The sequence below is a fragment of the Ischnura elegans genome, chromosome 12 (genome assembly GCF_921293095.1).
Source record: "Ischnura elegans chromosome 12, ioIscEleg1.1, whole genome shotgun sequence".
Lineage (NCBI taxonomy): Eukaryota > Metazoa > Arthropoda > Insecta > Odonata > Coenagrionidae > Ischnura > Ischnura elegans.
Window position 1 is genome coordinate 57,058,327 of NC_060257.1, and position 62,792 is coordinate 57,121,118.

A 62,792-nucleotide genomic window follows, 5' to 3' on the forward strand; every position below is an offset into this window, starting at 1 on the left:
TGGGTACACCCATGAATATACAGTATAACAAGATGTTAAGACTGGAGGCGTACGATATTAGTGTTTGGAGGGGAATGGAAAAGGTGATGCGGACGGAGAGGAGGATAAAAGAAGTGCTGGACTTGGTGGGTGAGGAGAAATTCTACAGTTAAGCTTTTAAATCTAACAACTTATAAAATAAACCTGAAAAGGAGTTTTTTAAAGGAAAGTTGATAGAGACAATTAGTGGCCAGTTTGAAATTTTCTCGGAAACTTTAGGCAGAAATTCCTCATCCAAGATGTAAACATTAAGGCCGTTGACCTGAGGTTGTGCCTAACACATGTTTTCAGGTTACGTGATCGTAAATACCCAGTCGCGTGCGTGCATTCTGAAATTTTCTAAATACGGAAATAGACATCTTTGGGATAGAAACAAGATAAGGAAAAAAAGAGGGTTAATTTTACCTTCAGACCTAAGGATTCTCGCTATTTCCTTTCTCCTGCCCTTGATATTGGCCTTCAGGGCGGTAGACTCGATCTCACACTTTCAGCTTTGATAGACACGCGCGTATGAATAACCCAGGAAGAGAACCTATGGTCTACGTGACGTGGAAAGAGTGGGATATGTGTTTGTGAAATCCAAAGCTGGGCTGTATGATTTTGGAGAAAGATTCCCGGATCTCAAGTTCAGAACTACGAGGTGAATTCAGGTTCTAAGGCCTCCGATTTTTTTTAATGGCTACTCACCCGAAAACTATGAAACTGGTGTTACCTCTCGATGTAATCTCCAAGCAACATACATGCGAGGGCCGTTCCTTTCAACCTCCGATGGGTCATGAACAGAAGGGGAAGGGATTGATTAAAAATTAATTCATTTATAAATTTTGAGCACACTTTTGGTATCCTTTCGACATAATCGCCTGGACGATTGAGGAATTGGTCGTGCCTGTGGACAATCTTTACTATACCTTCTTCATAGGATGCTGCCGTCGATGACTTCCAATGAATGCTGCCTTTGTCCTGAAGATCATCGCCCGCTTAAAAAGCGCTTCCCTCCTAGCCACTTCTTCATTTCAGAGTTAAGATGGAAGTCACACGGCACCATGTCGAATTGCACGGCGGGTGATCGAAAATGTCCCATTGAAATTGCTCAAGGAGCATTTGAGCTGCATTAGTGCAGAGATGACAGGCGTTGTCATGGATGAGAACACTACCAGAAGTTGTCATGTCTCTTCTTTTGTTTTGAATGGGAAAGGACGTAATGTTTCACACCGTTTCACACTCTAGCCACATTGCATTAAAGAAAAATTCTCTTTTATCGGCATCAAGGTCAAAATATGTCAATGCTGAAACCATTCGGCGGGTTTTCTGGCTGTCTCTCTTCAGGGCACACTTGGCGGGAGAATCAATTGAGAGAGCGTGGTTTATGAGATTGCTACTTACCTTAAACTAACAACTTACGGTCAGAAATGACTTGAGCGTGTAATACGGAGGACGCGCAATAGGGTAGTCTCCTTTATCAAAGAAAACGAAAGGTATCGATTGCGATTCGTTACCCAACATTAGTGTATTCGTAATATACAAATTATTTCGTTTTAGAAATCCCAATTTAGACGAATGTTAATGGTCAATTTTATCCTCATTTGAAAAAGGCCAGATTGGCGCTCATGCGATGCCACTCCACGTGACGTCACAGGGACCTAGTTTCTATACGAATAGATAGGAGTTTTACATCGTCTGAGATTACCAATGCATGCATGAGGCACATAGCTCAGGGAAACATCTCTTAGTAATCACCTATTAAAACTGGCTAAGGTCGGAAAGTTTTCTTCGTTTGATAAGGTATTAATAATCCTTATTTAAGCCAAGCTCTAACAGCTAGCTGGGTACTCTGCTATCTGCTAGCATCATGCGTCGTATCAGCGCTCAAAGCCTCGCCCCAAGGTCACCTCACTTGCGGCAGCGGGATCCAGAACGACGTCACACGGAATTTTCCCAGCATTCATACTTAGCCGTCGTGTTTTCGCGCGCTTGAAAAATTTCACTTTTCATTTAATCGCGAAAAATAGATATCGTCATTTAAAAATGTAAAAGCGTGGAATACGTACTCCAGGAGTAATAATCTTTCGATTTAGGCAATAAAAAATAATAGGAAACCACCCTATTGCCCTACCCGCGCAGTACCCGACTGTCGCTTGTATGGTGTTTTTGATGAGCGATCGGAGGATGTACCGCCCTCGTATTTGAAACAGTGTAGACACCATGATCCCATTGCCGCGGCGAAGCCTGCTTTATGAGTTTGTTTTTACCACTGGAAAATCTCCTGGATCGTTTCAGTTTGTTTTCACTCGATGTTCTGCCTTCATTAAACTGCCGCACCCGCGGACCCACTTTCGCACCACCAATAACTCCGGCCTCGGTGGCGCCGGGGTAAAGTCCCCGACTGCTAACCTAGAGGTCGCGGGTTCGAATCCCGTCTGGGTGGATTGATCACCATCCAGGGCATGGATGTTGGTGATTGTTAATCAAGCTAATTGTAAGAGAGGACGATGCTATCCTAAATTCGCTCGAAAAATAAAGACGAAATTATTATTATCATAACTCCATCACCACACGTTTCCTTCAACTGTCGTTGAATTTCATAAGATATCAAAGGCGGATTAAGGGGGGGGGGCACGGGGGAAGGGTCCCGTTTTTAATATTGGTAACAAGTTGACTGTACGTGCCTTCCATCGTTTAATGCTTCGATATTTCCCACTTCATATGAGGAAGTTTTTGTTAGCCCCATATCAGTCTCGGTTTATCAAATAAACTTTAGAAAATGACGTAAAAATGGATCAAAAATTAAATTAAAATGAACATTTATTTTTTAAATAGAAAGAAGAAAATAAAAAAGATTAAAATGACACGCATATTTCCAAATTATTATATGATGCACAAAAAATAAAAATTGAGCTTTTCAATGCTGGGAGAAAAAAGTTAGGGTGCCAATCCTTACTCACCTAAAACCCTCTTCTCCACTCATTTCTAATAAACCTAATCAGAACCCAAGCTCTGATCCCCTAATAATTAAAAGCGTCATTTTTTTAAATTCTTGGTGCATTTTAAACTGGGTTAGGAAAAAGCTGTTTTTTTTATTTTTTTTATTTTATATTTATTTTTTACTGTTTGGTGGTGTATCATGTAATCGATTAATCCAGAGATGTTATAGAAACTTCTGTAATAAAATTTATAAATAACGTCATCTATTGAGAAAATTTAAAACTATTTTTCCGTATGGAAATTTATTTAATAGTTTAGTACACAAAGCTTAATTTTTTACTTGTAGTGCATATTACAATAATTTCAGGAAAATCGTGTTTTTAATCTGTTTTTATTTTATTTTTATTACCCACACGCTCGGCGTCCAATGCCCGTAGATGAGATTTCCGGCAACTAAATTCGTTATTTTTTTGTTAGGCTGCATCTAAGCCGTTTCCAGACGGCCTTGGGAGCGAAGAGAGATCCTAGATGCAACTTCAAATGGGAGTTAGACCACCAAATTAAGCCCTGGAGTTCAGGAAGAGATTGGTGACGGGTTAACGCGGACTCACGTCAGGGACCGCAGACTTCGTGACTATTTGGGTGGTGGTTGAATGGAAGGATGATGAAAGGGTGCCGTCGTATTGGATTCAGCCGGTCCCTCTGCACGGCATGGGAAAAAGAATTTGGAAGGAAAAGTGTTTACGTATCTAACCGCAGGTTCAACGCCCGATGACCGCGTGGATCAAGAATAGTGACCTCAACGGGTGGTGTGCATCTTGCATTTCGTGCTTCTATCGTTTTCCCTCTGGCTCTTCAACGAATATCAAGCCTGTTTCACCCGTAAAAGTTGATTCATAAGGTAAATCCGGTAAAGATGCTCCCCTAGAAGAAATCTCTTCACATATGTGACTGATGTAATGACAAAAATGTAAATTTTCCTGACACGATACACACTGTATTGATTATCAACAATATAAGAACACATTTATATGTAAAATATGTTCACCTCAAAATATTTAAAAATATCCACACACATATTTGGCCATCTCTCCCAACCATCCCGGTAGACGCCTCACCTCTGCGGGAGAGATGCTCCATCCAGCTCAAGCTGAATTCAATCTGAATAAAACTTTTTGTATCATAAAACATTTAAATTAAGTATAAATTAGGGTGTAAATTAATGTTAAATTTAAGATTTAAACCCATGTAGAAGATTCATTGCATAAATACAGTCACAAATTGATTTACTTAAGTGAAAAATGTACATTTTACAATAGGGTAGTTTCCTTCATCAAAGAAAACGAAAGGCATTGATTGCGATTCGTTACCCACCATTAGTGTATTCATAATACACAAATTATTTGGTTTTTGAAATACCGGTTTAGACGAATGGCAAGGGTCAAATTTTATCCTCATTTGAAAAAGGCCAGATTGGCGCCCATGCGATTCCACTCCACGTGACGTCACAGGGACCTAGTTTCTACACGAGAGGATAGGAGTTATACATCGTCTGAGGTTACCAATGCATGCATGAGGCACAGAGCTCAGGGAAACATGTCTTAATAATCACCTACTAAAACTGGCTAAGGTCGGAAAGTTTTCTTCGTTTGATAAGGTATTAATAAACCTTTTTTAAGCCAAGCGCTACCATTCAGCAAGGTACTCAGCTACCCGCTGGCAGCCTGCGACGTATCAGCGCTAAGCCTCGCCTCAAGGTCACCTCACCGGGCGGGAGGGGGAACCAGAAATACGACGTTCGGAGATATTTCCCGGCATTCATACTTGAGCGTCGCGTTTTCGCGCGCTTGAAAATTTTCACTTTTCATTTAATCGCGAAAAATAGATATTGTCATTTAAAAATTTATAGGCGTGAAATACGTACTCCAGGAGTAATAATCTTTCGATTAAGGCAATAAAAAAATAATAGGAAACCACCCTATTCATTGAAACTCGCATACGTAATGATATAAGCCGAAATAGCAAAGATACAGTTATACAGACTAATGCCTATTTTACAAAATAAAATGGCTCAACCACTGCTTTTCTTTTTTTCCTCAATCAGTTTAGCTACTCCACATTTATTACAGAGATTAGCGGGACGGACTGTTAAACGAATATTAAGCCTGTATTACACGTCAAAGTTGACTTCTTTAGCAGTCGATTATTACGCTCGACGTGTAAAGGTGCGTTTACACTGTGTAGCTTGTCGTATAAAACAAATTATATATAATATGTTTTACGAAAAAGTTACAAATCCGTGTACACATGTTAAATGTAACATTGTGTTATAAAACAAAATATCGTGCTATGCAACAACCCACTTCGTGTGGGAAACCAAAAACTTGTAGTATATACGATATATACACGATATTTTGTTTTATAACACAATGTTACATGTAACATGTGTACACGGATTTGTAACTTTTTCGTAAAACATGTTATATATAATTATGGATAACTTTACGTAGCCACCCACAATGCTCCAATGTGCGAAATACCACAGAGGAATAATCATTCACCTCGACTGGGATTCGAACTAACAAATTTCCACTGATGGAATGGACGCCTCGGTAACTTAAACTGGCTACAGCACTCGGCCGGAAATTGGGGAATCTGGGTTCGCATCCCGATCAAGGAGAATGGTTTTTTCCTCTGTGGAATTTCGCACACTTGTGCCTAGCGGGTGACTCCGTAAGGTTATCACAGTGTCCCGTCCCGTGTCCCATGCAGTAAGATAAGATTAATGAGATCATTCCGCCTGACGAGACAAATGAAAACTATCGAAAGCCCTCCAATGTTGATTTTACAATTTATGCACTGCTTGAGCAATGATGAAAGGAATATAAGGGGACATCCACTAAATACGTGAGGCGTTTAGGGGCGGGAGGGGGCCAAGCCAATTCTCGCCCAATCTCGCGAGGAGGGAAGAGGGGTCCTGGATGGTATCACGTAATTTTTTTCCCGCAAGAAACAGAATACAATTTGTTTTTAGACATCGATCTTAATAATCGTAAATAATAGTCTCAACTAATTTTAAATAAAAATAAATTAAATCATTGTTTTTTTAATAAAACCAACGCAATAAAGCATTTTAAGATTAAGCAGATTAAGGTATTTACACAGAAAATACGCATTTTGAACAATTCCACGTCAGATTAGAGGGAAGGGGTCCAGCCAAATCTCACGATATTTCTCTAGGGGGGAGAAAGGGTCCAAAAACGTCAAAATAACCTCACACAATCAATGGACACCCCCTAAGATGTATTGGCTGTTTAATAATCAGTAAAGTTACGGCATCTTGAGTTGTTGAGAACATTGATCTAATGGTACCGCATTTCACTCACCCAACTTCCGCATCATCAAGTTAATTCTTCGAGAAAAGTACAAGCCCACTTGGAAAGTTGCGAGCGCTTCCTCTTATTATTAAGGAAAGCAATCCTGTACACCCCCTGACGGGTTGCCCAAGTTAAAGAAGAGAGTTCTTATCAAGGGATATCGGAATTAGGAAGTCAATACCACGCCGCAAAACAACACAATGAAACAGTTGCCAAATTCATTCAAAGTTACGGGTTGCCAACTCCAAGACGCTGTTAATGAGGCCATGTTGGTTTACCCCTTTCGTGACTGTGTCTAGAATACTTTCGCGAACGACTGGGTGGGGAATCTCGGGCACCCCATTTATAATTCATAAATTAAACGCTGAATTTTATTCTCCTGAAATTCAACACCATGGCTCTCTTTTTCAATAATTTTATATCTTGTTTTGCATAATTTATAAATACACAGAAGGCTACGTTTAGATTTTTACCTTGATTTTGCGCGAAATGGTAGGAATCTTTCATGTTTTGCTAATGTAACTGTACATTGACTAATATGATATGAAAAAACAAGTACAAAAGGTGCTATCATGTAGAATATTGACATTATTGAAGTAAATGTATCATAAAATTTATTGCGTTCGACTTTAAACCCCACTGATTAAACAAACCATTCTTTTTCTTCCCCTAAACAGGTGGGCGGGGTAGCTCAGTTACCCCACCAATCAAAATTGAAGTTTTCAAAAATATTTTAAATGTTTAAAAAATCATTCGTCGCCTAAATAACGACAAAATGGGTCGAATAAAAAAAATATCAAAGGGTTAACATAAAAAAATTCAAAAATTATACAACATTAAAATAATTTGGGGTAACTGAGTTACCCCGCATGGTCAAGGAAGGGTTAAGACACGAATACTTATTAGGACGCGAGAGAATTTTCAGAGCCTGTCCGCTCCTTGCTTGAATGTTGTATGGATGACATTTCAAGCGCAACACTCCGCCCGTCGGATGGGATGTTAAGCCGTGGCTTCCCGTGAAATGGCGGACGACCCAAGCTATATTAAGCCCATCCAAAGATCTGTATCGAGTGAGATAACGTAACACGGGAACAGAAATAACGTAATCGATTCGGGACGCGGGATCGCGATGTTATCGAATGATCGAAACGATGTGCCTGTTCATGGTAACAGACAGTGGCGCAGCCGTAGGGGGGATGTCCGGGGGTTTCGGACCCCCCCCCCCGATATATAAAAACACAATTATCTTCCTTCATAAAAGAAAACAAAATAGTGAAAAATCATGAATTTACAAAACATTTCTTTCACAAATGAAGTTTTTCGATTATGGAAAGTGTTAAAATTAGTTTAACACCCATTATTTAGTACCCCGTTTTTTTTATTCCCCCCCCCCTGGTTTTGGATCCCCCCAAACGAAATTCTGGCTACGCCACTGGTAGCGGATACTTTGAATGTGACATGACGGGATGTCACAAGTACGGTTGAACCTCGGACGAAATTCAGGTTGGTGTGTAAGAGCTAGAGTTAGGGTTAGAGTGTTAGCTTTCAACCCTTGGGCTTGGGTTCCAATCCCGACGGTGACAGCGAGTTTTCAGGGACTGTACAATCCCTGCTCGAATGTTGCGTGGAGGACATTTCAAGCGCAACACTGCGACCGTCGGATGGGACGTTAAGCTGTGATTCCATTGGCGCCTTTCCTTAAGAGCACGCTATTGCTAATGCCAGGTTTCTCTCCACCCTTTCTTCCATACCCTTCCCTCACGGCACAAATGACCTCAGTTGTCAGTCGCCTCCTCAAAATACCAAAAATTCAGCCAAGGAAGCGCTCACCTTCCAAAGCGGGCAGCGTTGATGCATCTAGGCTCAATTCGAGAGAACTCTCTACTATCGCTATGCCAGCGACTTCTTCATATTGCGCCTATTGGTCAGCTATTCCTTTCATTTTGGACGAGTTGAAGCGAAAGAAATACTTTTATCGGTGACTCAAACGGTTTTCGTTGAATTTTGATTTATTATACTTATCACTACCATGTCATAAGTCATTAAAATATGTTTCCAACCTCTAAATGAAATGTTTTTCCTGATTTTACAGCAACTGCTACTTGCCAGCAAAAACATACCTCATCACCAAATCAAGTAACATCAACGAGTATTCTAGCGCAGAAAAACATCGATTCTGATTTCCTGCCTGGGTGCAGAGGAAACGGGAAGATAGGCAGTTACAGCCAGGGACGCAGCTAGGAATTAAGGCTGGGGGGGGGGGGGGGTTTAGGTGCAACTAATACCGGGGTGTGTGCGGGTATGGAATACCCACCAGGATAAGCGGTAGGTGCGAGATTAACAAAATTGCGGAATTTTAAGATAATCGGTTCAAAATGGTGAGTTTTACGGCTTTCTGAGGGATATTTTGTTAATCCTTACATTATTCTTTTAGTAATATCAATCCAATTAAGTAAAATGGATTAAACTTAAAATTTCTCTGAGTTCTGCGGGGTTTATCCCCCAACCCCCCCCTCGCTGTGTCAATGGTTACAGCCATAGCGTACTGATCGCAAGCTAAGCGCTTACTCAGCTGAACGCGACCTTCATTAGAAATGTTTAAACTTTTCTCGGGATTCCGCGCGGGTGAGATTTTGTAAGAGCGCCGAAGCTTCGCGTACCGACTTGTTACGTTCATTCTTGTAGCCGTTAGAATGAGTAACGATTCGGTACCCGAAACGTCGGCGCTCTCACGAAATCTCACCCGCGCATAGTCCCGAGAAAAGTTTGAATATTCTGTTCACCGGGAAAGTGAGAAGTAAAAGAAAAAAGAAAATAAAATATTTCATCATAAACGGTTTGCAGGAGCGGCAATTTCCATTTTTCATTATAATTTAAAAGGTAGATACAAACAGTGGTGGACATATTTTGTGCTACGGAAAACCACGCGTCTGTTTGTTACTCGTTCAAGACGTGATCCTTAATTTTAAAAGTTTGATAAACGAGTTATAATGGTCGGGAATTAGTCTCAATTCAATTTCCATTCACTAGAAACCAGCGATACGATATGAGTGGGTGAGAGGCCAAGGGGTACACGCGATTTCTTTTTTCTATGCAGTGTTAGGTACAGAAATTACGTATACAAAACAAACCAGATCAATCAGATATTCAGCGGTGCATTTTATATTTCATTCAATATAAGCACAAAAGAGAGACTCACTCGTATCCCATGGCAACCAATTTTTTGTGTATTTCTACTAAAAATTACCTTTCCCTAACTCTGTTGAGAAAACAATCACTTGTGACCCTTAGCTTCCCACCCTCTCATATATCCTTGAGCATTTAATCGCATTTTACTCGCTCTGCCTCCCAATATGACTCCGTGAATTTTGTTTGGTCATTGAAAATTAATGAGACACGTGTGAGAAAGTGGATCTCCCAACGATTACTGACAACCTATTGCCTTGAAAGTGTTAACAATCGGCAAGGTAAGGCCATGCTAAATATTTTCACACAAGAAAAACAGTTGCAAATTTTTAACGGATCATCAGACCTTCGATCGAGCACCTAATCGTATAAGCCCCTTCACACACTTCACCAAGCACAAAATATAAGAGTGGAATTTTGGCATTACATTTTGCAGTGTTCATTCAGTAAGCTGATACAATTCATAGTAGCCAGTCAAATTTGATTCATTAAATCATAATAAATTTTGCTTAAATTACCAATGTCTTACATTTTTGATAGCGAAAACAATTTTACTAAATGATTATTTTAAGAAATGATATATATTTCCAAAATTAAAAAAGTTGCAATAAAAGATCAGACATAGATAATTTATGCAGAATTTCTTATAATTTAATTACTCAAATTTGACAGGTAACCATAATTGCATTGGCTTAGTTAACATCAATAAACGTTCCAAAAAGTATGTCAAAATTCTAATCCCTCATTTTCTGCTAATTTACAACAGAATGTCTTATCTTTTTATTAAAAAAAACCTTTTTCATAACCCTTTATTTTTTGCGTATCAAAGTTATGTACTCATTTTCATTTCAATACCTTATAATAAATTAAACAAAACGTCGGCAAAATTTCCATTTCAATTTTAACACCTACTCACCAAGACTCAAATTTAATATTAAAGAAGTAGAGGTCAGGAAAAGAAAAAACCATATATACGGCAAAATCCTTTATTATTGATATAAGGAAACACCGTTTTTAACAAAATAGGACGATGGTCCCCTGAAATTCGTTGCAAGCGAGTTTTACTGCAGAGGAAATTCGATTGGTCTAGCAGGAGAGACGCAGCCTCTAAGTCGCCATTTTCTCGCTAGATTTTCGATTGCACTCTACAACGTACGGTAGGAAGGTGTTACGAACTCGCATTCTAGAACGAGGAAATTCGCACTTGCGAAAACAATATCTCATTCTCTCGAGTTGCCGCGTCGCAGAGATTTCATTCGGTATCTCACGGGGCAGTGCAAGTTGAATTCCTCTCTTACGATATAAAAAATATAAGAGCATGGTCTTGCGAAGCGAGTGATTTTTTTCATCGCATTTTTCATGTAGAGGGAAAAAAGAAAATGAGGCTGGAGAAATCTTTTTACGATTTCCTTCGGGATCTCCACTCATGGATGAGGCATTGTGAGCTCGTTACCGTGGGAACTTGAGCGTCACGTGTCGCAAGTAAGAGCAGCTCTGAGGACTGAACTCCATGACTGAACTTACCTTAATCTGAGAAAGAACGAAGATCCCATTTCATAAATTATAATGAATAATTTCATATAAATATCGGGTACAAAATAGGAGAACTGAGCTATTGAGCTTCAACGATGCAATAAGGAACGTAATAAACTCAGATGGACGTATAATACTATATGGTCGTAAAGTAGAAAATGAAAAAAGATGTGCTAATAGCTGCGTCATTAAGTGGTAAGTATTTACAAGAAAAACTTACTTCTAGGTGGCGGAAGGATAAAGTCCTCGCCTGCCACACAATAGGTCGCGGGATCGAGCACCGCTCACCTATCCAGGGCCCTGATGTTCGTGTACGTTTGATTGATAACACTGGACGGCAAAAAAAAATATTTTTTCTCGAGCCCCGATTCCATTCCTGCTGATTTTTGTGTAAAATGACCTCTTGGGTCCGAATACGACATTCGTTATCCCCCATCACCCACCATTTTCGGGGGATACCCCATTCACTTATAAGTTAAAAGCCCCGATTTGAGAGGCCAATGGTGCTATTTTCTGTGGTACAGTAATAAATATATAAAAAAGGCGAAGTAATTAATTTGTACAAAATTTTTAAACGCTGAAACTTGAAGTAGGAACTTAGGTAGGCAATGAGTCACACGAGTGTTGTAATTAAAAAACTCAAATGATAATAATATTATACATACAATATTACACGGTCATTTGAGGTTTTTCATGTCATATTGTATAAATACCAGTGTCACTCCAAAAGCTTCACAATTAACGATTTCTGCTATCAAAACACCAAAATTCCTTTTCGGCAAATAAGGGGCGGATTAAGATTTTTATTAAGATTAAGGAAGGTATTTTTTGGCCGTTGTTCGTTGTTAATTAATTTCCGCGACTCCAGGGTAGCATGCAATACTTCTCAAAGATAATACGCCCAATGTCTAATATGCGTGGACATGTAGTTTTTAAAATGATACACAAATACTTCGTACAATCTATTCAATTTTAATTTCACAAACTCAGGTTTCAGAACCTGATGATGTATGAAAAAAGAGTTGAATCTTATGTAGTAAATTTCGTGAAATTCAAATTGAGTAGACAGTACGAAGTCTTTGTATCATCATAATCATTAGTCAACAACTCTTAAGATTGGTTTGGCGAGGCTCTCCAATTCACTTTTCTATCCGCAAGCCACATACAGCGACGAATTTTTTCTCTTTTACATCCTTAATGAACTGCCCTATCTAACTTATTCAGGGCCGTCCCTTGCCCCTCTTCCCTTCCACTTGTCCTTCTACGATTTTTTTCATTAGACTATCATGCCCCATAATGCGACCAACTAAGTCGTCCCGTCTCCTCCTCAATGTTTTTAAAAGACTTCTCTATCCCACACTTCTTAACACTCCATCATTACTTTACATTATTACATTACTCATTACCCGGTCGATCCATTATATCTTCATCATTCTTCGGTAGCACCACATTTCGAATGCATCCACTCTTGACTTCTCTGCTGCTGTCAACTTCCACGCTTCGCTTCCATAGCATGCTTCATCTTTGTGTATCATTTTGATATGGTGTTCCACGACACCTCACCGAAAAAAAGTTGAATTTAAGTAGCTTTTAGATATTCATAAATTATTTCAGCAACTGTTTGTTAAGCCAACGAAAAAGAAATTTTGATTGAAGTGTAACCTTAAAAACTACCGTCTTTTTAATATTTTCGGGTGGTCTCCCGACTCATTCTCTCCCGGTCACAGAGGCCCACAGGCGCAAGTAGATTTTACAGCATATAAATTTGAAATATTTAGTCAGTCACAATAGAATTAATCGTTCACTTAAATCTGGAAATATTGTGTGTATTGCAAAAGGTGTTACAGAGTTAAACTTATGAAACTAATGGAGATAATGGGGTTTAACCGATTTAAGATAAAACTCCATTTCTACACGTAGGTAATGTCTGATTTTGCGGAGTAACGTACTTAACCAAGAGTTCGAATTATTTCATTTTTTCAACAATTTGAAAGTATTATGCAACTGTTTCATCAGCCCATAGAAAAAGACCACACATAATGAAAACTTATGATTTTGTTTACGTGCTTGAATAGGGTGGTTTCCTATTATTTTTTTATTGCCTAAATCGAAAGATTATTACTCCTGGAGTACGTATTTCACGCTTTTAGATTTTTAAATGACGATATCTATTTTTCGCGATTAAATGAAGAGTGAAAATTTTCAAGCGCGCGAAAACGCGACGGCTAAGTAGGAATGTCGGGAAGTCTCTCCGCGTGACGTATTTCTGGTTCCCCCTCCCGCCCTGCGAGGTGACCTTGAGGCGAGGCTTAGCGCTGATACGACGCAGGCTGCTAGCGGCTAGCCTAGTACCCTGCTGGCTGGTAGCGCTTGGCTTAATTAAGGATTATTAATAACTTATCAAACGAGGAAAACTTTCCGACCTTAGCCAGTTTGAATAAGTGATTGTTAAGACATGTTTCCCTGAGCTCTGCGCCTCATGCATGCAATGGTAACCTCAGACGACGTATAACTCCTATCTTCTCGTATAGAAACTAGGTCCCTGTGACGTCACGTGGAGTGGCATCGCATGGGCGCCAATCTGGCCCTTTTCAAATGAGGATAAAAATGGACCATTGCCATTCGTCTAACCCAGTATTTCTAAAACAAAATAATTTGTATATTATGAATACAGTAATGGTGGGTAACGAATCGCAATCAATGCCTTTCGTTTTCTTTGATGAAGGAAACCACCCTATTATCACAGGTTATTAATTGGGTGAATATTGATAAAAAGGTATAATACGGGCCTTGAAAAGCCATTTGTAATTTACTAATTTTATTTAACGGTAAAAACCCTGAAAACTTATGTAATGGAAAGACTGGAAAAACTACAGACAACGTGTATTTCAGTTCAATACATAAAGTAAAAAGATGCTATTTCATCCGGTTCATACGAAACGCTAAAATTAATAAGGTGTCCTTAGTATCGTCCATAAGTGGAAAGTATTTATTGCGAGATCTCACTTCAAGGCGACGTAATTAAGTCGCACAAAATTTCTTAACAGCCAGTTGAAAATCGAAGTAGGAACTTAGGCAACATATGAAGGCTATGCGCCACATGAAAGATTTCAATCGATAAAATATACCGTTTGTTTCGGTTCGTTGAGCCAAGAAAATAAAAAAATATACCTCCCTTGCACCTTGAATACGAAATTATTTCTCAAGAATCCCTCTCGATTTCTGTCGAAATGACCGACGAACAAAATAAAAATATATTTCAAAGGGTTACTGGTTGGAGGAGCAGTGACCTTGATATATTCGATTTCAAAGCCTCGCTCGTAGCGGCGTGAACAAGATATTTCCGTTTCCACGCACTTTCGCTCTTAATTGGATGAAGGGAGAGTGCCGAGGGGTAGATGGGTAACGAGGCTAAGCGGATGAGATATATTCCGAGATTTCCTCTTTTCCAAGCTATCCGCTTCCGCCTGAGGAGCTGATTAGGGTCGTTGTACAGAAGGGAATAGGGTAGTTTCCTTCTTCAAAGAAAACGAAAGGCATTGATTTCGATTCGTTACCCACCATTAAAGTATTCATGAGCAATTATTACTAATTATTACTAATTATTTGGTTTTATAAATACCAGTTTAGACGAATGTTAATGGTCAAATTTAACCTCATTTGAAAAAGGCAGAATTGGCGCCCATGCGATGCCACTCCACGTGACGTCACAGGGACATAGTTCCTATACGAGTAGATAGGAGTTTTACATCGTCTGAGATTACCAATGCATGCACGAGGCACAGAACTAAGGAAAACATCTCTTAAGAATCACCTATTAAAATTGCCTATTTGTCGGAAAGTCTTTTTTTATTTGATAGGGTAATAACAGTCCTTATTTAAGCCAAGCGCTACCTGCTAGCAGGGTACTCTGCTACCTGCTAGCAGCCTGCATCGTGGCGGCGCTCATAGCCACGCACCAAGGTGGCCTCACACGGAGGCAGCCGGAATCAGAATGAGGTCACACGGGCTTTTCCCAGCATTCATAATTAGCCGTCGCGTTCACGCGCGCTTGAAATTTTTCACTTTTCATTTAATCACGAAAAATAGATATCGTCATTTAAAAATGTAAAAGCGTGAAATACGTACTCCAGGAGTAATAATCTTTCGATTTAGGCAATAAAAAAACTTACGCTAACTTCTCATCACGGCGCCTCGGTGTCATGTCAATATTTATAAATACGAGGTGTGTTCAGAAAATAAAGGGAATTAAAGTTTTTTTAAATTATATATTCGTCTGCATTAATGTTGTCGCTTTCAAAATAGTCCCCATTAGAGATTAAGCCAGCGCTCCTTCCGATCCTCGACACATTTCTCGAACTCGATCGAACAACTTTTCAAAAGTCCTACATCCATCCTATCAATCATTCCTACATAAATTCAAAAATAACTATACTTATTCTTGACAAGCACAACCTAATTTATCTTGACAATGCTACATATTTATGCATTTCTGTTCTGCATTGTGATGTATATTCTCCTTTGCTGTATATTTTCATTGGTTAACGATTTAAATTTATTACCAGACGAAGACATTGAACTGATTGCTGAACTGTAGACTATTTATAAACAATGCTAAAATCGGATGTAATAATATGAGAACAATAATTTATACTATTATTAAGTAAGTATCGGACCAGGACCTTGCCACGCAAGAATTTTTTCGCAACCGTCGCCTAACAAGGCGGAGAACGATCCCTCTTGAGACCGAAATATCGCGACGATACCGAAACAGTCGCCGCTTTCACCCGTAAACTCGCCGCGTGGCTCGGCGATCACGCTACGACCCCTGCTTAGCCCGGGTGACAGGCGGTGACAGCGATTCTCAGCCGGTGTGTCCCCACATCGCGTGGCCCATGGCAAACTTCCCTTCCCTCCTCATCACTCTTGCGGCCACCGTGGGAGGATGAAAAATCCCGAAAGTAATGCACAAAAAAAACAATAAAAAGGTTTTAAAACACGATTTTCCAAAGACGCTATAAAATTAACTAAAATGTAAACAATAAGCTTTTCTATCACTACTAGAATAAAGAGTGTATACTGATTAGGCTTATTAGACATTAGTGCAGAAGCCCCTGGTAGGTAAGTAAGGATTAGCACGAAATATTAGTAAGTATCTAAACCTAATGGGCAGCCACGCTTAAGTCTCCGAGAGTTGAAAAGCTTATTTTTTTACTTTTTAGAGTATTTTTACTGCTTTTTGAAATAGCATAAAAAAACATAATTTGGAGGTGGGCTAACGTTAAAATTATACTAACAAGCCATGAAATCTCAACGCCTATCTAATCGCAAGATTTCCGATTTCATTCAAACTGAAACGTAAAATGATCTTATCATGCACATAACAATTACCATACCAGTGAAAGTTAAGCTAAAACGAGCAATACCTGGATAAATTTCCACAAACCAGAAAAAAACCAGTTGGCTACATCTTTTGAAAATCGTAGAAGATATCGTCAGATAGGTTTCCTTTAATTAAAAAGCGGAAGTAAACGCAATACCAGGGGAATAACATTTTATTTTAATAGCTCAAGGATTGCAAGAGAGAAAAGAAACTCATCACGTTAGCCCTCAACCATTTCATAATGCATTAAAAAACTACTAACGTAAGCTTTTTTTTAAAAAAAAAGGTATTAGAACTTGCAAGACAAATATGAAATTGTTTTTATCGACAACTCAATAACACTAGGGCCACAACATTTCATCATTTTTACATTGAGATTTTTCCAAGTATCCAAAAGTTTCCCAGTACGCTTCCGCGGAGATTATGATGATATCTGGTGATTTTTCCGGGTATTCTTCCGCGTTTATCCATTTTGTAGGACAATATTTCGCCAACGTTCCAGTTGGCTTCCTCAAGTCCACTGAAGTGTTGATGCAGAAATTTGTTCATCTTATATACATCCCGTTTGCCGCCTTTTTTGTGGAGGTGTGCCCTGATTGGTCAGGATCTTTGAAGACCCTTTTCCACGCGCTGGCGAGATTGTAGCCGTCTTCACGGTTGAAGTTCTTTGTCGTTTTGGCGATTTCAATTGCCTCCCTGATTATTCTCGGGTAGTAGCGGCCTTGTTTGTTCAGAAGAGAGGCATTGTCAAAGTCAAAATTGTATGTCGGTCCACTCCATTGGTGTTCCGCCACCGCTGACTGGGTGAAATGTCTATTTTTTACTGCCCTTCTGTGCTCTTGGACTCGGCATTTCAGTGCTCGTGATGTTTGGCCGATGAAGGACTCACCGCAGCTGCATTTAATTTCGTATATTCCTCCACAGATGTCTTTACATTGAGAGACGTTTGCTTAAGTTTGTTATCATTTAGTCTCCCAAAGAGAGCGCGCGCCTTCAATATAGATCTTTATGTTACCCAATTGCTCATGGCCGTAAAATAGGGAATATAATCATTGCATTCAAACCATATTTCTCCCATAGAAAACAGCTACATTGCATTATTATGTAATGATAAACTTTAAGCTTGTTTGAAGCAAGCTTCTGCTAGTAACATGATAAAAGAGGCTAAACTTGAGAGGTTTTTTTTTCCACAACTTTGATTACCAATAAATGGGAAGTATGACACTCCAGAAAGTTTTTTTTTTTGCGAAAAAAGAGGTTTTTATGAGTCAAATTACTAAAATTTCCGCGGTGGTTAATGTCGCTCTCGTGGGGACGACCGACGCAGAGTGGGGCCAAATCCATAAAAGGTGGCCATAATTAGAAAAATAAAAGTTCGGGGTTATGATTTCTTTATACATGGTTGGGAAGACACTTATTTGAGCTGCTGAGAAATAAGTTCGTGAAGCAGGTAAGTGTGCACCTCTTCGTAAAAATCACTTTCAAAGTGACAGGTGCGCTGCTGGGATACATAGCCTCCCTCTCGCTTCGAAATACCCTCATCTTCTAGACTCCTCTTCAGCTACCCAATTGGCTAAATTTAAAATGTTAAAAATAGAATCAACGCAGAAATGTGCATAGATAAAAAATGTTGCTTTGCCATAACATTGAAACAATATTAAAATTATTATTAACATAAATATTAACTAATAAATTGCACAACTTTTATCCAAAAATAAAAATACGAACATCATTAAGGTATATAGCAGTGCTCTGCAGTGCTCTTATATAGTTATATTATTGTAGCCACAACTCTCGGCTATCAAAACAAAAAAAAATTAACCGCCCCAACCCGCCCCTTCGTGAATTAATGAAGAAATACGTAAGTAACCTCCAACCGTATGGACGCCGAAGCGCGCAGCTCGTTGACACGTTGCATGCAAGAGGGAGCACTTACTTTATAATCGGCGTAACAAAATGAGTTCTTTTGCAATAAATTGCCGCAACAAAGACTAAAGACAAAGTATGTACAAAGTTAATGCTATAATATCTCGTCGAGTAAAGAATGATATCCCTAATGTAGTTTAACCACGTTGCATGCATGGTTTCGTAAATTCGAATGCTGTTTTGCAAGTGGCTTTCAGAATGTAAGTTAAAACCTGGCAGATCTGCAATACAAACGCTAAAAAATGGGTGGAGGAGCCGAAGAAGGAGAAGGACTTAAAAAGGAGCTTAGTTTAAACCGGCCAAAGCAGGTGTATGGTAGTAGTAATGACTACAACACAGCTCGAGAACTCTGAAATTTCCGCCAATAAAACAGCCCTCAATTTGGAGCTTCTTCAGAGATTTAATACTGTTTTACAAGCTGTCTTCTAGCTATAGAATAAAAAATATAGATATTTGCGAAGTGTATTCTATCTGAACAGCACGGCTATTGTTGAATTATATCACTGGTTTTGCATGCCAACAATGTTTACCCTAAATACTGTTGCACGAAAGTATTGCCATACAAAATTCATTGTTACCAATCGGAAAAATGTCAGAGGAAGCGCAGGAAGCGTACAACAAATTGTTGAGGAAATTCAGGGAAGATTTTACCGGAAAGTGCTCGAGGAAAAATCTGTAGTGGACTTCGTCGTGAGATTGATGTTACATTCCGACTCGATAAATGAAAGTCAGATTGTGATGCGGTCCAAGTCATCGACAGTTTTATGTTCTGGAGCCATGAATATTTTGTATGAATCCTACCTGATAGAATCAGGATCTTCATCGGAATCGGTAGACGATTCTTTGGATGGAACGAAGTCTGATTGAAATTTGTGTTTACGTTTACAAGCCTATGTGCGCAGCTCTTTTCATATTCAACGTAGAAAACCTACTATATAATAATGTGTGATGTAAATGTGTTTGTTAACTTTTTATATATTCTTAAAAAGACATTTAAGTTATTAGTTTTCATTTACTATTTAAAATAATAAGTGGGTTTATTCAATAATGCAGCTTTGTGCTTAGATAATTATTCATGGAACGAATTAGAGATGGATTATATTTAGTTTTTGCATTTTTTTAAGTGAGTGGTCGCGGGCCTGTTCATATTTTACGCAGATTGACTGTTATACAATAATGTTTTATAATTTCTTTGCTACCTTATTATGTTCCAGGATGTATTTTTAAGCCATAAGTATGCATACATGCCTATAACGTGTACAAAAATTAAGATACATGTAACAATATCCGAAATTAATTCGTTTAGAATGTTTGAAAATTAAAAATAGCCATAAAATGATATTTATTTAAAATTATTCATGAAATTATTAATCGATTGCCTTAAAACTTTGAAATGTATTTCATATAATTTTCAAAATCAGTTTCATATTCGTAATATAATATAATTAAAAATATTCGCCCCTTTCTACTGGACATAAGGAACAATTACTGTCTTATTTTAGCAAAAATTCAAATTTTTTGGCAAAGTATAAATTTTCTTTGTATTTCAATATCATATTCGGAATTAGTGACCTCGAAAACTGTTATATTCCAAATTTCAAGCAAATTACATGATATTTAATAATTATGACCAACTTTTAAGCATTTGGCCCCACTGTGCGACGGTCAGTCGCGCTAATGAGGGTTCACCCTCCGTCCCCACGAGAGCGACATTAACCTCCGCGGTCCATGTTCGTCCATATTAATGACTGTTGGGGTAGCCCGCGTTAAGACTTTCAAATGGCCAACTGTTCCTCTCCTATGCCGTAGACTTCGTAAGGCTAAAGATAAAAGTGTTTCGTACGGTTTTATTTTAAAACATCTCACCGCCTGAATAAGAAAGAAGTGAATTATGAGATCTCAAAAGAAATGCAGAATGTTATTTACAAAAGATAACGTTTCTAACATGAGAAGAAGATACAGCGCTGTGCTTCTCCACTTAAGAGTACCGGGTTAAAATCCTGCGTGTGAAACCTTTGGGTAACTCCTAATAAAAAATCTTCGAAGTTAGAGGTGGCCAAAGGATAGTAAAAAAAATCACACACCTGTGGTATAGTTTGTGGTGAGCTCTACCCCCACCAATTCAAACCAGTCTTCAGGTAGAACCAATGAGTGAGTGAACATTTCTAACTGACTATCAGTGTGCGCATCAAACCGTGCACATCGTAATGGAAAAGAATGATGAAAATAAAATGGGCCACCGCATAAACTCATCGGTCCTGATGCATTGTATACAACAAATCGATGTTTGATTTTATTTACTGCTTGGCTAAATGAAATATCGTTATATTGAATTGCACAGTGCTCCCTGACAAATTACAGCATGATACAGAAGCATATAAATTGCTAATGCTGTTTGTTAACACGTAATTAACCAGAAAACATGCAATCCAGACACAAATAACGGCATATTTCCCGGAACTGAGGAGGTTAAGTAATGAAAAGAGTGAAAGAAAAGTCTTCTAAAAGCCAATAGAAGAAAAATAGACTTAAATGGACTTGGACTTAAAAATGGTAAAATTTTGAAGCAGAGTGGAAGCATTCGAAAATGTGGTGCTACCGAAAAATGATGGAGCTAATTAATCTTTAATTATACACGCCGTTGTTGTCTCGTTGACTGATGATTTTTATCCGTAACTAATAAACAACTGTAAACCCTTGACAACACTTTTGCTCATTTTCTTTTAATTTACATTAGCAAATGATTAATTCATTAACTTCAACAGAACTCAACCTCGAATTCGACGCCATCTCTGTACAGGGATTGTTTTAGGTACGACACAAATTAACGTGAGCAAAAACCTTTCGAGTTTCATAATTTGAGGAAACAAATGCAAGTGTACACAAACCGAGCCAAGCTTTCATACACGTATGGAATCGCTTCCCTTCACTTCACCAAACTAACATCCCACTTTCCGGGGAATTGTCATCGAGCCAAGAAGACATATGAAGGCACTTGCGCGCTCTCCGCATTCGATACGATCGATTTCCTTCATACACTAACTGCGCAAATCTGCGAATTATTATGTTGAAATCGATAGGAGAAGTAGGAGGAAACGCTTATTCGGGAAAAATCTCCAAGAATAGAACCGTAATGAAGAATCACGAGAATCTTAATTAGTGATAGGGTATAGATTAGGATAGTTAGGAAGGGTATTACGATAGATAGGAAGGGTATTAGGATATATTAGTGATTTGGAGATAGTGTACAATTTTATCGATATAATATAGCGATAGAATAAGACAATTTTCGTTTCTTACCTAAATTTGAATGAATGAATGCATATCTTCAATCGGTTCACGCTTCTAGATCAAAATTTTAACTAATAAACACACAAAAAGGTCACCATAAATTCAGCGACGAGGTGAATGATACCCTTAAGTAGAATGATACCTTTAATCTACCTAAAAGCGAGCTAAAACTTCTCGTCTCTGCTAAAACTTAACACCACTATCAGTGTACAGCGTGAGGAAACAGCATAGTTTCATGAGAGTGCATCATGAGGAAACAGCAAAGTTTTTATCCCTTTTAACTCCTACGATAAAGGATTTCCACCAATCCATGCCCGCTAGTATTACTTAAGCCTGAATCTCAATCAGAATGATATTTCCAGCGACAGGTTCTCAGGGACCAAAGAAATGATCGCTCGACCCATCATTTTCTGAATCACACGGTCATTCCCACCTTCCCTTTTTCCATCGCTTATTCCGTCACTTTCCGTACATACAACTTCCATACCATCAAAAAGCGAAGCGGGGTCAAGTAGCCAAGCGCGTTAGTATGGCAATTTAAAAAAAGTTACCCCTGAAAATGTCGCGAAGTTCGCTTTTAAAATTAGATTGAAACGAGTAATATTTCGAGAAAGAGAAGTCCAGTCGAGCGGGAATGGTTCGTCCTCATCCAGCAACATGATTTATTGGCATCAAAACATAGTAGCAACGAGCCAAATGTGTAATTTTTTATCGGTAAAACTTTTTTATTCCCACGAGAGTAAAGTACGAGGCCTATTCATAAAGCAAGGGCCGTTTGGTCACAGGAATAATATACTCATATGGAAACTATCTTTTAATATTACTTACCCCGTGTGGGTGAGAGGGCCGGATTTACCCAAAGTTACGCTATAGGCACCTCTCCATTGAGGGCTCCTCCTCACTTGAGCACAGGTACAACTTTCATACCATCAAAAGCGAAGCGCGGCGTTACAATCGCTGTTAGCGGCCGTGAATTTTGATTGGCTGAAGGACGGGGACAGCGAAGATTTCAGCGACGGAAAAAGGGACGTTCCGAGTGATGGAAAAAGGGATGGGATTCCCATCCCTGGAGTCATCGCGGAAAATGATTGCGCGAAACTGTTATTTCTCAGCCATCATTGGAGATGTCCCTCGAAAGGGTTAGAAAAATATAATCGTGTGATTCAATCCACGGTTCCCACTCTGACTAAATTATAAAATTCACGGTTTTTTTCCAGGTTTTCACGGTTTAAATGTCGTCCAATTCACGGTCTGTTGAAAAGCCATTTTTGACATAAACATTGATCACGTAACAATCGCAGGCCGCACGTTAACTAAAATTAAAAATATAACGCGACAGACGCCGTGAATGAAAACACAGCACTAAAAGTGTTACCTCTAATGACGTCACTCATCGTAGGCAAAATTCAGGGCCGGCTAAAGGTTGTGAGTGGGAAAATGGAGGGTGGCAGGGGAGTGAAGAAGTGTCTGATTTTTCGCCAGGGTTAATCAACACTTTGGGTACCGGTCTTTCAATCACAGCCTCGTGTCGTCATAGTATACGGGCCAACAATAGGGCAGTTTCCTTCATCAGAGAAAACGAAAAGCATTGATTGCGATTCGTTACCCACCATTAGTGTATTCATAATATACAAATTATTTGGTTTTATAAATCCCAGTTCAGACGAATGGCAATGGTCAATTTTAACCGCATTTGAAAAAGGCCAGATTGGCGCCCATGCAATTTCACTCCACGTGACGTCACGGGGACCTAGTTTCTATACGAGTAGATAGGAGTTTTACATCGTCTGAGATTACTAATGCATGCATGAGGAAACGAGATCAGGGAAACATGTCTTAATAATCACCTATTAAAACTGCCTAAGGTTGGAAAGTTTCCTTCGTTTGATAGGGTTTTAATAATCCTTATGTAAGCCAAGCGCTACCTGCTAGCAGCCTGCATCGTATCAGCGCTCAAAGCCTCGCCCCAAGGTCACCTCACACGGCGACAGCGGGAACCAGAACGACGTCACACGGGGTTTTCCCAGCATTCATACTTAGCCGTCGCGTTTTCGCGCGCTTGAAAATTTTCACTTTCCATTCAATCACGAAAAATAGATATCGTCATTAAAAAATCTAAAACCCTGAAATACGAACTCCTGGAATAATAATCTTTCGATTTAGGAAATAAAAAAATAATAGGAAACCACCCTATTGCGCTTCGAATACGCGTGTGCAGATAAATGGGTGGATGGCGTCCGCACTTACCTCGGCCTTGGATCATGATCGACATTTCAATTTTTCTTTTGATCCATCAATCGTAGTTCTACAATCAAATTTAAGAGATATTTAAGGTTCATTGGCGAAATTCACGGCTTTTCCCAGGTTTTTTCACGGTAAACGATATTCACGGCTTATTCACGTTTTAAGGTTTTCACTGTTGAGTGGGAACCATGGATTCATGCTTAAGGGCCGTATTCTTAGTCGACCCTGTAGGGCCAACCGACCCTGGATACGTCATCAGCCCCTACATAAACCGATCTCGCCCTACATACGCCACACCAAGCCCTACATATGGCCGTTTTCGGAACTAAAAGGGCCCTACTTGATGTAGGGTAGCTGAACCAGTCCTACACCCTACAAAAACAATATGCTCGGTCATAAATTGTCGGTCGTCTTTTCTTAGTTTCATAGTTAGTTCCATTACACCACCAGAGTGTAAAATTAGCACTGCGCCATCATCTACGTCATCTCAGAGAACTTGGCGACGGAATTACCCCCCACCACTTATGTAGGGTCGACTGAGAAACGCATGTAGGGGCCTTTTGTTATGCAGGGACGGATATGTAGGGTCGACTAAGAATACGGCCCTCAGATACGAGTCGAAGCATACCGCGCCGACACCGAAAAAGACTGGGAACTACAGGGCTATCACGCCCCCTATGAGCCAATTGCAGCATAGAAACTCCTGCTAAACGTCTCTTTTTTTAAGTCGGTATAAAATGCACTAAAGGGTAAAAAAATAAGCTTTATATCACTCGAAGAATAAAGCGTTGGTGCTGATTTAGTTCAAAATGAGTGCAGAAGAATTGGTGAGTAAGGGTTGACACGCAATATTAATATATAAACCCAATCAGCACCAACGCTTTATTCTTCGAGTGATATAAAGCTTTATTTACTTTTTAATGCATTTTTAGTCTTAAAAAAAGGGTGTTCATTAGGGATGGTCGGATCGGATCCAAATATCCGCGGATATTTGGATCCGAGGCCCTTCATTTGATTACATCGGGTCCCAAGTCGCGGAAGACATCGGAACTGGATCCGAAATTTTAAATAATAGCTTCAGTGAATGCACCCTTATGAATAAGGGTGGAAAGAGTTCCGATTTTATCTTCGAATGCGCCGTCGCATGCGATTCTTGTCCTACTCATGAACCGTTTTGTTTGAAAGCTCTCGCAAAGGTTACGTAGGAGAATTTCAGCCGTGGAGAATAAAAATAATAAGGCAAAAATACGACTGGCACATAGTGTGACTCTTCCCAAGAGATTGAACAATCATCGGGGGAATCTCAGCGTCAGGAATTTGATAATGCATTTGGATCCGAAAATCTCCGATCCGAAAGATCCGGCTCCGAAAATCAAGGATCCGATCCGAATCCGGATCCGAAAAAAATCCTGGATACGTCCATCCCTAGTGTTTATGCAAATCTTTTTTCACTTTTCTTATTTTCGAATTTTTATAAGTGGATCATGTAGTCGATTAAACCAGAGCTGTTAAAGAATATTCTGCAAAAACACTCATAACTATTTAATTTAAGAATACCGGGGCTAGCCACGGTGATATCTTTACGGAGTCACCCGCATATTTCCACAGGGAAGAACGACGCCTCGGTAGCTTAACTGGTTAAAGCACACGACCGAAAATCGGGGGATCCGGGTTCCGATCCTGGTCAAGGCTAATGATCTTTTTCTCGGTAGATTTTTCGCAAAATTTATAACTATCTCCATGCATTAAGAATATTTAAAACTATTTTTAAGATTACAGATAATTAAAACTTTTAATTGAAGTATTTTATCAATACGATGATAATGTCTATCTCATTTTTGTTCTGAGAATTGATGTTTTTATTTTCTACTTTTTTAAGTTTTTCTGTTCTATTTTGTATCTGTTATGAACACTAAAAATTGACCCTCCGATATTTCGGACGCCATGCACGATGGTGAGTTCTCACACCTTATCTAATGATGGCTGCTCTTATATTTTAACATCAAATTTTTATTTTAGTATTCTGTATTTAATTATAACATAAACTTAATTTCATTTAACGATGGAATACAAGCATATTGTAAGCAACTATCCATGAAAAGATTTATTGGCTTTGGCAATAAATAAATATAAACACCCAATGGCACCTCTGGAGGCAACTAATGATGCAAGCTTACCCTCAAATGCAACTACATATAAACTATGCGAGTGGAGAGAGAGGAATCCTTTTACAAAATTAACTTCATGCACTAATGCGTTAAGGGGTTTGGCAATAAATAAATATAAACACCCAATGGCACCTCTGGAGGCAACTAATGATGCAAGCTTACCCTCAAATGCAACTACATATAAACTATGCGAGTGGAGAGAGAGGAATCCTTTTACAAAATTAACTTCATGCACTAATGCGTTAAGGGGTTTGGCAATAAATAAATATAAACACCCAATGGCACCTCTGGAGGCGACTAATGATGCAAGCTTACCCTCAAATGCAACTACATATAAACTATGCGAGTGGAGAGAGAGGAATCCTTTTACAAAATTAACTTCATGCACTAATGCGTTAAGGGATTGTGGTGGTTGGGCTCAGAAAATGATAGGATGAGAGATTTGTCCCTTATGGTCCCTGAAAACCTATCGCTTGAGCTATCGGAATGGTATTTGAAGGAAGCGACCGACAGCTGAGTTCATTTGCGCCATGAGGGAAGGGTCGGGAAGGAAGGGTGGAGAGAACCCCGGCGTTGGCGTTAGCGTGCTCTTAACGAAAGGCGCCAAGGGGACCACGGCTTAACGTCCCATCCGACGGACGGCGTATTGTCCTTAATATGTTCTCCACACATCATCAAACCAGGGATTGGGGAGTCTCTGAAAATTCTCTGCCACTGCCGGGATTTGAACCCGAGCCCACGGGGTGGGAAGCCAACATTCTAACCACAGCACCAACCCGATCCCCGCTTGAGCTATCATTCTGAGGGACGGAAAAAAATGATCGTGTGATTCAGACTTTAGGCTGGGGCAACGGACAACCGCGCAACATTGCCGTGTTAGGGCGTTCCATTCTTCTTGAGCCTCTTTACCCCACCTCCTGCGTGGGAATGTGAGCCCACCGACCGAAGTTGCGTTGTGAAACTTTAGCGAGAAGTTCGTGTGTGTGCGTTCGTAGTTTCGTTGGCAAGGTCTTTACGCTGCGTATCCCGGACGTTGTGCTCTGCGATAAGGAGCAGCGGGGAGGTCAGGTGGAAAGGAAACTTGGTATGGGTCTCAGGTGGGGAATGTAGGGGGTGTCTTTCCCCCCCCCCTACCCCCTCCCAATGTTTCTCCCCTCCCCTCTTTTTCCGTCGTTGTTGCATATTTTGGGATTTCGAGATCACATACCCCACCTCCTCTTCTCCCTCCCAACCAGCGGCGTTTCTTTATCCCTAAGTAGGGAATTTAGAGATCGCTTAACTGTGAAACAACCTCGTTCGTTAAGCATTTTGAAGAAGCAAGGGAAATTTTTCTTGAGAATTCTTTTACTCCTCACGGGAAATTAAAAGAAAAATACCTTTTAGTTCTGTCTCAGTTTTTTTACACGCTTTTTCTGAGCTTAATAATTTATTTTTACTTTTTTAATAATGCAAAATAATGTTTAGGTTTTATTGATCTTGGAAACAAACGGAAAATATATCTCGCTAATATCGTGGTGATTACTTAACGTATTTTCTTAACTTGCTTTTAAAATTTTGCACACTATAATGTTCCTCATCTCATTGCAATATTAAATAATCAGACATTTGAAATTTTGTTTCATCGAGCTGTAATTAATTAACTGTAAAATTCATTTGGAAAAATAGTTTTAAATATCCTTAATGTACGGAGATAGTTATAAATTATGCGAAAAATCCACCGAGAAAAAGATCATTAGCCTTGACCAGGATTGGAATCCTTGACTACTCCGTTATTCCATAGATTTTCGAAATATCTTATTTCCAAACACTATTAGTTCTTCCTATTTTTATAGTTTTATGCTTCAGATCCGTGGAGCAGAACCGGAAGAATTTTTTTACGAGTTCTCAATGTTTTTGTCACCCTGTCAAGGTGGTTGATTTTTCAATGTCAAACGTTAGCACTTCATTGCTCTCGTGGGAGACTCAGCGAAACGACACTGCGGGCAAGTTAGCGGTTGCTCCTGAAATCTGTGAAATATCGCGTGGTATTGTGGCTTTTCTATTCCCTTGCAAAAAACCGAGAGACACCAAGTTCCATGCGGTGCTAAATTTAATGTTACTTTCGGAGTTGGATCTAATTTTTTTCGTAGTATATATCCTTTAAAGCAGGGGTTCCCAAACTGGGGGGCGTGGAGAAAGTCCAGGGGGGGCGTGACACCCAAATTTTATAAATAAAGAAATTACAAAAATGATTTCCTCAGATCTTTGAAATAAATTCTTTCTAAGTTTTCATAATTGTAATCCTTCCATTCTGCGTTACCGCATTCAACAGTGAACAAAAAAATCTACCTACTCACCGCATCAAGTAGGCACATACTTGTACGAGTACAAGTACTTGTGCAAGTAGGAGTTGGTATGTACGGCACCGTGGAAATAGGGTATTGCAAAATGGAAAGCTGACATGTGTAGCGGGGGGGGGGCGTGATACAAAAATGTTTGGGAACCCCTGCTTTAAAGTCTTCTAAAAGTACCTGATGAGACGTTTAGCAGGAGTTTCCATACTGTAATTGGTTCATAGAGAGCGTGTAGCCCAGTAGTTCCCAGAAATTTTCGGTTTCAGTGCGGTCTGCGATTCACGATCATACTTTTCAACACACGATCATATTTTTCTATCCCTTTCGAGGGACAGCTCCAATGATGTCTGAGAAATGACCGTTTCGCGCAATCATTTTCCGCGATGACTCCAGGGATGGGAATCCCATCCCTTTTTCCATCACTCGGCACGTCCCTTTTTCCGTCGCTGAAATCATCGCTGTCCCCGTCCTTCAGCCAATCAGAATTCACGGCCGCTAACAGCGATTGTAACGCCGCGCTTCGCTTCTGATGGTATGAAAGCTGTACCTGTGCTCAAGTGAGGAGGGGCCCTCAATGGAGAGGTGCCCATAGCGTAACTTTGGGTAAATCCGGCCCTGTCACCCACACGGGGTAAGTAATATTAAAAGATAGTTTCCATATGAGTATATTTTTCCTGTGACCAAACGGCCCTTGCTTTATGAATAGGCCTCGTACTTTACTCTGGTGGGAATAAAAAAGTTTTACCGAGAAAAAAATTACACATTTGGCTCGTTGCTACAATGTTTTGATGCCAATAAATCATGTTGCTGGATGAGGACGAACCATTCCCGCTCGACTGGACTTCACCTTCTCGAAATATTACTCGTTTCAATCTAATTTTAAAAGCGAACTTCGCGACATTTCCAGGGGTAACTTTTTTTAAATTGCCATACTAACGCGCTTGGCTACTGATCGATGGGTCGCGAGCTCAAAATCCCGGGTGAAGCGCCCACCTACCTTTAATTTGTGAAATTCGCTCGCCTGTGGCTTAGTTCGGGGTGAGCTCTGCACTCACCTATCCATCCTATCCTGCCCTATCCAGATTATCTCACTGAGGCTTATGCCTTTTAAAGTAAATATTGCGTGATATTCATGTCTGTCGAATTCTGTGTGAAATTATTTGGTATAATTTTTTAAGAATTATATTTGGTATTTTCACAAATTTAAAAGCTTCGTATTTGAGATGTAGACTAATTTTTACAAACCTGCACACTGAAATACATCAAAATTTCCATATAACATTGTAAGTTTCAAAAAAGTTATATTTCACAAAAAAATTAAGACAGATCGAAAGGGGTTCATACGTCCTCTTAATCATCCCTGCAACAGAGGCATAGAATGTGATTCGAGCATGGTGGAAACATTTTTTCCCTTTTAGAACCCCCACTCAGTGCTCTAATGAGGGCTCAAATTTTGCATACGTTAGGGTAAAACTCACCCCTACTGAATGAGCCTAATGGGGAGGGGATGCCAAATATTCAGAGTAGAGGAACACAAACCCTTCTCCTAAGCCACCTCACCCATTATTCTCATACGGAAACATCTCCAAGTTTCTACTGTATATCCTACCATACTCCCGGCTGAGCTTTAAGCCACCGAGTGCGTCCACCGAGTTGTGGATGGTGGGTCGACCTCTAGATATAGAGGTTAGCTGCGAGATAAGCAAGTTCAATGGTCGAATAAGCAGTCGTGGACAAAAAGCGACGTCGTTCTGAGGGTGTATCGCAATCCTTGGGTAAGGTAGGCTATTTAAAAGATACTGAAACCTGTGAAGATGCCGTGACTTGGCGACTGGAGGCCGCCAACAATGACGCCTCTCATCACCCGCAGCAGCTCTTCTTCATAGGTATGTACGAAGGTGGAAACTGGAAACCATCTTGATCGGTACAGCGGCTTACATTTCACTACGGGCGCGGTAACATTTACTTCAACGGATGTAGTACTGCAATTTGGAAGGCACTGGGAAACCACCACATTTTTATCCTGAGGAGTCGCAACTACTCCACTTACCCTATCATAAGTAAACCCAAATGATCTACCGACTGACTTTTCTTTCAAGCCTCCTTTCCTACTTGGTTTGCTGCAAATCAAACCATGACATGGCAAAACAATGATGGAGTGGTCGAAAAAAACACTGATTTCAAATCTTTCGGAGGCTCCACTTACTTCCTAGTGCTTCGTCTAGTCGTAAAAATAACAGTTTCGTCTCAATGATAGAAATCAATATTTTCAGCAATGCGGCGGCCTTAAGGCCGTAATTTATTGACGGAACCAATCCTTTCCTTGGAAGAGGCCGAATAGAATGCAGCCGAAACTACTGCTTTATATAAAAAAAAACAAGAATTCAGTGAGTCACTCGAAAGAATGCAGCCATCCACTTGAATCCAACTCGGATGTGTTTCCAAAACATTTGCCTGCAGGTTTTCAAGATCTCCTCAAAGCTGATAGCATACCACATCTTTACTAAAACCGTTTATTATATTGATTTTCCGTTGTTAGGATAAGGGCAAAAATAAATATTAGTATCGTGAACTTTTCCCATTGACATCTCTAAAGCACTATTTCTTTTTTTTTTATTGCTTACACAAGCGACCTCCTGCGGTTTCAAATTGAAGTTATGCTGCGCAGTTAATTCAATGAATACATACGCTCGATATCCAGTAATTTGCGGCGTCTCTTCTATTCGACTCCAGAGATAAGTTTTAAGCAAGTACGAGGTACTGGCATACCATCGTACTGCCCTTCATTTCGGACAATATACGGGCATGGTATTTTCTTATACACATTTTTATACATAGATTTGGAATCCGCTAATGGTAGAAAATATTTTTCCATCATTGAAAGCTCTTCCTTGCGTCTTTCCCAACATTCTCACGCTATCGAGTATTTTAATCGAAACTAGCCAGAGATTTAAAAAAAATTATCGCTTATGCTAGTAACATTTCATTGAAATTTATTGCACACTAATACAAGTTAATATTTGTTGAAAAAAAGGAGAGACGTAAATATTGCGACCCGCTATTAAATATTGTTACAGCATATTCGATAGAAATATTCAAGAGGAATCTCTCATTAGTAAAAATATAAATTACGAAAATAAGCAGGATTTATATCTAAGATATAAGTCGGACGACGTAGGTTGTTTGAAGAAATTGACAATTACTTATCTCTAAATATTTTTACCAGGCAGGGCAAATTCCGGGGTACCCGGAAAAAGTTTGTTTCTTTCAATTTTATTTATTTTATGTTTATATTGTAATTATAAGTGGTGAATCATTTAATCGATTTAACTAGAGATGTCAAAGTAAACATAGCTAACGCCATCTATGGTACAGATGCACAGAAGACAGGCAATTGTACCAGACGATGTCGTTTCACGTCGAAACCTGGGTCGTGTATTAAATATTTATTAGGAATTACAAATTTTTCTTTACTTTCATTAAGTAAAGTATATTCCATAAAGTCACGTCTGAAACAACTAATTATAACCCCATCTATTGAGAAATTTTAAAACTATTATCCATGAGGATATTTTGTTAATTAATTAGAAGACAATGGAACAAAGTTTCAAGTGTCTGATAATTATATATTGTATTGTCTTGGCAATCAGGCAAGTATACAACATTACAAGCCGATCCGACAGTACGAAGTGAGCGAAAAATCAATGACAAGTTTCCATCCAAGAGACAGACGAAGATACGAAGCATGTTAACAAAGAGCGTGTATTAAGGGCAGGGTTAGCAAGTGAAACGAAATTAAAATGTTTTGTTTTCACCCGGAGGGAAACAAAAATAAGAGGCCTAGGTTTAGTTTCGCTCCCACACGAAATTAAAATCACCAAGAAGTTTAGTTTCGAACCGGGACGAAACTTTACTCCCGGGAACGAAACTAAATAAATCGAAACTCTGCAGCTCATACTAATATTTCGATCCCAGAAGTTGAGTGGAAGGGGATGAGAGGGAATAGTTTCGCCCCATTACGTTTGACATGCGTGTAGAGTGGTTAAAACATTGAGCTTAAAAATTGAATGGCCAGTTTGTGCTCACCGTTCTCCAGTTTGTAGTAAAAATATGAGTGCCCCATGCTTCTTATGGCGGTAGGCCGTACCTCTACTTCATTCAACCATACTTCGTACTCGGTGTATGGGTCGAAACTTAACTGTTCGAAGGTGAAGCACGTGATCCCTGCGGTGCGAAACATTATCTACGTTTCGTTTCGTCCCGGAGTTTTAGTTTAGTTTCGACCCGAAGTAGTTTTGACTCCGATTTCGTTTCGACCCAGAAAACTCCCAGGGGTTAAATCCATTTCGTTTCTACATTCCGCTCCCTGGAACGAAACGATAGAAATTTTACTGGTTTTTACTTTCGTTTCGTTTCACTTGATAACCCTGATTAAGGGCCCTGGAGCTTGTCCGGATACGTTAGTAATTTAAGTGCCCGAGTAAAGGGTTAATGCAAGCATCTAAATACGACTGCCAATCACCGAACTACACGTAAACGAAATTAAAAATTACATCAGTATCATTTCGCGATCGGATACCCAGCCGAGTGTGCATTACGTTTCGAACCGAAGGGGGATGGGAAAGAGGGAGGGGATGAGGAGAATTGGAGGGGGGATATACACCCTTATTCCTCCCCCCCCCAACCACTCGTCCACCCACAACGCTTCTCCCCCCCCCCCCCTCCCACCGGGGAAACTCCTTCCCCTCCCACGCCATCGGCGCCTCCCATTCACCTCCTTCTCCGAGACGCTATTTAAAGGCAACCACTGGATTGGGATCTTCACCACTCGTCCCAGAGACATCAAACCTTCTGCACCACGAGCCGAAAGGTCCACTCAACCAACCAACCAAGATGTTCAAGCTGGTGAGTACCTAACCCTACGTGGAAACAAACTTCCCAGCATTGCTTCGTTGTTGTTTCGTCTAGGAGACCAAAACAGGATACAACGCAGGGGCTATCGTAAACACAAGGATACGCGAAAATCTAGCATGATGTGTGGCACGATGAGGCGGAAGTTATAAATATTCCTTAATTAAGACATTTCAATATTTCCGCTGAATATATTTAGGCCCGACGCGCTTCGTAGTTACAACAATATTTGTTGTAACAACGAAATGTCGGTGGAAGTTGTTAATATGTGTTAAATAAGACATTACAATATGTCCACTGACTATATTTTAGAACTACGAGTTTCGTTGCTAAAACAAATGTTGTTGTAACAATGAAACGCGTGGCGCTAAAATACATTCGGTGGAAATATTATTGTCTTTTGTCAGTGGAAATATTGCAACGCGTTTTGTTGCTTGGTCGTAACATTTGTTAGCACATAACATTTGTTGTATCAACGAAACGTTTCGAGCTAAAATAAATTTAGCAGAGAAACTTCGATGTCTTATTTAACTAATGCGCAAAAATACTAAATGTGTGCTCAGTTAAGTGAGTTCTCTATTCATTAATGAGTGCCATAAATAAGAACACCACTAGGACAAAGGACAACATCTGTGGAACTTTTTTTTCGTCCGCGAAAAATCATTTAACTTGAGCAAGATGCCAACCGGGATCTCCCTAATTCGCGGAAGGTGTGTCGAACACTTGATAAACCAAAGCATCTTACTCCTCAGCTGAGTTTCATTGACTTCAGAGGCTGCTGGCAGACACGAAGTCACAGGACAGCTTATTTGTTCGTAGAGCGATACAGTCCAGAACCTATGGCCAGAACTTTGAACGAAAGGTCGTTCACCATAGACATTACACGAGTTCGAATTCCGGTCGAGGCAAGTGATTTTTTCCTCTGTGGAATATTCGCTCTTTTCGTGCACTTGCGGGTAACTACTTTTACGCACAGCACTGACTACTCCGCGGCTATTTCCTCGAACAATAGGAGATTTTACTTCATTACTTTTTGTCATGTTCATATTCCTATCTTCGGAGACATTCACGTGAAGTCAATTATCGGATTACTTTGATTCACCTAAGAGCCAAGTTTTTGCGCATACTGTATTAATCGCTGTCGTTTCAATAATTATACACATTAGGATTATTACTGGCAACGGAATGATAGATCAGTTTTAAAATGTCACTTCTAAAGAATTATTATCACTGAAGGATTCTACCGATTAAGATAGGCTTTCATGGAGTATTTCAAAAGTACTCCGGCAGTCTCCCCTACCTTAAATTTACAGTAAAGCTTACACCATTTCATTTATCTAAAAATCCTATTCTCTTCCTTCCTCTCCCTCGTTTACTCATTATTCTACCCTCTAACACCGTTTTCAACATCCCCTCCCCGCTAAGTACTCGCTCCATCCATACCTTCTGACTCCTCCGTACCTCATTTTGAAGCTGTCCCTCCTCGCCAACCATATCCAGCACTTCATCGTTCGGGACCAAATTTAACCGAAGTTAAAAGTAAGGAGAGTACTTAGATGGTTCTCAGTATCCCATAGTGACTCAATACAGTTCCTTAACATATGGCCATGGCATAACAGCAGGATTCTTCAGGGTAGAATAAGGACTCGCTATCTAAGGACGATTACTGCATAAGAGTAAGAGGGGCCATTAAAATACGCAAGGGAAATCAGGGGAATAATCTTCTCTACGAAGCGGAACCATTTAACATGAGTTCTTTACTCCAGCCCGAAGAAAACAATTATTCGGATAAACTAGTCAAGCATAAATAGATAACAAAGACACATAAAAAAGAATTCAAAGCTTCCAGGTTCGCGGTCCTGGCGGCGATAACTTCATTTTAACTTCTGCTAAGCACATGGTTAGATAACAATGATGGAGCAATTGACCACGATTATTTCGTCAATACGCCTTCATGCCTTCATTCTGATTTTAAAATTAAAATTAGTTTTAAAAACTTTAATTTAATTAATTACAAAAAAACTAATTTTATTATAATAATAAGTAACACTTTATTCTGAAGCGTGATTAAAAATAAACACATGTACGTATAAACCGCGTACTCACACTTATCAGCAATCTATCACGAATTTAGAATACAAATCTCTTCGTACGTTTATAGTATGCGATTTTAAAATTATTTTCAACATAAAATTATTTTAAAAAATAGTCAGTATACAGAAGTAGTCAACCGCAAAATCCTCCGCATTAAATTTGTGAACAGATTTCTAAACGCAGGAATTTAATCATAAAACGAAACAGATGTAGTCCAAGGTCTTCGTTTTTAGAGTCACACGAACCCTTATCAGCTGGTCTGATTTCCCGTACCAGGCACCACGCCGCGCATCCTTCAGGACAAGCTTACGCACAAAATCCTCGCTGAAACAAGCAACATACAGCTGAAAAGGTTTCATGGTTCGATTGGGAAGGGAGAGAACATTTTATAGTTATATAGCGCAAATATATAGTAGTATTTCCTTTCACGTGCAAGCCTCAAAGTAAATACCAAAGGCGATTCAAATGTTGCACGGCTTCGCAAGTAATGACAATACATTTAAAAGCTGTTACTCTCATACTGATCTCGCATTGAAGCCATTTCGTCAAATGAAATAATCCATTCTTTTCTTTATTTCTTCATAAGTCATAGTAGGTTTTGGCGAACTAATATGCATGTATTTGTAAGAATATATAACTTACCGAGATATCTGACTTGTGAGACGAATGCTTACGAAGAATAGGTTTCATGATTTATAAAAAAAACATTCAGAAATTTTAAGTATGACAAAGTCATTTTTAAAAATTGTACTAAATGAAGCCATTGAAACGGTAAAAATAAGTACGACTAAGCCATGAAAATTTATGTACAATTTTAAATTATGTAGGTACTACCATTGTCAGTTAGAATAAATCATGAATCACAATTTTAGAATCCAGTAATACTAGATGGAATCGGGTATCTACAGAAAGTAATCTGCGAAAGATGAGAAAAATTGAACTTACATACTTCAGGTCTAGGTATGCCAATTGCAATTTAGTCCAGCATGCCCGTTCAGCAGGCTCATTGGCATAATTGCTGTCCCCCTCGAAGTCAGCCATTCATGGATCGGTATCATCTCGTAACTAATCCTCTTTCACTTCCGGAATACCTAAATTACAAAATACAACAAACATTTGAATATGCATTTAAGAACGTTTTCCTGCATGCCAAAAGTTAAAAAAATTATTTCGACAAATGGAATGGAATAATGTAAACAAACTTAATTATCTCTAGTGCCACAATTTCAAATGATAAATCACGGCCTAGATAATGTTGCACTAGTTTGTTACTACAGCAAAGCCATTGCCTCAACCTACTCGAGACATTTGTATGTTACGGTAAAAATGTCACCTAAAAAACGGTAATTCTGCATTGGCGTTACCATAGGCGACATAGTTTCATTCATAACTTCGAAGAAAGGATTTATTTTTGGAAAAAAACGATACACCTATCTTATAGGCATCCATTTTTTACGCATTAATCAGAATCGATGTACGCCGTTAACATTATAAATTTAAAAAAAGGAAGTATGTAATGCCGTGTCATTTTTTTTAAATTACTGTTTCAGTTGTGGTGGTGTTTTAATTTTCAGTATTTTGCCGGAATACTTTTATTTTATTTTTTTGTGAAAATGTGATTTTTTTGGTTTTGAAGAGGTTGTTGATAGTAAATAAGAGGGTCGATTGTTGTACTTGGATACTAAAAGGAGATAGTCTGACGCTAAATAAGATCGTCACTTTCTACCCCTATTCTATTGTTAATAAAAACGCACAACCAGTATTCTAACTTATCACTAATCAATCACGAATTTACTTGATGCAAATCCATTATTTTGGCTAAAGCATGAGATTTGAAAATTTTTATCCACAGAACATTATTTTTCAAAGTGACCTGATAATTTGGTACAAAAATCCAGAACATTTACACGTAGTACAACAACAAATCAGTTCAATTTAAACTTATTTTCATATGGAAGCTATTCCAAATTTTTCACTGACCAAATCTTTACGAAACTTTTTTTCCCCTCAGCGATATTTTTCAAATAATTCATTAACGGAGAGCTGTAAATAATTCATGATTCCATTGGGAAGGCAGAGATCATTTTATACTAGCCCAAGCGCAAATCTATAGTAATATTTCCTTTCACGGGCAAGCCTCAGAGTAAGAACATACAAGCTTAATAGAGGATATTACCTATTTTTCATGCTCAAGAAAAGTAAGCAAGGAGCATAGGTAATATCCTCCATGAAGAGAGCACTTGAAGAATCAATTTCAAATCGTCAGTGGGTGCGGTTACCAGTGGGAGATATGAGATTGTTTGTCTTCCGAATGGTTTAAAGGGAGACACCCGTTGTTTTCCACCTGGCCGGTAGCTAATGGAAGAACGTGGGTTGACGGGCATCGCGCCAAAATAAAAATATATTCGAAAGGCAGAAGTGTTGATTGATCATAGGAGGGTGTGGATGGAAACGTAAATTGGCGGAAGACTTCTCGGCGTTTACCCAGCTGGTGTGCCACGGCTGATTCATTGTGTGAGCCAATCGTTATGGCAATAAACATATTAATTATTGTTTATTCGTAAAGATAAAGAAAATATCAAAATAAAAATGGAATTTATTAATGAGGAGGTGATAAGCCAAGAAGTACAAGTGATTTTTTTCTAAACAGAGTTATTTACAGAAATTACGTAAAGAAAACGAACGGGATCGACTAAATTTTTAAAAGTGCATTTGAATTTCAACTCGATGTCAGCACAGAACAGATACTTGCTCGTACTCCTTGGCCTCTTAGTTGTTGTACATTTCTTTCATCAATATCTGTACATATCTCTGCACAGAAGGAAAATCACTTACACCGCTTAGCTTCCAAACCCCTCATATGTAACATAACGAATATAACACTTCCATTGTGATATATGTATCGTTTTCGTCTGCCGACTCACGTTTCCAAAAGAACTGTTCTACCTTCGTTTATTGTATTCGTAAACAGTCGTACACTGGTGCACCCTTAATATTAGTAGTATCTAATATTTACATAGCAAAACAGTCGAAGAAGTATTTAAGAAGAATAAACTCACTTCACATCAACTCTTTCGTCACCTTTCATTCATCGATGTTAAATTTTCACTCTAATATCCATAATCAAGGGCTGATCCAGGATTTTTTCTGGGGGGCACAGGGGCCTGAAAGGTTTTCTCATATTTGACATTTTTTTTTAATACAACAATTACCGTAGAAAATATTCTCTTTACTTTGATATGAAAGTTATTAATATTACATTCACTGATTGAGGCTCCGTGATACACAAAATAAAACGAACGTAATGATAGCCATGTAAAAATCTTGTCTCATTTTTAAGCGTCTGGGGGGTCACGTTCCCCCGTGCCCCGCCCTCTAAATCCGCCTACGTTCATAATTACGTATAAACTAGAAAACTATTTTATTAATTCTACCGCTATTTGCTTGAAAATCACAAATAATATCACATATATTTAGATACTATGATGTTGCACAGCAACGAAGCCACATGAGTCGATTTGGCAAGGTTTATTTTTCCTTTAACAACAAGTACATTGATGGAATAATTCCAGCACGTAAAACTTGGTATCCAAGTCAAAAAATAATTAAGGGTGAGCAGAAGTGATACGTTCTCTAGCTTGAGACTAGACCTTAAGTAACAATCGCTAGAACGGATTCTCGCGGCTGGATCTGATAACGGCAGCGTGCAACTCAACCGCGTGTCGAATTGCCGATGATACTACCAAACTCGCAACCTCCCCCGAAGCCCCCGAGCGCCCTATTAGGGCCCGCGACGCTTCCGCCGCCGTGTCCGCGTTACGCATCCATTCAGCCTGCGTCCACGCAACACAGGACTTTCACTTCTCGGTCATGCGTCCGACATCTTCCTGTGGCGAAACGCGTTGCGATTCACATTGTGTCACACGATGACATTATTCATAACATATGCCGATCACAATCTCCCACATAACATTTAGGCCGAGAGGTAACTCGGATAACATGTCACTACCAGGCGTCGACATAATCTCCTCTTCCCTCGAGTAAATATTTTCACAGACGACAGTGGTGATAGAAGTTTTCTGCTTTTTTATTCCCAAATATACGACGCGTTTTAGCGTCTCAAGACATCAGCATGTCTCAACCTGAAGACGATATGCAAAAGAGGATACGAGATAAGAAAATCACGGCTCACGCTCCTTGAATTATTGAAATTTTCAATCATGTTTGAGGAGAATGTTTCAAATAGTTTTAGAAGAAAATTTGAAACATAAAAAACGTGGTTGTCATGTAAGATTAATTAGTAATCGCTAAAAGACAATGATATCTATTGACAAGCAAGAGTTAATTTTATAATCTTACATAGACAGCACGTTCATCATTTTTGATATTTGAAATGTTGTTCTAAAACCTTATTCTACCTTTCTCATCAAGTGTTTTTGAAGTTTGCAATAATTTAAGAGGCCGTAAGCTAATATCCTCTTCCTTTTTACAAAACTTGCTTTTTATTTTAAAAATACATTTTTTTAATTGCAACATTATTGCAGACGGTTCAGCTTTGTTATCGTGAAAAACCGGCTGTATGACAGCCTATATACGAGCCTCTCCTCCCATTACGAAGTTTCCCACTGTAACAACTGCGCTACCGCGAACGTTGATAAGTCAAGAGTTCTGAAGAGACTTCCTTACACGTCATGATTGCAGCGCCTCAGTATTGGATTTTGGTGGCCAGTTTTGGAACTAATCTCCATATTTAATTTTTATTTCAAAATATTGCTGGAGTTACTGTTACGATCGTGGTAAAAGTGCACGGGCATTGCATTTGCATCCAGTTCTGAGCCAACCGGAAAATTTCAGCGCCGAGGAAGAGGCCGAAATTTGAGTAGCAATATTTTTTCCGAAAGGACACACAAAAAAGATCTAGTGGGTAAATTTTTCTCGTGAATCCCCCCGGGTTAAAAAAACTCCATTTCTACAAAAAATGGAGACATGGAGTTTTTGGCGATAATGGGGTTTTTAACCTGGTGGAAATGCCGAGAAAATTAATAAAATTTTGGGTTATCCCGCGTCTTGCAGCTTAAAATTCGACGTTTCTTCAGGACTAATGTGATTCGGAAAGGTTGCGAATCTGTTTATATACCGTCACGGGATGGAGCATTCTGGTATTTTCCTCCTTTATTTCGTGATATTACTTGCAGCCATTCATTGCTAATCGTGAGGATATATATACAGATGTACAACCTTTCCAAAGGTAATTAGTCCTGAAGAGGTCCCAAGCAGAGGGGAGAAAGGCTTATTTGTCTTATTTAACTTATTTCTCACTAGACGAGGGTTAACCAAATTTTTTTAATTATTAACAACATATGGACGGCGAAAGTTTTAATGACTTAATTCCGAGAAAAGTTCTCGAACATAATTCCCAAGGAAAGTAACAAATTTTATTCAAGAAAGCGAGTGAAATTAAACGTGGAAATAACAAAGAATAATTAATAATAAAGATCATTACATTCCCCAACGTTCTCCTTGCCTTGCAGATCGCTCTGTTCGCCATGCTGGCTATGGCCTCCGCCGCACCCGGCCTGCTCCCGTACGTGGCGCCCGCTGCAGTCGTGGCCCACCACCCGGTCGCGCTCCACGCACCCCTCGCTTACCACACCCACATCGTCAAGCCAGTGGTGCCGCTCGCCACCTCCTACGCACACCAGTACAGGGTGGACTACAAGGTGAGTGGAACTATACGATCCTTTGTCACGTTTGATATTTATGTGTCTGTTCAATTAATACTGTTATTGATTTGAGTTATATGGTGAATTTGATGATTACTAAGCCTGAATAACACGATCATTTTTTCGTCATTTTTGAGTGATCACTCCAGCGATCACTAGAGCGATCACTCGGAAATGATCGTCGCGCGCAATTGTTTTTCGCGATCACTCCAATGATGAGGATTCCCATCACTTTTTTCATCACTCCTCTGGTCATTTATTCCGTCACTTAAACACCATATCAGCCAATCAGACCGCATGCCCGTATGGGGCGATTGCAGCGCAACGTTTGACAATCGTGGGAACGACATAAGTAAACATAAACACGCTACATATTTTCGTGATGCGGGTCCTATGACAACGAGCTGTGATATCGGGAATGATGCTAAAAGCAACGGCGGGAGGGACTGTGTGATTCTGAAAAATGATCACTAGAGCAATCGCTTTTCGCGACGAAAAAAATGATCGTGTGATTAAGGCTTAACATTACTTTGAAGTAAGAGTACTAGTAAGTACTTAAAAAAGTATGGCTTGTAAATTTTTTTTCGAATAGCGTTTTGTGATTGTCTACTTGTAGGCAACAAATGATAAAAAAAGGAAAATTAAAAAATTCGAGCAACCTTGCCTGGGTGATTTGATATGGATCGACCCTTCAATAAGGTATGGACAGGACACTCACCAGTTTCAGCTCGAGCGATCACTTTTCCGGTGGCGAAAAGCGATCACCCGAGTGATCACTAAGAGGGATAAAACAAATGACCGTGTGATTCAGGCTAAAGTAATGAAGAGTGATGGAAGGTTGTCAAGGAGCTGTGGTGGGATGATAGGGGAATTGTTGAAAGAGAAGTTATCAAGAAAATATCTCGAAGAAAAGAGACGAGAAAAGAAATCGTATTTTTTAAGAAATAAAAAGGTTGTGGAAGAAAAAAGTGTCTTCTTTAATAACACAAAGCAGTCATTCTCACTCCCGGGGCCACTCATGTCTTAGGTTGACATTTAGCCGCACCCACAAATTATCTCCATATCTCTTTCTGTTCATTTGCTTCCTGTTCTGAAGATCCAACCTTCTCCAAAACAGATTTTAGTTGGTCCAACCATCTCTTTCTAGGTTTTCCTCTCGTCTTCGTCCATCAGGGTTTTCTTTTAGAACCTCATTGATCTTACTTCCGTCTTCTTTTCTCACCACTTGGTGAAAACCATCTAATTCTTCTGCCCCTAACTTCACCAATAATATAGCTACTTCTATACAGTTCTCTGTTCTCAGGGATTCTTTTTGGGCTGTACACCAGGTTAATTAAGTCGTACCAGCCGACGTTTCGGAAAACGACTTGTCTTCCATTCTCATGTACGCCTGTAAATAATTGCATAAAAACACATAAGGAAAGAACATGAAGAACTTCAAAAGACCATTAGCCAATCGGACGACACCTGAGACTTATTGTTGCTCTCGCCAAACTGTCAATTCGGTTCAGTGTGGAATTGGACATTCAGACAGGAACACGCCTTGAGAATGGAAGACAAGTCGTTGTACGAAACGTCGGCCTATGCACAGAATTAACCAGGTGTAGATCCCGAGAAGAATTCCTGAGTATAATTCAACAAGAAAAATTAAAACCTTCAGTTTTAATTTTTCCACCAACAGAAGTTTAAAGTTTATGTAAAGAATTTTATGCTTTTAAGACGAGTGAGAATGATCAACAAATATTAAGAGTATGCAACCCGCGTGCCACCCAAAGTGTCTGACTGGGGTGGCGCGCGCTCACTCTCGGTGCGATATCTCGGGAACCAAAGGGCAGAAATGAAAGAAATTTGTGGTGAAACTCTGCAAATGTCTAACGAGTCGTTGTATAAGACAAAAAAAGTGATAGAAGAATCCGAGAGTGACATCACCTTCACTTATGTCCGAAAAACTCTCAAAAATACCAAAATTTCAAAACTTTAAGTGCGATGCAAAAGTGAGTGATTTTTCCCGGTATCCGATTGTAAAAATAATTTTCATGATTTATTTTCTCACAAAATGGAACAAAACTGGGGGGGCGTGTCCCAAAAGAAATTCGAAAACTTTAAAAATAAGGACCACCCTAATGGGAAGCTTGGTAGCCTAGTGAGTAGAGCTCTCGACTGCTGACCGAGGGGTCATCTAGCGATTTAATCGATGGATTTTTCTTCCACATAGGAAACTCCTCTAAAATCGCTGGCACAATAATGGCTTTGCCTGGTTTCGCTAATAGTAGGGCCCTCTTCGCTTCTATAGCGTTGAGGTGTTTTTCCCCGTCCCGTCCCTTCCGCACCTTTCCTCTCCCAGAGGCGTCGTCGGGCTCCTATCGCGGCGGCGCCTCTTTCCTTTTCCCTTCCTCTCTGCCCCTCTCCCCGGGCGATCGGGCGTTTAAGTCACTGGCTTGGTTCCCGGCCCCGGTGCGTTGTATCCTCGAAGGGTTCGCCCAGAACCCTCATACGTTGACCGAGGGGTCCGCAACGTAACACCGGGTCCAGTCCAAATCCCCGGGTGAACCGCAGCCTAACACAGTAACGCAGGGAGTCTGTTGCAGTGTAGAGGAAATATGTATCCCTCTTCTTAACGTCTTCCCGGTTTTTCCACTAAGACGTCTTTGTTTATGCTGCGAGTTTTCTCATGGGCGTGCTATCTCCCGCCGTTTACATCTACATCTACGTAATACCCTGCGAGCCACCTCTAGGGTTTTTGGCAGGGGGGTGACAAATCACCAACATGCAGCATGCAAGAGGACCGCCATATGCACACCGCAGGTCATAGAAATATTGCGCACACCAGCAAAATATACATGCTTATTCATAAAAAAATTGCTAATGGTTAGTAATTCCTATAGCAAATACATGCAAGGTTAGAATTATGAAAAAACATGCAATGAGTGATCCTAGCGAGCGACGCCATTAATCCTATCAATTGAGACAACGTTGCTATCCTTAATAGTACGAGGGAAGAATGACATTTTAAATCTCTCTGTTTTGCAGTCTATTTCTTTTATTTTATTATCATTATCGCGTCCACTATAGTACGATGGTAAACGAAGGATATGATTCACGTCGTCTGAGAAAATATCTTCTTTGAATTTCCTAAGTAAGTTAAGCCTATACTTCGATCTACGCTCCTGTAAAGATTCCCATCCTAACTCGTGTAACATACTTGAAATGCTACACTTTTTGTCGAAACAACTCATCACAAATCTGGCCGCCCTGCGCTATACTCGATTGATAAGAAGTTGTACTCCCTTACGTTTCAAATTTTAAGTATCGCTGACAACTAATTGTTTAGCAATGACCCTCATCACTCATTTCCATCAAAAAATAAATATCATGATGTTAAATGAATGTTCCCTTAAAAAAATCACACGCATCCGTAGTCGTCACTTTTTTCCGAGGGAAGAATGACATTTTAAATCTCTCTGTTTTGCAGTCCATTTCTTTTATTTTATTCCCATGATCGCGTCTACTATAGTACGATGGTAAACGAAGGATATGACTCACGTTTTTATCATACATATGATTCACGCTTTTATTGACGATTCACACAGTTTAGCTGGCAGGCAGTCGTTTTCTCCTATACTGGCGATCGGCCGCTTGTATTTGATGCGCGGGCCGACCGTGATGCGCGCGAGTCGCTGGATGTAAACATCAAAGGTGAGCCAAAAACTATCGAGTTCATGCGATGCCGAATTTGATTAATTTTTTTCCACTTCCAGACCCCAGCCTTGATCGCTCCAGTGGCCTATGCACCCTACGCCTATGCTCACGCCCCCTTCTACAAGACCTTCATCCACTAAGGTGACCACTGACCGAGACGAGGGTCAAGGGGAGCCGTCGATGCAGACGACAATGGACCAGGAGACGGGTGCTGCCATCTGCCGGGAAGTGCAGAAGGCGGAGCGAACGGAGAAAAACACTTAAAGGAAAGAAGACTGCTCGCCTCAGCCCTTGCCAAGAATCATCTTCATTCCTCTCCGGAAAGTGAGAGATCTCACCTAGACACTTTGCTTTCCTATTTTACTCATTCCTTCACTGTGTAAATATCAAAACGAAAGCTCATAAAAATAAATTTATACTTTGTACATTATGGTTTTATTTTTATCCCAAATGCCTATTGATTATTTCAAATAACTTTGCGACGGAGAGGCAGGTCCAAGTTTTTCGGGGGGATGGGGGGTGAAGGTGGAAATCACGTGACTCCCTGTAAACTAATCAAAATGCGATAGACGGAGCCTAGTCTTCGGGAAATTAGGTCGATTTCTGCAACCGTGGAGTGCGCTACGTGAGTAAGTTAGCTGTGTTGCCAAGTGGGACGAAAGTTTTTGACATTGTCCTTTTTCTCAATTCACTAACAATGTCTTTTGAGAAAACATGGCAACGCCCGCCTCTCTCTCAATCCCCGTCCCACATCCCTATTGTCGCACGTCTCATTTCCTGCCGCGAAGCCACTCGAAGCATTCCAAGCTTGCACGACTGGGCCACTCGTAAAGATATTTGAAAAGGATCATAGTCACCGATGAAGTTTCACCTACATGACACGATGCGAGCTACCTCTAGGAAAAATATGAAGTAGTTCTTCCCCGACGAATTATTTCACTCACCCTGATGAAGATGGACGAGTCGGCAGTTGAAACTTTGTTGATATACAGCGTTTGAAACAGATGGATTTGCCGAGAAAATATCTTCGGTGTTTGGCAGTGGGTGAGTGTTCAAATATGCATTTAGCTGCATGTAGGTCTAGACAGACGAAGATTCACTGAAGAGTGGTGTGAATAGCGGGCACATGCCCTTTAGGGGGAGTTCTATGCATTAAAAAAAGTATTGAAAAAGGATATATTTCTCTCCTCTACATTAGATATTACTTTGCCAGAGGGGAAAGCATCACAAACGTAGCACATGTCAGAAGGGCTGCATTAGAGCATGTCTACCTTTCAATACTGGTGATCATATTATTCAGTAAATTTTAATTTGAAAATCAGCTGACAATGAGAGAATACGAAAATTAATAAAAATAAAATTTCATACAAGATACGGTTTGGATTCGTCAATTAACCCTCATTTTTAGTTTGAACCCTCCATTTAACACTAGAACCGCTGAACTTTCCAACCCCACCAAAACCGCGGCATGGGACTTTTTTGTCCCATTGTCAAAATACGTTGATCCTGTCATGTTTAAGTATAATTGGCGGTTTTTTTGTGGTTTGTGTGAGCAAAACACGTGTTTAGGTAATGTTTAAAACGTTTCGTTAAGTATAACTAGGAATACAGTAAACTTATTTTGACGTGTTGGTTGCAAGCTCAGACTGCAGACGCGTCGGGCAGAGGTGACGCGGCCGGCGCTGCGTGAGTAGGCCGCCGGTGCAGTGCACAGATTATTCCCTTCTGCGCTTCTAACTGGCAGAATAACGGTATCTGTGCATCGATTCCCTTCGTAATAAACTGTTATTATGCTAAATACAAAATAAGTGTGCAAAAAAACTGAAATTGTATGTTTTACCCATATGGGACAAAAATGTCCCATCCCGCGGTTCTAGGTAAATCGTCGTTTTTCTCGCGGACCAAACATCGTACAATATTTTCGATATGACCATTCAAAAGAGCATAAAAAATGAGTAAAATTCAGTAAAGTTCAAAGGGATCAAATCACTAGTACGTGAATGGCAAACATTTGCATAGGGCGATGGGACAAAAAAGTCCCGTCCGCGGTTCTAGTGTTAACAAAAATCATCTACTGCAGTAAAAAATACTGAGTACCAAGCAATAAATAGACTCATTTTTATCCACTCCAGATGATAAAATTCAAAAGAGAAATTCCAAACTAAATGAGCGTGAACTCTAATGACAAAAGTGCGTGTCCTGCTGAATATGTCCTCATTCAAGGACCCCAACGATAATTTGGTATATCCTTGGTATGGGCACGTTCTCATTATTCACCGATTCAGCCAAAAAATTGACAAGCGTTGGAGCGTGAATAATGAATATGGAACACATTACGGCTCGATATTAACAACTGCGGGGGTTAAAGTTGAAAGCTTTTCGCAATATTTACTTTTAAAAAATCAATATCGTACATCATAAATTATGAAGTCATAATTGCATGGAAAAAAATGAAGCACGCCAAAAAATTCGCTGTTTGATGAAACAGTCTTTAATCTAATAAAGCGATCACCTGCCAATGAAATTGGACGCGCAGAATATATAAAAAAATAACTACTGGTCACTTGTATTTTCTTCAATGATAACTATTGCCGGGTTCGGTATTGAGAAAGATGAAGAAAACCGGGATAGTGTAGTGGCCTGCTCAGTGACCCAAAAGCTAAAGACCCGTGGTTAGATTCTCGATTCAAGGGAATTTTTTTTTCTCGTGGCACCAAACGACAATCTTTAGATTGCTGACTATTGACGGTGATGAAGAAATACGTCATCATATTAAGTACATATATCACGAGTTACACGAAGTTTCAAGTGCCAGACAAGCTCATCAACACAAAACCTTGATAATTCGAAGGAAATGGGGCTAATTATATGCAGTATGCTAAAGAAGAAAACCGACACGAAAAAATGGAATCCTTGCGATCAATTGAGCACGGGTCGTTATTCTCACAAAACATTACTGATTGGATAACCAATACACCAAAACCAACGAAAACTTTTCCGGGCGATATGACGGTGAGAGGGGAATTCTCCATTTTTTCGTGAGGGTTAATGTGAAATCGATTGCTTCATCATTAAATTTTCAAGCAGTTTCTAACCAACGTTCCTTCTCAACATGGTCACTAGGTCGTTTTACCAATTACCTCCATTGAAGTTGATATTTTCGGGTCAAATTCGCTTTGAAAATAAGCAGAAAGGTTGATGTATAAATGCACCATTTTAAAGCGACATTTTTCTCTTTTAAAATTATTTTCTTTCAAGCATCATTGTAAAATACAATCAGCGAGGTTTAAATATTGAGAGCTTCCACTATACACCGACGCCTCAGAAAAAGAGAGTGACGGAAAAAATACGGTAAGCAAGCCGATATTTTCCTCAGTTGCCACCAAAAGTTCGCGCTAAAAGCATAGCGAAGTATCATCATTAACCTAGACAGATCTGATGCATCGGATAAGAATGGATATCAAAGAGCTACTGAAGGAACTACGCTCTCCTGCCACACCACAATGATTTATACCGAAGTATTATCCTCTTCTTCCGTAGATCACGGCGAGTTTCACCCACAACTCTTTAATAACGAGCTAAAATCTGCATTCCAATTCATCGTCGCTAACGTTATAATCCTAGGTATGACAAGGAAGGCATGTACTTCCTACGAATCACATATCATTAGTACAACAAGTCTCGGATGGGTTTATACAGCCCTCGTCTCCCTCTTTACACCTATTCCTGTACCTACTTCTTTATGGTTCATTCCGGACGGATTCCATTTTAAGTACTCGTCCATATGAAGTCACTCAGTTTATCAGCCGAACTTCGCTTCGTGATCAGTTGATTAGAACGTCGTAGTAATCTCAAAACTTTCAAGATTGGTTTTTCACTTGCGAGGAATTGTATTGCACAGAAATGAATTTGGTAGATAATATCATCTCAGATATATAAAATTTTCGGTTGGAAGCTTTAGTTTATTTCCCCATGAAAATCGAATAGCTCTACTGTCAGCGTCGCGATAGGTGAATTTTGAAAATTGGCCGAAATGCACGGTTGGAAACAGCAAATTCATTGGCCGCCTGAAAAGTCAAGTACGAGTATATAATCTTCGCGGAGCTACGAATCAAACGGTAGGCAACGCATTTCTCACATATTTCCTTCCCATCTGGTGATCAATAGTACCTTAGGTTTCCATCGCGTACTATACCGGTGACAGATCTACACGTACGAGTTACTGTGAAAGCCACCACCAGGGTGTGTGACACAGGGTGATACCACACCAGGCATGCATCACACGTCCTAGTCTAAACAGAAATGCGCTCGCTTGCCGGACAAGGGTCAAACGCATAGGACAACGACACATGGTCAGACCAAAAATTAAGAGAGTGCTATGGACACGAACATGCCACCATGCAAATAAAACTACTATTTAGCAACGGAAAAACGAAAAGCGTGGTATCTGATTTATGCAGGGAGTTATTATTTGCAAATATAATAATGATAATAGTTGACTATTCATATCTGACGTGAAGTCACTTCGCTCAATTCCATGACGTCACTCCGCTTAGTTTCTCACTGACGGAATGAGATCGTTCAGTGCGGCTTAATACTTCCATTATTCCAGCAGTTTTGCGATAAGCAACACAGAAACACACCCCCAAAAAAAGTTACCAAAATGGCCCGGATTCCAAAGGAGCGAGTTCGGGGAAAGAAACGGGACAATGCAGTTTATTTGTCAATGCGACCTCTTTTCCTTTTCTGCACAGTCCCTGCTTTCATTCTGGTGGATAGAAATGAATCCAAGAAACCCAGGCGAAGGAAACTAAGAGGTTTTTGCGCCAGTTCCAGATTCTTGAGAGCTCAAAACGTCTCCATTCTCCTCACCTACGGTCTGGGAGAAGTCGCGACGGTGATTAACCTCTATTACGCTGTATCGGCAGGGCAGAGTTTGACCAGGATCGTACACTTCGTCTGGCCGGTGATAGACATGCTTCTACTCCTCGCAACTTCCACCTCCTTGATCTTCCATCGGGAAAGGATCAAAGACGTCCTCTTCAGGACCAACGAAGTCTTCAGGAAAAGCAAAGGGACAAGCATCTCGCGCCGCAGACTGGAGACGTTCGTCTGGGCTCACTGCATCGCGCTCTGGTCGATCCTCATACTGGGATGCTCCCACATACTGGTCAGGAAGTTTGATGCCAGGATGCTCGGGAGTATACTCCAGTTCCTAAGTCACGTGACCGTGACGGCCATATCTCTTCAGTTCTCTATCTTGCTGAGGGTCGTTCTCCTGTCCCTAAGGTATCTGAACGCCCAGATTTCCATCGTCTTCCGGAGGTTTTTGGAGCAGAGCGAGCTGAGGAGGCCACAAAACGCGACTTTAACCTCTGAGGTAGGTACTCCTGATTCCCAACGAGGTCAATAGAGTAAATCCTCGATAGCATTTTCGTTGTTATTTTTCAACTACTGTCCTTCCTGTGATAAAGCATTTCTCTCCCATTTGAACGATGCAAGCTCCGCCAAATCTGGCTGCCTTAAAACCTCTAACCCACTTCTTCACAAGTAAAATAAAATATAGAGCTCCTCACATGTACAATATGTCCACTAACTCACATGTAAAATATGTCCACTAACACCATTCTCACTTCTTTCTCCATTCACAATCTTCCTTGTCCACCCTTTAAAAGTGACCCTATCTCTAGACATAAGTAAGTTTTGCCTAAATCCAATATGATAAATTTGTGGTATGGCCATGGGCGTACGGCAAAACTAGCCGTGGTCGTTCAAGTTGTAACTTTTTTGCACAGAAAAGGTTAATGAAATCAAAATTTTAAGGAAATTATGACAGCAATTTTTTAGTTTTTATAATTATTTGCTTTAAAAAATAATGATTTTATTTTAGTTCCATGTCTTATACTAATATCATTTTTCTTAAAAAGGAAAATTGGTTCATGACTTTTGTTTTCCACTAAATTTATTTCCGCTTCAAGGGGGGGCAGTTGCCTCTCGCTGGGTACGCCTATGGGTATGGATTTGTCACCGCTACTATCATAGAAAACTCTATTAATGATAAGGTGCCTCAATGGGAGAATGCGAGAGAAAAAAGCCAAGGATCAATTCCTTCAGACATTTCTACGATGAATGACTTCCATAAAGTCGACCCCTCCACCACAACTCATATCAATGCTCTCTTCTAAGGTACCAGGAGCAATAGTGGCAAGGCGCCTTAGACATTTAGCCCGGCAACACTTGGCTATGTGCGGCGTGGCGAGGGACCTCAACGCAATATACGGCGTCAATGCCCTGGTTCATTCCACGCAGATCCTCATGGACCTGGCGTACCACAGCTTCATCATGGCGGAGCTAATTGGGGGTATCGCGCACGGCTTCAGTACCAGCCACTATCTCCTGGACCTTTTTATCTGGAATGTTCCCACCTTATCCTCGCTAGCGCATTCCGTGATGCAGTGTCAAGCTGCTTCTCTCGAGGTAAGCAACAAAGATTGTTTTATTACAAAAATATTCTACGGATTGAGATAGGTTTGCATGGAGAATTTAAGAAATATTTTGCCAGTCTCCTCTTCCTTTATAAACTTCCTTCTTCTATTTACAATTAGGCCCACAGCATTCTTAAGGTAGAAAAATTGTTTCACCTATTCTAGCTTTTGTTTTCCCATTTTTGTGTCTTTTTCAAGTCCCTATCTTTTTCTGCGTTTAAGTATCTTTTCTGTGCTAATCATAAATTAAATACTTTTACTTTGAGCCAACGTTTCTGAATTTAATAAATCTATCGTCCGATCTACAATGATATGACTACCGGAATAAGTACAGATTAGATTACCGTCCCCATCCCCCGAGAAATTTGATGCCAATATAACATGCGTAAACATAATGGGTAATTACATTTGCATTTTTTAGCAAGCGAAGGAGCGTAAAATATTTTATAAAATTGTACATTGCATTGATGTCGTTACTGTGAGTTGTTCATTGTTTATATAAGATGTTGTACCCTAAATATTCATCATTTGTAGTCCTGAGGATGAAATACATTATATTCAGAAACTTTGGCTCAGAAGAACTGTTTTCATTTACTCTGACCGATTCTCACGGTCCTGATTGATTTGTTTCAACTAACTTCACGACTCTGTCATCTATCCTTATCACTACTCAACACTGATATTCCGATTACCTCTCTTCATTTCTTACATGAACGACCAATGGATTTCACTTCATGCTGACTTTGGTTCCTTGAGATCGAATTAACCAGGAAGATGGCCATTAATTTCTCCCTAAAAACCGTCACCAGTCGAGTTTTAAGAGAAGTAAGTAACATGGTACCGAATTCGGAAGTAATAGGTATTTTTTACTATTGAGGGAGACCATATTTTGACGTAAATATCCTGGAAAATGTTTCATAAATTCATAGTAGTGCATTCCTACCCATTTGTCCGCTTTCCTTAGCTAAATCCTTCTCTGAGATTTCTCTGCACCTGTTCAGTTGGCGAAAATACAGTCTTGAAAACTCTTTACCAACTTAAATATGTGCCATTAAAATGCGCAGTCCAGTAGAGAGAATTAAAAGTTCGCAGCATATTAAATTATCAATAGACAGCGAATTAGAATAAAATACAAGTGTTGATAATGTCAGTGGAATAAATGAATGTGTTGTGTGTCTCACCAGAATTTCAAACATAATATGCTCACGAATGATCCCACGGTTTTTCAGATACGTCGTTTCTCCAACCAAATACACCATTCGCAGGCTAAATTCTCCGGCGCAGGTTTCGTGAGCTTGGACTACTCCTTGTTTGTGAAGGTAAGAAAAAAAAATTTCCTGATAAATAATAATTATACAGCTAATACTATAGCGTAAATTGTTATTCATTTAGTCCTGCGAGTAAGGTATGATCAGTATCATCACACAGTGATTCAATCAAAAGGTTGGCTTAGATGGGTGAGGGTGGAGCTCACCCCTGACTAAGCCACAGGCGAATGATTTCACACATTCAGGGCACAGTTGCAGTCCCTTTCCGTGGGACGACTCTCACCCCGAAGATTTTTGTTTAGGGGTGTCCGAGAACTACACACGAGATTAAAATGCACGACCTTTCAGTCAGTTATTAAGCACTCTGGCCACTAGACTACAAAGTTACCCCTATTTTAAAATCCGACGGATTTTTAACGAGTTTATTTTTAGGGAGTTCATGGTAATAAGATAGAAACAGCCGTAGTAACTTTTCGCATTTACTTCATAGTGGAGATAGATATTGAAAACAGTATTAGAGGTTAAAATGCTGGGTAAACGAGGGAGAGGATATGGTTTTAAACAGAATGAAAGGGATAATGCCTTCGGTGAATTGAAGAGAGAAGACCACGAAGAAAGGGGAGGCTGTTAAAATACTTTGTAATTACTTCGTGGAAACCTTCCTTAATCGGTATAATACTTTAATAATAATTTATTTTTCTCAAGCAGTTTCAATGTTTACATGTCCTATTCAAGAGCTGTCTGAATAAAGAGTACAAGGGAGTACCCAGAATCAAAACTAGTGGGGGGTAAGCCATGGTTGTTCAATTTTAGGTGAGATTTGAGCATGGAAAAGGTGAATTAAATCAACATTAAGGAAACTGTAACAGTTCTTTATTAGTTTAAAATGATTTTCTTAAAAACATATTATGTTCCTTAAAGACATATGCGATTTTTGCTTCTAGGGGGGGGCAGCTGCCCCCTCCTGCCCCTCGCTGGGTACGCCCATGAAAGAGTAGCTAATCTGATGTATAATTAACTGGGAGGAATAGGTGTGGTAACATTTAGGACTATATAGAAACAGGTGATTTAGGTTGGGTTGGAGACACATTTAAGTGGCAGAGATGTCTATGATCGAAGTATTTTCCTCATTTTGGTGGGTGTCTAGGGACCTGTCCCCCTCTTATATTTGATCCAGCACCTCTTAAAAGCCTGACAGGCAGCAAATAATACCAAAACTGCAAAATAAAATCAATCGCATAACCAAAAGGCTAGAAGAATGAGGTAAATTTGAGCTTCAAAAATTCACATAAAAACTAGGGTATAACGAATTTCAACCCCTTTAACTCACAGATGACATTCGCTCTCCAAGGTTTTCATAATCAAATTCCTCTTTAAATTTTTTTCCTTCCAGATTGCAGCCGCAGCATTCTCCAACGTTATCATATTGGCACAGTTTCAGTCATACGTGGTGCCAGCGAAGTGAGGACGACAAAATTCGCCGACGAAATAAAATTAATTTCTACTTGAGACTTTTGCGGCGCTGCTGTAATAATATCTCATCTGCATCTACACTCTACCCCGCAAGCCGCCTTAAAAAGCGTGTGGCGGGGGGTGTTAGGATGCCAGCTGTGAACAAATAAAAAGGAAATGCTACGATAAAATTACGCCAACTATTTATTTAAGTCCTCTAATGTTCAGAGGAAAAACGAATTTCCATACCGTTTGGAAAAATATCTCTCTTAAGTTATCGCTTCTGTCGGACCTGGAAATATAGAGGGGTTCTAATACAATGTCCTCGGTGTCACTCCTTAGGGTATCTATTCTCAATTTCTCAAGCTATCTAAAGATTGATATTGAGGTGGAGGTAGAGGTTGTATCGCACAGTAAAGAGGTTTACGCAAGCAGCTTTCCCATAGCCTCGACCACGAGCTATTCTTTCACTGTGTGGCATCAAGTGCAACCGTTATTTGGTTATTAGTAACATTTTTACGAAAGTAGCGACAGTTAGTGGTGATGGTGACGACGTGTCATCAGCATGTAAGTGGTGGCTGATTGGTACGTTAAGTAATCGCGAATTCAGTTTTCATCCCATTAATCAAGTGCGGCAAGATCTGGGAGAATATCACCATCTTCATTTACAACTAAAGGAATATCCAGACAAATTTCAGGAATACATGAGGATGTCACATGAAACGGGCCTTGGACGCACCAATCACGGAGAAGCCTGCCGATATAGCTCATGATACACCGCTCGAAAAGAGATACTCGTTTGTCTTTGAAAGCGGTCTCGCGTGACCTCCTGGTGAACCGTGAGGTACTAGGGTGATCTTTATTTTTAAAGTTTTCGAATTTCTTTTGGGACGCCCCCCAGTTTTGTTCCATTTGGTGAGCAAATAAATCACGAAAATTCGATTCGTCGTAGAAGACAAAGAAGTGATAGAATAATCCGAGAGTGACATCATCTTCACTTACGTCCGAAAAACACCCAAACATACCAAAATTTCAAAATTTTAAGTGCGATGCGGCACGTTTTCCCGGTATCAGATTGCAAAAATAATTTTCATAATAAATTCATTTCAATAAAAACAAGGACCACCCTAGTGAGGTACACCTCTACCTCGACCTCCTCACTATGCGCGTGCCCTTAACACACAATGCATTTGTGCTATCTCGAGGTACCGCGACCTCTACCTCTACCTCCACCTCTTACTTCCTCACTATGCGAGTACTCTACCTGCTTAACATCTGTGTAAAACTTTCTGTACCTCTGTAGCACTTTTTAACGAATTTCACAGCTTTCCTCCTCATTTTATTTAATTCACGGATTAAGTCTTTCACCGCCACACCCCATTTGCTCGCTGCATATTTAAGGTGCGGCTGGATGAATGAGAAACAACACCTCTCTTTAACTTTTCCATCCGACAATATTCCTACAACACACTTGATGAATCCTAACTTCTTAAGGCCACAAACGTTTCTAACAAGGGCGTACCCAGGATCAAAACTAGAGGGGGAAAGCCGTGGTCCTTCAACTTGTAACGCAGATAAGCTTAAAAAAAATAAAAATAAAAATTCATGAAAATTATAACAGCGCTTTATTAGTTTTTTTTTATAATTTGCTAAAAAAAAATTTTGTGTTACACTAAAATCACTTTTCTTGGATTTAATAAAAATTTGTTCAAAACTTTTGTATTGAACTAAATTTACTTTAGCTGCCCCCTCACTTCCCCCGCTGGGTACGCCCATGGTTTCTAACATGACTTTTTTGTGTTGTTCTGTTTATATGAAAGTTTCTGTGCCCTAATTATTATTCATTTGTAGACCGGGGGAAGGAATATATTATATTCAAAAACAATGGTTGAGAAGAGTTGTTTTTCATTTACTCCGACCGATATTAAAGATCTTGATTGGTTTATAAGGAAAAGGTTGGTAGCAATAAATACTGTGATTATGACAAAGTTCGTTTCAAACGATTGATTCGCCCCGAGAAATCGTAATACAACCGAATGAAAGAAAGTGATGTAAGTAACACTACTACATGCCAATACCAGTCGTTAACTCCAAGGCAGAATCGTCATTCATAATCCTTGACATTAAAACAATAGTTCAGCCTTCGAGACTCGCTGATGCCGCCTCAAAGCCAGTTACTCGAGCAAAAAGTATTGAGCAGCAAGCACTTCTGCAGACAGAGCAGATGCTTCGAGTTCATGTGTCCATGGGTCAGGGGCGTAGCCAGGAATTTCGTTCGGGGTGGGTCCAAAACCAGAGGGGAAATTCTTTTGAAAAATAGGATACTAAGTAATGGGTTTTTAACTAATATTAACACTCTTCCTAAACGAAAAAAACTTCATTTCTAAAAGATATTTTTTGTAAATTCATCATTTGTAAATATTTTGTTTTCTTTCATGAAGAAACATTATTGAGATTTCATATTTCGGGGGAGGGGGTCCGGACCCCCTGGCTACGCCACTGCAATGGGACTATCTTTTGTCACATTTTGATGTCATAGAAGAACAGCATTACGATGATATTGAACTCACCCAATGATAATATTGCATCGTCAGGACGCATCACCGCCTCTCTGTCGGTCATGATTAGTAATTTCGTCGGAAGGGGCGGTCTGGGGTGATTGGAGGCCCACGGCTAGGGCTCATGATGGGAGCCTTCTCACCCTTGTCATAATCACATTCGGGGACTCTCCCCCGGAAAATTTTAGGAAATTGCATGCCGAGAAATGGATTTTGACGCTACACTGACTTTTTAAAAACTAGATACAAGTTAATAAAAAATAGAAATTTCCTAAGAAAAAATGCTATGAAAAAAGAGAATTTCGAAATTTATGAATAATAAAAATTTCTTAAGGTTCAACCATCTGTTTAATGAAAAATTCCCTTGAAACATCACTGAAATCTAAAAAAAACTATAATATAACCTTTACGAATAACCCTTTCAAAAATGATTAGGTCATCTATTATCTTCTGACACCTTTGCTTGATATTTTGTCTTATATAATCTTTTTATACTGCGTATGTATACTATTGGATGGCAAAAAAGCTTTGGTCCAAGTAATCTGAGTATTGTTTTTACTATTCCACCTTTCACATACGTCCCACGATAAACGCAAACGTTGTCGGGGCACCCTTAGCTCGGGGCCCTGGGCGATTGCCGACCAGCCAACCTCGCCAGACCGCCCCTGTTCTTGGTGACGGATTAACACTCGAGTAAAATAAAAACAGCGGTCACTTCTATGTAAGGATCACTAAGAGAAATTTTCCTCAGCCCATACGTCAATGGCGGCTTTCATAGAAAAATAAATGCATAAAAAGAGATTTGAAATAATTCCTTTTTCCAAAAACTGATAATTAGGTTTATTATGAATGAATACATAGCCTGATAGGTGAGTAAGGATTGGCACCCACGCTTTGTTCTCCAAGTGATTCAAAGCTTATTTGTAACTATTTGGTTCATTTTATAGTGTTTTAGGAAAAAAGTGTTTTTCGTCTTTTTTTCTTTTTATTTTCTAATTTTTAGTTAGAATATAAATAAAAATTCTTAAGCATTATTTTCAATATTTTATTTTATAAAAGTGAGGCTCATGAGGAAACCAAAAACTTTCTTAAATAAGGTGCGAAATGGCAAAATCTTAAACTATGAAAGACGCGTTAAATCGACTTTTTCAATGTTTAAAAATTTAATGAAAATAACCGCATACTCCTGGCTTCGAACCTGATAATTTCTGTTCAAAAATAGTATAAATTGTAGCAAAAGTAAGAAATAAGCCTTTATAAATCTTTCGGAAAATAATGCGTGGGTGCTGATTAGGTTCATTAGAAACGACGATGGAAGACGCGATAATTCAACTAGTAAACAAAACAATCAAAATTGACCAGGATTTCATCCTGTAATCTTCTGGTCCCTAGGCAACAGTGGTTTCAAGGTGCGGGAACGGCGTTCCGGCAGGAAAGACAATAATCAAATAACACGTTTATCAATTTTTAGTGCCTCAACATTTCTAATAGATAAATTCATGACCAAAAATAAATTTATTTTAAAATGCAGACGCAACTAGTAAAAAAAACAGTAATATTTCACTTGTAAAAATAATTAAGGAAAGTGCGTTCTGGGACTGTTATTTTTGCACTGCTAGGCAAACGCATTAATTATTTCTCCAGATGAGACCTGCTAAGTCATGAAGAATAAAATCATTAATAAATATCCTCAAGGTGAGCTATTACTTCAAATGTTAATTATCAAAAATTTTAGCTCATTCTGCCTCTGAGGAACTTGGAATAGAGCAAGAATACATTGTCATCTGGTTATTATGAGTATGGAAAATTACGAGCCGATCCGAAAATGGGAAGTGGGTTGATAATATTGAAACGTTGACATTGAAAAGGTAGTAAGTCACTAAATGTGAATTTTACAGGAGACGAAAGAAAGAGATTTGCCAACATTGTGAAGCTTATATTAGGGCACCCGCACACTGGCAACTTTAATCACCGGCAACTAAAGAATTCACCCACCCAAGAGTTGCTCGCCAACGCGCACTGGCGATTAAATAGTTGCCTCTCAGATCAGTTTAGTATAGATCTCGTGGACGCTACTTGAGTTGTTCGCTTCTCAATAAGCAAAATAAACTTTTCAACATCTGCCGCCATTACTTTAAAAACTATGAGACCTTTTCGAAACGCAAATATCAAGAAACCTTCCGCAAAATGACGCAAAATGACCAAACGACAATCGTCAAGCAACTGAACAGTTGACAGTGCTCGGGGTTGGTATATTTAAAAAAAAGTTGGTAAAACCCACGCGGTCTATTGATGCCGGCAACAATTACTCGCCCTCGGAATAGGTCCGGATGCAATTATTTAGTTGCGGCAACTAAAAAGTCACCCGTGCGCAGGGCCACAGTCGATACCGTGTGTTTCATTGGAACTCCTTCAAATCAACTAAATGGTTGCTTTGAAAAAGTTGCCACTGCGCGGAGGCCCTTAGTGTATAATCTTCGTGAATCCTCGCAACTGATATATTGTACCTTACTACCTGGCCCATGCCATCGGCATTCGCATGTACTACCTTCTCCAGGAAAATAAACGAAATTTCGATTTTTTTCTGACTTTCTAAATTTCCCATGTCAACGCTTCAATTAATAATAAGATACCATCGATGAAATATACAAACAGACGAAGCAAGCTAAGCAATAGCGTGTAATTGACGCAGACCATTGCGAAATTAGCGTAAAATATTTGGGAACGATCAGTGTCGTAGGTAGTAATTTGCCAAGTTCATGGTTGAAGTTTTTTATGCGTTATTTACCCGTATTTTGTTATTCAAACCGGAAATCACGGAAAAACGTATCGGGATGCAAAATTAACACGGATATAATGACGGAATGGAAGAGTAAACTTCTGAAAAGACATCGGCGCAGATAAGAAACCACTAAACTTAATTCTTATTATTTTTGTATTCTAAAATCATGAGTTTTACTCAGTCTGCCGAGCCGACGCTTACCTAAGCACAAGAAAAATATTAGTCAAAGCTAAGAATACATTTGACATTTCCACAAAAAAACTGAGTTTACTATTAAAATTATTGCTAAAAATCACGTAAGTTATATGAACATGGCGCTCTAGTCGTATCATATAGCTGTCATGAGTGCTACCGTAAAAATATAAGGAATAATAAATCCAAAAACCGAGTAAAACAATGTCATACGAAAAAATGTTTTGTCTCCAATATATATTTTTTTAAAGCAATAATTATTATATTTTTCTCATTGTCACAGAACATATAATTACGAGAACAGGCGGTAAAATTAATACACGAAATATCTGCCCGAACACCTGGATTTTGATAGAGTCGCCGACGCCGATCCTCAAATTTGACCCAGAATATGTGCCACGGTAACGGTTCAGCTATCGGCGAGTCTTTATACCACCTCTTAAGTGAAATTTATTGAGCTTAAAATCGCACTAATGGGACAAATGGAACTAAAAGTGTAAAGGGGCCAATGCGCCTTTCCAGTGTTAGGGAGGAGTGGATTTGAAAAGAGCGCTTTGCGGCACAAAAGTGCTTCCATCAAATTACGTGAGAGGCGCTGACGTTCAGCACAGGAGGCTATGAAAATTTTCTTGAACAAGTTTAACCCGCGTCCGCATTTCCAGAGCAGAAAATTCTGGGCGACTCTGGATAAGGTTTAGCTATAAACACATTTTATAGCTTCGTAATAAATATGAAAATTTTCCAAATGCCGATTTGCTAATGCTCATCCATGAGTACGTTTTCATACTACAACAAAAATAATCTCAACACATCCACTCATTTCCTCTGAGCTCGACTTCAATTCTCTATGAGAACATAAAAGGTCATACACTCTTGAGCATACACCTTGTTACTTTCTTATAGCTTTCCCCTTTTCATGCCGTAACTTGTGGTCAAATAATGGATTTAAAAAAATCATTGAGCAGTTAAATGCGATCAAACCTTGTATGCATACCATTGATAAATTGATTATTACCATATAAAAAAAAAAATACGAATAGATATACGTAGAAAAGATAAGACATCCTTGAAAAGAGTAATATTCATATCAATATCGTATTTATGCAATTCTGATTTAATAGTTTGAAGTTGAATATTGCAATCTCCGTAATAAATAAAATGAAATGTCTGTTTGTGGAGAACAACAATGAGAACTGCAAGTATGTAGTTTTACTAATCACAACACGATTAGTTGCCTACAGATATCACGTAAAACCAAAACAATCCATTGAGCGATTAAGCTTTAGGTTTTTAAACCATTATCTCTTTCACAGGGAGAAATTTCCCGTTCTCCCTAAACTAATTCCAATTGCCATTCCGCAATGGGATACTTCAACAAAATAGCATCGTCCAATGGAGATGAAAGTGAAAGCAACAGTAAAGGTGGGACTTTCAGTTCATGGTTGATTCGTGGGTATGAATCCGTTCTTTAAATTGTTCATAATGAACCGGGGGAATCTTGAATCCATGGCGAACATATGTAAGCATAATGCATATCCAGGATTTTTTCTGGGGGAGGGAACAATTACTGTGGCAATTTTCTATTTACTTTGATATGAAAGTTATTAAAATTAAATGATTGAGTCTCCATAATACCTAGATAAAATGAAAGTAATGATAACCGTGTTTAAAATCTTGTCTATTTTTTTAAGCATGCCCCTGTGCCTTCCCCCGAAAATCTGCTACATGCCCAAAAAAATTGTGATAGCTATTGTGTATTCAATACCCCAAAACATAATAAAAGTGATTTAATTTATTACTTATTTTCAATGAATCCAACAATCACAAAAAACTTACTAATATAAGAAACATAACAAAAACATAAAATTATAAATCCAGTAACTTCAGGAAGAACACAAACAAAAGGCTGAACTCAACAAGCAATACATAGTTAACATAAGTAAAAATTATGTGTAGCAATTCTAAAACAATTACATGGTTTGAATATACATGCACTTAATCATTATCAAGCCAATAATTTAAGAATTTCACCAGGGGCGGATCCAGGATTTCTTTCTGGGGGCAAGCTAGGTCATATCCAGGATTTTGCTCTGGGGAGACAAAAGGATACCTCTTTATACAAAACGAACACAATGATAATGGGAACGTATTAAAAATCTTGCATATTTTTAAGGGTCTGGGGGTGGCACGTACCCCATTCCACCCCACCCTCTAGATCCGCCAATGAATTTCGCCCTTGAACTTGACAGCACTAATTCAGAAAAATTTTAAGAGTGATGCTGCATCTTCACCAAGGGCGTACCCAGAGATGGGCAGTATCGAAAATACTTGTATTTGAAATACGTATTTTCGATACATTTGTAGTTTGTAATTTGTATCGGAAATACATTTTCTAAGAGTATTTTGTAACGAAAATACATCTAAAGACTAATTTGTATTATTTAAATACATTCAAAATCAAAATGCATATAATTTTTTGGTGTGTAATTTGTAAGAGCGGGCGACGATATGGCAGGGATACCGAATCGGTATTAGCCTGCCATCTATGGGACAATAAATTTCCCCTTAATTTACTTCTGTAAAAACCTTTTCAAATGACCCGGGACATTCCTCATTCAATGTTTTAAATAGGAATGAAATTGAAGTATTGCTATTTCTAGGTGACAAATCGATATGTGCAAGTGCAAATCAGGCTGTAAAAAAGTTGTTTTTACGTTATAACTCTGGCCTCACATCCAGTGCTCCTGTGGAAAGGTTATTATCTTTTTCAGGATTTATTCACAATTGCAAAAGAAGTAATTTAGCAGTCTCTATGTTTGAAACATTATTGCTTTTGAACGGAAAGGAGCATTAAGGAGGAGTAAGTGAGACTAGTGAAATAAACAAATTATTACCATATATTCCCCATATTATTTAAGAGATTTTGCCCTGGATAATGGTCTGATTGCCAGTTACTTATAAATACATTGTAAGAATGTTTGAGCTTCTCATTCTAAAAATAGTTCATATTTGAATTGATTTTAATTTTTTATTAGATAAGAACTTCGGTGAAGGTATGTATTTTGTATTTTAAGAATGCATTTTGAAATTACATTTTTATTTAGTATCGAAAATACAATTTTTAGAAGTAATTTGTATTTTGTATTTGAAATACAGATTTTAAAAGTAATTTGTATTTTGTATCTAAAATACATTTGACGTGTATTTCGCCCATCTCTGGGCGTAC

At 39.3% G+C, this 62,792-nt stretch overlaps 2 protein-coding genes across 2 annotated transcripts; both read left to right on the top strand.

Annotated features, from left to right (window-relative positions):
• The first annotated feature begins 33,190 nt into the window (after positions 1–33,190).
• On the top strand, positions 33,191–45,254 carry LOC124169095. Its single transcript, XM_046547577.1, has 3 exons — positions 33,191–33,307; positions 40,939–41,127; positions 44,889–45,254. Exons 1-3 carry the CDS (start codon positions 33,296–33,298, stop codon positions 44,967–44,969), a joined length of 282 nt encoding a protein of 93 aa, XP_046403533.1. The 5' UTR covers positions 33,191–33,295; the 3' UTR covers positions 44,970–45,254.
• Positions 45,255–49,804: 4,550 nt separating this feature from the next.
• On the top strand, positions 49,805–54,047 carry LOC124168692 (gustatory and pheromone receptor 39a-like). Its single transcript, XM_046546959.1, has 4 exons — positions 49,805–50,209; positions 51,016–51,306; positions 52,499–52,633; positions 53,976–54,047. The coding sequence occupies exons 1-4, from the start codon at positions 49,805–49,807 to the stop codon at positions 54,045–54,047; spliced, it is 903 nt and encodes a 300-aa protein (XP_046402915.1).
• Positions 54,048–62,792: the final 8,745 nt, after the last annotated feature.

Bases quoted from the DNA above. Each gene is read 5' to 3' on its own strand.
- LOC124169095 (XM_046547577.1), top strand. The intron at 41,128-44,888 runs GTGAGTGGAACT...TTCCACTTCCAG, and splicing joins AGTACAGGGTGGACTACAAG to ACCCCAGCCTTGATCGCTCC.
- LOC124168692 (XM_046546959.1), top strand. From the start codon at position 49,805: ATGCTTCTACTCCTCGCAACTTCCACCTCCTTGATCTTCCATCGGGAA. The intron at 51,307-52,498 runs GTAAGCAACAAA...GTGTCTCACCAG, and splicing joins GTCAAGCTGCTTCTCTCGAG to AATTTCAAACATAATATGCT. The intron at 52,634-53,975 runs GTAAGAAAAAAA...TTTTCCTTCCAG, and splicing joins ACTACTCCTTGTTTGTGAAG to ATTGCAGCCGCAGCATTCTC.